Raw genomic sequence first — 71,623 nt, 5'->3', positions numbered from 1 at the left:
CTTCTCTTTTATATATCGCCCGAAGAGCTAAGATGTAGGTATGTGTAAGAGATAAGAAGTATGGTGAATCTCCTTGTATCTGAAGAAATAACGCTTGGAAAGACCTTGTTACAGCCTTTATTCGTAAATTTGCTGTGAAATACGTTTCGCTCAACTTAATCTTATGTTTAGACTTTTTCCTCTCATGGGCTGCAAAAGGAGGCTAGTGCATAGCCAAAACTTTTTGTAACTTCTATTCTGAAACCAGGACGCGCCTTTTTGAATAGCTTTATTTTCTGTGTTTCGTGCTGCCAGGGATCCGCCAAGCTCGTGAAAATGTTTCTGCGCAGTCGTAACACCGAATGAGCGATCGTAACCCGTAATTCCACAGCTGGCACATTTGTGAAACAGCTGCGCCATATGAGTTTTCCTGTGGCTCGTGTTATGCCTTGACAGAGTACAGGGGTGATGAGGACGGCGCAGCAAGAAGGTGGTAAAAGTTTGAGGATTCAAACTCGTAAAAGCTGTGCTCCCTGGGGCGGACACGGCTTCCTGGCAACGCGCAAATATCAAGATAACGCCACGCCTAGCAAAATACTTCTTGCGTCCGGGACAGAAGAGTGACAAAATGGGATCAATGATGTGCGGAGCATTTTTCTTCCGCACTCGGACTGGCGGAGTACGCATGACCGCGCAGTTTAGTAAATACGATCGACTGACTCCGGAAGGAAACCTGAGGCGCTGAAACGGGGGCGCCTAAGCACAGTCGAGCAAACTGCTCCTTTAATTGGGAATCTCTGCTTCTGTTCCCTCCTCGACATCAGCGCGTTAAGATTTTTAATTAAAGCTCCGTAGTAACGCCGCTTCGTCGTTACGAGTGAAACAATTCGACGTTCGAGCAAAAAAAAAAAATGAATGGGGAACAATCCAATGGAATCTGTCACTTGTTTTTCTGCTTTTCGCGGTGACAGATGGTGGAGATTTGAAACTGCCCTCGCCGATTGGGCGGACCTTTAATTACTTCGCCGCATCACCTCCCCCCCCCCCCCCCCTTTCCTTCCCAGCTTTTGAGGAAATCCATAGAGGGCACTGCATTCACCGGCACTAAAGGCACTCCCCAGAATAGCTCCTTCAGGTCATTTTATTTCTGCTGGCGGGATTTCGCGATGACTCTGAGTTTGTCTTCATAATCAGTGGCAACAAAGGCGCGTTGGAAGTAAATAAAAATAAAAGCAAGAATTAAGTGCGCACCGGTCCACTCACACTAGTCACTTGCGGTTCGCAGGTGCAGTGCGCTACGGGCACGCTTCGCCCCTATAGCTTCCTGTGTTGGGAATCTTAAACGAATTTTTGAGTACTACTTTCGTCCTGCACAATTTTTTTATTGTTTTATATAACTACGGCCCTTATTCGCTGTCATCCTGCTTTTTCTCAAAATGCATTTAAACGCTTCGATTTCTCAAGCTAAAGCTCTTATCGCTTTGTAAGTCTGTAAGCGCTATATTTTTCGCGTGAATTTAACATGCGTGCTTCAGTTCTTGGTGCGCTAATTTGTGATTTAATGAACGATAAGTTCCTGCTTTTCGTGTTGTAAACTTTTTTACTAATACCTTGTAATCCGGTACTCACGTAATGCCCTGCTAATGATGGCTAAATTCGTGACAAAAAAATTGAGATGCGTTATTTACGCCATCCCTAGGGCGAACTCGAGTTAATGGTTTAGATAACAGACGTGATCACGTGACGCCGAGTCGTGTGACGTCATGTCACCGCGTCACGTCCGCTGCGTCACGTACGACAGCAGGTGCCCGTCCTTTCGCCTACAATGCTAGACTCTGTAAGCCTCCGCAAAGCTAGTGGTAGAGGATGAAAACATGATGAAGATGCTGACAGCTGAGCGTCTGGCAGCCAAATGTAGCGATAGCTACATTACGGTAGCTTTTCGAGCCTTCAGCGAGGCGGTGGTGGCTCTGCAACCCTTTGGCTGCGCCACCACGCTGTCACGTGGTTGGTCACGTAGTGCGGAGCAGCTGCCGGCGGCGCGGCGCCGTTGCTGATCACGTGGTTCGTCACGTGGTTAGTCACGTGACCAAGTTCCACTAGGCCAGCTGTAGCTATCACGTTGCTCCAAGTGTAACCAAATCTGAGCCACCGCCAATTTTTTTTTTTTTTGCTTTTGGTGGCAGGCGCATAAGAGGGGGCACAAGCATTTCATTACTCTGTGAAAACGCCCGCGTGTTCTCGGAACGAGTCAAGTGCGTGTATTATTGCTGGTGTAGGCTTTCTTTTGTAGCGATAGCTACATTACGGTAGAATTTCGAGCCTTCAGCGTGGCGGCACTGCAACCCTGTGGCTGCGCCGCCACGCTGTCACGTGGTTGGTCATGTGGTGCAGAGCAGCTTCCGGCGCCGCGGCGCCGCGGCTGATCTCATGGCTCGTCACGTGATTGGCCACGTGACCAAGTTCCACTCGGCCAGCTGTAGCTATCGCGTCACACCAGGTTTAACCAGAGCTAAACCGCCGCCATTTTTTTTCTCGCTGTTCAGATTTCAAGAGTATCTCTTCGTAGAGTTGCCGCTTCTAGTCATCTGTCGGGTGAATGCTTGCAGCGGGGGCAGACTGTCCGCCGCATTGTTGTGGTGTCATGTTCGTCCGTGAAGCGAATTCATATTCAATCTTTCACTCTTTAACTGAGCCTTAAAAGTCTGCAGTAGTTTACGTGTAAGTACTGTAGGGGCGGATTTATGATTAACGCCTTGTAGGAGTGGCACCTTTACGCACCGCGATTTTCTTACAAATTCAGCAGAACATTCGTTAAATTTCTTCAAAACAAGATTCTTCGCTCAGGAGGCATCCACCCCCAAATCCGTCCCTAACAAGGGGGGAAAAATGCAATTTACACAATTGCCGTTGGTAGAAATTCGCTTCAGTGAGCGTCGAGTGGCTAAAGGCTTTAAAACAGAAATAAACTGACAGGTGTCACTTTCAGAGCCTTTCCTCTGCGTCGCGTCAGCACTACCGTTCTCTTCGCTTTATTTTCTTTTACCCCCACAGGAGCAGCTGGTGCAACTGAAACTGGAGAACAAGTCTCTCCGTGAGCGGATATGCGAGGGCCCGTCCTCCTAAGAGACTGAGGCCGAAGACTCCAGGAAGCAGAGCGGCCCGATTCTGCATGCATGCCACTGGGGCTGTTGCTACCTGCTTGTCCGTGTGCTTTTTTTTTCTTGTTCTTTTTTGCAAAAATAAAGGCTCAGTTGTTCCGGTGTGCTTCCAGGCGGTCGACTCATTGCTGCTAGCTTGCTGCAAAACTTATACTTTGAAAGGGTAACTGTTCCTCATTATTCTCCAATGGTTTTAGTGGTGTTTATGCGTATATGCTATGTATTTCGACGAAAGCAACCCATAGGTCAGGCAGCGGTCACTTAAAAACGTCTCGTCCATGGATTCAATTTATTCGTTTTGCGCCCGCCTCGGTCATGCTACCCAAGCAAAGTTTACAGTTGTCTTCCCGCCAGGCTATCGGTCACTTCCTACTGCACTTTGCGTTATGTTAACCAAAACAGTCCATCAGTTACTCCTCCGAATGACATGTCCTCAAGTATATTTTATTTTGGCTTGGATATAAACTTGTTCCACGCAAAAAACTTTCCTATTCCTCTTTCATTATTAACCGTATTAATTTCACATCTCTGGCCACTGCGCTATTCTCAGTTTTGAACCTTTTCATTACCGTCCAACCATCTGCCCCCGAGGTGAGCACAGGCTTTTAAGCTTATAACAACATTGCGTGAACGTGTGCTTGCTGAGCAGAGAAAGGGAAAGGCAACATGCCTAAACCCGCTTATGTGTGACGCGCAGGGTCTTTTACCACAAGGCACGACTTAAGGTTGACGTGGCATCGTTAATTTGTTTATTCAGCGGTCTGTGGTCCTCTTTGCGTATCACTTCGCAGACACGGACACTGTTCTTAAGACCCTTAAGAGCACAATGCGATAGCATTAGAGAATCCCCACGTAAAAGTACTTTTAGTCATTCTGTACATTACATTCATCGATCACGTGCAGTCCTGGGGCCCTCATCCAACAGGTCCGCACGACAGCTGAAGCCAGTGGAGTCTTGGAATGAGGACCCCACCCACACGCTCAAGCAGCTCCCTGTTGTTTAAGTGTTTCCTCCTCCTCCTTCTCCTCGTATCACACCTGGCGCAGTGGTGCAGCGGTTAAGCGATGCGCCACTGCCACGTTGTTTGAGACACAGCGACCGGTGGGGGTTGTGAGACCAGCTTGCTCTTCCAACCATTCATTTAACTGCCACCTGGCACGACCCGCTGTACATTAGGGATGGGGGCGAGGTTTGCTCTGCCTCAGCCTAACATCTGTCACCTGCCATGATGGACAGTTCGCTCATAGTCCGGTGGGCTGGTTGTGATGACGTAGAGGTGGCAATACGGCCACCTGCTTTTCTCGACAAGCCGACGACGCCGGGGTTGCCGCTTAACGAGACGCTTAACGCTGTCGCGCTAAAGCCTTGTTTGGCGCTGTAAGGTTCCCTATTTTTTGCATGCGCCACTTGCGCAGGCGTGTATGCGTATACTAAGTCTATACGCTGACAAATGTATACTGACAAATGGTTGCCTTTCTCCATTGGACCCATCACTAGCCACCGGCTATGGGTCCAAGCAATGTCTGCGTACTACTTGTAGTGAACCCAAGAACAATAAAAAGAAAGAAAGACTGCGCCAACGTCCGAACGTTTACAGCTGCTAGGCAGACCTTATGTGTGCGCGTCTGCTTGGCGCAGTCCCTCTCGCTTTTCGCCGCCTTCGTTAAACGTGGGTGTCGTCCTGTGGGTGACACCTTTCGATCCCCAAGCCTATTGCGCACGGACACCGTGCTGACGGTGTGTTTGTGCGCCCTTTATTTCTTAGCCGGAAAAAGGCGAAGTGCAGTTTTGTAGTGAAGCCGTGACCCTGAAGTGCTCTAGCTACTGTATACGGTGGACTACTCCGGTACACAGTACAGTGCTGGGCTCTTGGCTTTGAAAATCGAGGTTGATGCGATCCCGCGTTAGGAAGCGGTCACGCAGCAGCCACCAAGGGACAATTGTTCTGGGACAATTGTTCTCTCACTCGTCCCTTTGGTTCTTCGGAACTAGTCACCATTTTTTTTCTCACGTTTATTTTTCTATACAAACACTTTGTGAAAGGAATTGCTGTGGGCTCATCGCACCAGTATTTGTCATATGGTGAAATCAGTATGCAGTCAAATCTGCAAAGTAAAATAAAATGTTTATTGCGATGACCGCAGACTCCTCCATTGCGGTGGTTATATAATAGCAGATTACTTTTACCTCTCGTCAGCTATCAAGAATAACGAAGTTGATTATGATTATGATTATTTTATGATTATGCTTGCACTTTATTTGTTTTGCGGAGTTTATCCCACCCGCCGCGGTGGCTCAGTGGTTAGGGCGCTGCGTTAAACATCCCCAGGTGGTCGAAATTATTCCGGAGCCCTCCACTACGGCACCTCTTTCTTCCTTTCTTCTTTCACTCCCTTCTTTATCCCTTCCCTTGCTGTGCGGTTCATGTGTCCAACGATGTATGAAACAGATACTGTGCGATTCCTTTCCTCCCAAAACCAATTATTATTTATCCCCATTTCTGTTCGCCCTATTGTGTATTCCGTATTATGTCCCTTGAAGGTATTGGTGAGCGCTACCAAAATACGGAAAGGGACGAACACACAAGACAAGCGCTTTCTAACAACTGGTCTAACAACTGGTAACAGGGTCTGAGGAAATCGTAATTTTTTTTAAGATCAAGCCCCCCGGTGGTGTGCCTTTCAATTGACGTGGTTGACATGTATTATAGCATTCCACGGAGCGCCGCCTTGAAAGCTGTAGAAGAATGCATTGAACACTTCGGAACTCTTAGGTTTCAAAACCAGTGTGGAATGAATGTTAACTGCTTTCTTGAATTGGTTGAATGCTACCTGTGCTCTTTGTACGTGGAATTTGAAGGCGAATTGTTTCTGCAAAAAGGAGGCATAAGTATTGGATCTTGTTTGGCACCTGTGCTGTCCGACATTTTTTTGGCACAGGGCAATCGGAAGATATCGAGCATACTAAATGCGCACAATATTTTAGCTTGCTTTAGGTACGTTGATGATTACCTGCTTTGCCTTCCCAACAGCCTAACCGACTCCATAAACGTGGAAGGTATTCTTAATGAATGGAAGAGTGTTTTTCCTGGCCTTGAGTTCACATCTGAAACCCCACAGGGCAGCCAGATTAGATTCCTAGACCTGCTGGTGACTTGCAGCGACAACCACACTTGCTGGGCTTATAAGCCCAGGGCAGAAAAACCACTGTTGCGATTTGATTCTCGTCATTCTAAAATTGTTAAACGAGCTGTAGTAACTTCTTGCCTAAAACTAGCTATAAAAAAATCATGCCCCCACTCGATTAGTCACAGCATTGTTGAACAGGTTTCCCGATTGAGGGCTTGTGGCTATCCTGAGCAGTTACTTGGCGGCATTGCAGAATGCTTACTAAGGGAAGTTACTGGGTCCGATAAGAATAAAAAACCGAGCTATGAAGGACGCCCCGTTGTGATGCCATACATTCACAACATCTCCCACAGAATAAGGAAGACAGCGAACAAGTACGGAGTTGAGGTGGTTTTTTCAGCTCCCAATAAGCTCATTGGAATGTGCAAAAAGGTGAACGAGAATGAAGACCACAAAAAGAAACCTGGGTGCAACGTCAAACACGACATCACCTATCGAGAGTGTGAAGAAAACGTCATTTACAGCATTCCACTTAGCTGTCAACGAACCTACGTGGGGCAAACGGGTAGATGCCTGAACAAGAGGCTTAGAGAGCACGAAAGATTATGCGAGCAAGTAGCGAAATCAGGAAACCTGGCACCACATTGCGCACACTGCAAATGCACCCCGATGCTAAACAACACCAAGGTAATAGGTAGGGCCAGAAACAGACGGGAACGCGAAATTATCGAAGCTTTTGCTATGCACGTTGCTCCAGATAACCAATGCATCAGCTCCCCTTCGGTGATGCTAGGGAGAACCGAATTAAACTACCTCAGGAATAGCAATCTTCGGCTGTTGTAAAGGCACGTGTTGATATTTTATTATTATATATTTTTCCTTCATATCGCTCTTGTCAGCGTCGTGTGCTCTTCCCTCTTCTGTGTATGACTTGACGTTAATATGTGTATATAGGCATGCTCCTTCATATAATAAACAGTTGTTAGAAAGCGCTTGTCTTGTGTGTTCGTCCCTTTCCGTATTTTGGTAGCGCTCACCAATACCTTCAAGGATGCATTTCCAACTAGCCCCAGTTGTAGCTCTTTTGGCCGTATTATGTATTTGTGTTTTACCCCTCATGTAATACCATCAAACTGACGGCCTTCGAGGGTATCCTGAATAAAAAAAAAATAAATAAAATACTATTAAAAATCTCCGCAGTGAGCCAAGTGGCGGTGAAACAAAAGCTAAAACGACCATGATTTCGTTCGATTCGAGTAATGGGAAGAAGGAAAAGAATCAGGTTCTATCCATTGTTGCGCATGAAAACAGCGGTTCATTACAGCCCTAATCTCTCACAGAAGCGACGTCTGGTCGGCCACATTTTCTACTACTCCATCGCACAACCCTCCTGTGCAGCTCTGCATGAAAGAAATGACTTTAGTTTGGTTCTGTCAATGGCTGATCGAACCGTGCGATTGGGGGAAAGAAAGAGACAGAAAAGAAATGCCTCTTTATTGACGTGCTGGAAATTTGTCCGTTGTGCAACGCGATTTCGTCGATGGTAAGAACGACAGACAGCAGAAAGGAAAGAAAACGCGCGAAAAAGCGCGAAGGCCATGTTGCCGTTGAATGAAACGCAAGAGCTAATTAAATGAACCCACCAGACGCGGTGGGCAGGTAGCCCCATAGCAACATCATCAGGTTCCGTAACTGCGACGCTGCCAGGACGGGGTTTTACGCAATATTGTATTGGCTGCATCATGTACACAACCTGTGACGTGTAATCACAGTGGCTGCTAGGCTTCTCTGGTGTTGCTGTTTTTTATTAGGGGTGGGGGAAACCGTGGCACCTTTAGGATGTCTGCAGTGTAACCTCGATTTACGATATTAATACAATGCCCTCCAGGAGGGCCTGGAAGAAGCGGCAGATGGAATGCATTGATATATTCACGTGTGTTTCTTGAGGATGATGATGAGAGGAAGTAGAAGTAGGAGGCCTTGATCATCACATAGGCTTGAATGGATGCTCCCATGTGATACATTTATGGGCGTCCTTACACATAACGCCGTTATACCAGATGTTTTAGCGAAGGGGAACCAGAATATTTAAAATTAGGCTTTTCGAGCTGTAGATATAGCATCTGCGGCATTTCAGGGGTATACATAGTGCTGACGGGCATCAGAAAACTTGTGAATGATTTTAACTAGTTACCTGGTTAGTAATTTCTAATAGTTCACTTATCAACCGTTGCTGTTAGGCGCCTGGTTGCATATAGAGATTCGTAGCTGGCCATTAGCAATGGCCATATTTTTTACTAGAATTTTGAAAACGCGGTTGGTCTTCGACAGTCTGACTCAGCAAACCTTTGTCTTCGCGTGCGCGTTTCAAACATGGCGCGTCTCTGATACGCGCGCTGCAGCGCCCACCAGTTGACGTCACACCGTGGCGCACGTGCCACGTGACCACCTTTTTCCCGCCGGCACTGGTGTGCTCGCTGCTCCAGCGGCGACGGAAGAGGGAAGGTCACGTGCGCCATGCTGTGACGTCAACCGGGGGGCGCTGCAGCACGATGGCGAAGATGGGCGATGTTTGGAAAATGGCATTTTTCTGGGCCAGTTGGTATGAATCTATGATGGTATGAATCCATGAGTGTATTCCGTGTTCCACGTGTCTCTCTTCGTTTGTGTCCCAAAGTTCATGCTGTCCCAAATCATGGATGTTTGGAAAGCGCACGTGATGACCAAAATTTTTTTAGCGTCAGCGCCGAAGGTAGTGACGTTTTTGAAATTCTTAAAAAGTGATAAGGCTATACTAACGGCAAGCTGGGAATCTGTAATTGCTACAAAGTGCAATAATTAAAAGTTAATTATCAGAAATGAGGTAACCAACTTACTAATTTTCAGGATTTGGCTGTTTTCTTATTTCGGTCAACACCATGCCGCAAACGCCATGTTTGTACTTGAAGAAGCCTAGTTTTGTTTAAATTATGGTTCACATTCGCTGAAACAACCTGTATATGCTCGGAATACTGCTTTCTTTTACGTTGATGCTCATCCCACAATTCATTTTAGGGGAGCCGTTCCCAGAAGCGCTCCAAATGTTGACCATTTGGATCCTATTTGGGACATGCCAAACACTCGGTTTTCTTTTTATTTACATTTCTAATGAAGGCGGGAAGGACAACGCAATTGGTGCTGTCAGATCTGGAATAGCAGGAAGTGAGCGCCAGACCATTCTGCAAGAAACCAAAAACTGAAGTGTACTCACTGGGGCTAGAACAAGCGAAGTTACGGAAACTAGGGCATTCAATTACGCGGCACGCCGCCGCGACAATGCTGGAAAATCGTGAAACCAATTACCTTTGTCCATTCGTTCCTGATGTGCATTCTTCCCAACGTGCGTCAGGAGCAAAACGCGAGCTTGTCGATGTGAATACTGTTACTCCGAAAGCACCCGCTCTGTTCTCGACATAGCTTGTTCTCCACTGCATTTCACGAAAACCTCCCGCTATTTTCCTGTTGCCAGCGTGTGCTTGGGTGCTTCAGTTATGGAATGTCCAGCGTCAACATCACTGGGAGAATGCGAGTGCAAAATAGCACTTTACTTAACTATCCCTAACCGCACCGACGCGCTCCGTAACGATCCGCGTTTCTGGGTTGAAGCATGGAAAGCGTGTGCAGTGGCGAGGAAGGGGTTCCACTTCGTGCTTGTGGTGAGGGTGAAACTAGAAAGCGGTGCTGCAACTCGACGGGCTAAAGTACTGTGCTGGTCGTCCGTTCTATAACGAATACGTAGAAAAAGAAAAAGCATTCAGTTAATAGCAAGAGGGCGCTGTCAAAGGAACACGAGAAAACAGGACTGATAACGGGTTGACACCAATTCCGGCCGAATGGATAAGAAGAGCAGATGCGATGGTTAATAATTTCAGTGGTCTTAGTGCCTCTACTTTGATAACTGAGTTTTATGATTTATGGGTGTTTAATGTCCCAAAGCGACACAGGCTATGAAGGACGCCGTAGTGAAGGGCTCCAGAAATTTGGACCACCATGGGGTTCTTTAACGTGCACTGACATCGCACAGTACACGGGCCTCTAGACTTCCGCCTCCATCGAAATTCGACCAGCGTGGTGGGACCGAACCCGCGTCCTTTGGGTCAGCAGCCGAGCGCCATAACCACTGAGCCACCGCCGCGGCTTATAGCCGAGATTTAATTACACTTTTCTTGAGCAAGGTAAAGTACGCGAAGTTTTGCGGCTCTGAGATAAAAGGGCTAGATTTTTACTAATGAGTTTTCACTGCAAAAAAGCAGTTGGACAAAAGTACTGAATTTTTTTCATTCAGTCGATGCAAAGAATGGTTGAATGAAAAATGCAAAAATGCGGAGTCTATGACATTCAGCTGAATGTTTTTTTCTTTTATTTACATTGAATCCGAAAGCATTACAGATGGCAGTGGTGGGAAACAAAATACGAAAATCATAAAAACCGCGAAACACAAATAACATACTACCGGAAATATGCAAGTAATATAGACAAGGTTAATTTTAAAAAGGTGACATAGTAATTCATGAAGAACTAACTCAGTACTGGGACCTACGTCATGTGGAAGGCGGTTTCTGTCAACTCATCTGAGTGGGATGTATATCAATTCCAGCCGAATGGGTACAGAGGCAATAAATCATAAATTCAGCGGCAGTTACTGATGCTAGCGACAATACATGAACGCTGTGAAGGTGACCAATGCACGAGAAGAAATAAAATGGGCAGGAGATGAATTGCCGATTTACCTCGGGATGATGTTAAATTTTACGAAATGGACACTCTAGATATCCTCCTGCGATGTTAAAGAAGAGTGAATGATTGCGTTTTTTTTTTTCCTGAGATGCATACTTAACAATTCAGGACAAAAGAATTTTTGAGTGGCGTTTCTGAACGCAATTTTTTCACATAATGTAAGACTTCACTATAACAATCAATATACTGCAGGTCACCCGACAGCAGTCTTGCATTAATTTTTCGTATTAGCGTTTTTGCTCTCGTCAAAAGCGTTCCCCTTTGTTTTTCTATGGCAGTCTTAACTTTCCAATGCCATTGATGGAAACACTTTAAGAAAGACTTTGCTACATATCAGAACAATCGACCATTACCTTCAATACTTCCATAACAGTATCCTACATTTTTGTAATTTTCAAATTTTTTTCGAGAATATTGGACATGTGATGCTGCTTGTCCGGGTATAATTTTATGAGAAGATGCGTTTTAGTTATTCCAAACGTTCGAAATAACATGCAAGTGGCGCAAGGGGGCGAGGTCAGGGTCCCATTAGATGGGGAGTATTCGTGTAGATTGTTAGTTTTACTGCAATAATGCAGTCACCGTGATGCTTACAAGTAAGATGCGATGTTATCAGCACGCCTGGATACTGTTAGGCTGAAGCAGATTTCAAATCAATGTAATTAAGATCATACTTAACAATGAGGGAGTTAGTACACTACACTTACATAACCTTAATTTATTTATATTTAAATGTGTTAGCCACGCTTTCCACCACTGTAAAAAAAAACCGTTATTTCCTAGCACCCAGACGTCAGTAGAGTTAATGATTTTACGGTAGCTGACGCAGTCGTCACCGAATAAGTGATAGAGGAGACGCCAGAGTCAAGCAGGTCGATAATTTAAAATAGTAAAAGCAGAAGACCTAACACCAAGCTGTGTGGTACATAAAATCCTACAGGTGCAGGTGAGCAGCAACGTTATAGAGAAACTAACTACGGTTGTCAAGGAATAACTCAATCCACGTTGTGAAGGAAGCCCACAGTCACCGAAGCCAAGGAAACCATAGGGGACTATTTCTCCTTTTTTTAATTTGTAGTATTGATCAATGGGCAATTCATAGTCTGATTGTTTTATGGATCAAATATAATTGATGAAAAAGTAGAAGAAAAAGGTTGAGAAGAGAAGGTAGAGAGAGCGCCATAGGCGAAATTTGGAGGTGGTGAGTTTGAATTCCACCGGTGGCATGCAGATGTTTTTTTTTCATCTAGAGTCTAATCAGTTATATTTAATACATAAAATATACTATTAAATGCCCATTGATCAGCAGCAAAAATTATGGTTTATAGTTTATTGGGGTTTACCGTGCCAAAGCGACTCAGGCTATGAGGGACACCGTAGTGAAAGCTCCGGATATTTCGACCACCTGGGGTTCTTTAACGTGCACTGACATTGCACAGTACACGGGCCTCTAGAATTTTGCCTCGATCAAAATTCGACCGCCACGGCCAGGATCGAACCCGCGTCTTTCGGGCCAGCAGCCGAGCGCCATAACCACTCGGCCACCGCGGCGTCTGCAGCAGCAGAAAATAAAGAGACAAACATTCCCATATCTTAATTTTTTGGTTTCGGTCACTGTTGGCTTCCTCCATATGTATGTAAAAACGAGCCCCTCATTTTCCTACCCTTCTTTGCTCCATCTACATTAGTTACTTTTGCTGCACGCTCAGGATTTGAAGCTTGATTAGTAAGAGATGACGGTTAATTTTGCCAAATTTGTGCCGAAATCAAAGATTATGTAGTGAGTCTGAGAGCTGGGATCAGATATTAGGTGCACTGATCCAAAACATTATTTAATCAGCACAGCTTCGGCAAATTATTGCTTTTAGTTAACTCAGTTCTCAGCAGTTGTAAATCTGAACTTATCAGTAATAGTTCTCATATAAAAGCGCAAGACGTGCAAAAGCACTAACAATCTTACGACTACATTTCAGCTAAGGTTACGTGAGGCGCCCTTAAGCACTAACGTGAAAGAGGTGTAGGAGTGTCTCTCCAGAGTCGCAAAGTCTATTTTACCAAAGCGTGGTTCGTCTTTATTCGCTGCAGCATTTCTAATTGGCTATCACGATCACAACTGCAGTCTCTCTGGATACCGTTAGCAGCCAGCGAAGGAGCGAAATGGCACCATCACTACTCATCCTGCGAACGGCCAATGTGTCAGATGGAATGAGCCTTTACTACACAGAGACCGAACTCGTGATGTGCTCACAGCGTGTTCAGAAAGGAACGCCGGTTCATGCAGTAAACAGCAGCGCCTAAATCGTCACACCGTTCTCCCCTCCAGGCGCGAGTAGTTCGGCAACTGCACGGGCGAGCAGCGGTTGTAGAGCATCACCCCGAGGAAGCTGGCCACCGCCGAGACGATCATTGCGCACAGCATGGTGATGGAGGAGGTGAGCTCGGGCGAGCCGCTGTCATGGCACGAGAACTCGAACGGCAGCAGGTCGCCGACGGGCCGCCCGGCCACGTTCTGCGGAGTGGCGCATCTGCGTCACCCAGGGATGTGAGTGTGGAAGAGGGAACAGATTGGCGACCAGTCAACACACTCCCGTCGCGATTGATTTATAAACGGGAATGGATGCCTTGCTGAAATATTTATTTAGTTTTCAGTTGGTTACATTACTAAAATGCTTAATTAGGTAGTCAATAAGTTTGTTAGCTAGTGAGTGAGTTAGCTAGGTAGTAATCCGGTTAGCTAACTGGCTAGCTAGTTAGCTAGCTAGCTAGCTAGCTAGCTAGTTAGTTAGTTAGCTAGTTAGTTAGCTAGCTAGTTAGTCAGTCAGTCAGTCAGTCACGTTACTGAAATATTCAGTCGGTTGGTTGCTTAGTTTAAGACGACAGATATTCTATCGATAATGTTTCCGCATCTACAATCTTTCAGAGCGCCTGATTCACCAACCATCATTCACGGCTACACAAGCTAAAGTTAAAAGGCTGTGGCGTTTCAACGTTTCGTGGACGAGTGGTTCTGGCATGCTCGCCCTTGGCAAAGTTCATACTGCAATGACCAACTCAGCACGTGAACTTGTGAGTATAATTACATTCCATACTCGCAAAATTTATCAAAGCACTGCTTACGCTCTCTCCGTCTTTTTAGGGGAAGGGAAAACATGGGTTAGCGATCGAGATCGTGCGCAGCTGAGAGAAACACATTAACGCTGATGCGAAATTTTTATAGCAAAGAGCCGAAGAGCTACATGGTCTAAAAAAACTGCAGAAATCTAAGTATGTTAAGACTCCACATTATTTATTAAGTACGAAGGATTACAGGAGTAAAATTAGAGAAATAAAATTTTAGACAAAAACATGAACTTCTCTTTTTTTTGCACAACTTATATCTGCATAAACGCGTTACCAGAAGATGTAGCGATAGGTAACAGTGTACGCTTCGCTAAACTTATCAATAATGTGTGATTAAATAGAGGTCCATGGTAGACAGAGAGCAGGAAGGTTGTATTCTCGACAACACCTTGTCGAAACGTTGGCTGAGCACACTGAGGCTCCCCCCTGAATCCTTGTTCACTTTTTTTTTGTGTGATAAAGCGAGTTATTCTTGCACTGTGTTGTTATGGCTTGAATAACACGTTTTGAACTGTGATCGCTTTATTTCAAAATTACCGTTGCTTCAATTTCTATTCGCTTGTTTGCTGGTTTGTTTGTATTGTTTTTTACCCACTCTCCTGCTATAATGTTATCGGTGCTGCTCAATATGGCATAAATGAACAAAGTAAGCATTGACGAACACAACAAATTATCCGCAGCGCTATCGGGCTAAATAGGTAGTAATGAGTAAACAATGCCTCTAGCTTCTCTTTCTTTGTTACTAACCTCGCAGTAGTCCTGTTAAACTAATTTGTTCTCATTTAGTCGATGGAAGCTACATATTGTTGGGCACATCCGTTAAGCGACTTACCTGGTAATGCAGACAGATTTCCTACTGAGCATGCGACCGCGGCGTTATCGAGGCGTACTCCTTCAACATCTCAACCCTAAACAGACTCGAGGAAAGGAAAGAGCACGTCATGACCAGTTAAACTATTGACTCATTAGTAACTAACAAAAGACTAATGACATAACGACTGATTAATGACTCTACACGTTTTTAAAACCAAACATGCCTTTTATTCGTCGGCCAGCAAGTATTCCAACTACTTACGTTCTTACTTGCGTATTGTTACTATACATGACAATACAATAGAAATAACGACAACCTATAAGTACCTTTGGTGCACCTTCACTTTCACTTAATGTGGCGTCGCCATATTTATCTCACCCAGCGTCTGCTAACCGTTCACTTGGCCTACTCTAACAAACCTCGGGCATGCCCCTATCCACGTCAAAAAACTTCCCTATACCACCTTAATACGCCCTAAAATCGAATACGCCGCAGCCATTTGGGACCTTGATTTAGCTTACGTTATCACTAACATTGAATAACTGCAGAGCCATGCTGTTCGTCTCAAATTTTCAGACTACTCATCTTTCACAAGCGTCTCAGCATTAAAAGGCAAGTGAAGAGGTTTTAGAATACTACGAGTTTAAAGGGGCCGATTGCTTGAAAACTGCAAGTAAAGCATGCGAAATATTTTTCTGCTAGGATTTGAAATGGTGACGTAATTGGAGAATAGAGCCGCATTTGCGTTCAGGCTTCTCTGCAGTGCACAGCGACTGGAAGAGGCAGCAGTGATGACGTCACGTAGGGTGGCGCTGCGTTTCCAGCCAAGAAATGGTTGTTTCAAGGAAGTAAACCAACGCCACTGAATCGAATGGGCACGAAGCATTGTTTAGTGCTGTTGGAAAACTCACGGCAGCTCATGAGCGAAGGCTGCGGAGGTCTGAAATTTCGGCAACAATAACGCCATCACGACTTTTTCCGCACTGCTCCAACGCAGTGAGCAGAAGCCCGACTATCGCTGCGGTTTTAATCGGCGATTACGTCGCTATGTTAAACGCTAGCGCAAAACTACTTGGCCTTCTTTGCCTAGAAGCTTTACAGATAAGATTTCTTTAAGAGCCTCAAATTCTCAAAAGAACATCACATCACCGTAAACTTGCTCGTTTAACGCTTTTCCATAAACTTTATCACTATCCATCCCTTCGTGACGATTAGTTTCAGACACCTCATATCATCTTTCCACGACATGATCATTCTTTCAAAGATACAGTGTCATTCATCGTCTTATGCCAACTCATTCGTTCCTTGTACTATCACTGAGTGGAACAGTTTGCCATCGGGCACCGCTACAGAAAAAGACAAAAAAATTCCCAGAACTCATTCGCTGTGATGAAAATGTGCTGTGATTATTTTTTTTCTCGTTTTTCTTCCCTTTGTGCAATGACTTGTGTTCTATTTATTGCTTTTATCATTTCATTAGCTGCTCTTAAAATCTTACGTGTTAAGAAAATATATGTATCGCAACTCCCCCCCCCCCCCCCCTCCAATGTAATATCCTCCCATTGAGGGCTTTTAGGGATAACATGAATAAATATATAAATGAAAGATCTCAAGAATCATGCGCTACCGAATCGTCCTAGTTAGTACAGTTGGTTTGTTTCCAAGCCCTTTTTCAAACAATTCTCCTGGCATTGATTTCTAAAAGAAAGCAAGCGTCTGCTCACATTGGCCTGTACGCCGGCGGCAACTCGTCCACGACTGCCGCCATCCAGCGTAGCCGGCAATCGCAGATCCACGCATTTTCGCTCAGGTCCAAGACCACCAGCGTACCCCAGTCCTGGAGCTGCTGGGGAAGACTGTGTAGTCCGGAGTGGCGCAGATGGAGCTCGCTGAGACGCACGTAGGAGCCGCTCCAGTTGTTGTAAAACGCGTCCGGGTGGACCTGCGTCATCTTCGGGTTGTAGCTGAGGTGCAGCTCCTTCAGGTTAGGCATGTCACCGAAAGCGGTTGCCTCGACGCCTGTCAACTGGACGAGGTTGTTGAGGCGCAGCCTCCTCAGAACCGGCAGTCCCCTCAAAAACAACGGTGAAAGCTCGGAAAACAGGTTTTCGCTGAGGTCGAGTGACTCCAGCGAGACAAGGTCCTGTAGACAAGTCGAAGGCACCTCGCGGAAGTCATTTCCGGCTAGACCCAAGGTCGAGAGGCTCGACAAGAAGCGGAAGGCGTTGGGCGTCAAGGTGACGTCTCCCACGTGGTTCATCTGGAGCACGCGCAAAAGGCGGAGAGCCGCAAAGGCGTCGCCGCGCACGTAGAAAAGCGGGTTGTAGTCGAGCACGAGTTCCTCGAGGCTCCGCAACCCGGTGAAGATGTCGTCTCGGAGAACCGAGATCCGATTATAGCTAAGGTCGAGGCATACGACCGTGTCAAGACCCTCAAAACTATCGCGGTTGACAAACCGCAGCAAGTTTTTGGCTAGCGAAAGTCTCTCGAGCGCTGACGACGAGTTCCTCTTTCTCCTGTCGGGCAGCCACCAGCCTCGGGAGATGGAGGTGATGTTGTTATCAGACAAGTCCAGCTGCAAGAGCGTCGGCGCCCACACGAAAGCGCCTCGCTCGAGTCGCGAGATGCTGTTGTGCTGCAGCGACAAGGAGAGGGTCGGCGGCGGAACGAAGATTTCTCGAAGCAACGAGAGGTCGTGGTACGAGCAGTCCATGAGCTGCGGGTGTGGCTGCTCCGGACAGCAGTGGTATTGCGTGCATAAGGTGTTGTTGCCGTAGCTCGTTTCGGGATCTGGCTCACGGGGCGCAGTCAGACCAGCGAGAGCGATTTGCATCGGCACCAGAAGAAGCCCCCAGGACAGAAGTCTCCATTGTCGCGCTCCCATCTTTGCTGCGTGTTACGGCGCTCTCCTGCGGCAGTGGAAAACGATGGAGTCGCGATTAAGTGAGGCTGAAAGCGAAAAGCTGGAAAGGGACTCCCCGTAAGACTGCGTGAAACGTAAATTTTAAATCTCTGAGCGAAGCGTTGAAAAATTACGGATTTAATGTTGCTTCTCGTACCGCTTTACCTATAGTCCGCATCTTGACAATTGTGTTTTGCCATTGCATGCCAAAAAAAGTCCCGTTTCTTTTTATTTAACTGCCATTGCTCACTCTGACCAGAATCCTCCTGGACTGTATCTTTTTAGACATGACCGGCTGATGTAGGAAGAAACTCCTTGATCTCCAGCAAGGCACTGAGGTATTAAAGCGCGATCTGGCAGTATTCGATATTGTTAATAGGGGATTCCAAAACACGCAAGCGAAAAAGGTAGGAATCAGCCACTAAATACCACAGCACTTCTTTGAAGAATGGGGTCGTAAAGGAGGCCAACATGGGTTGTGACTGGACTACGAAAGAAATGGAAAATAAACTTTAGAGAGAGAGAGAGAGAGACAGGTATTTTTTTATTTGACTTCCCAAGCTTTCGCCGCGCACAATGGCTCTTACGCTTAAAGTCGACAGCAGTCATGTCATCGTTGGTTGCTTGCACAATTCGCGACTGTACGCCCACGACTAGTGGGCTTCGTAAATGCGCCCTGCTTTCATACATGAAGATTCGGGGAATTCGAGCAGTTAGGGAAAGCAATCTGAGACCGTAATGGCAACCAGGGCACGTAATGGTAACCAGAGCCATTTCCTGCCGGAAAATCATCCGCTTCGTGTGCGATAGATCGTCCGGCAATTTGGGAAAGTACGTGAGCTCATAAGGATGCAAAGGCGCGCGCACAAAACAAAAAAGGCGGAGACTTTCCGCAATGAGACTACGCCGACCTAATAACACCACCACAGCGAAGCATCCCCACTATCGCAGCGCGCCCCCTTTCGCACGAACGTCACTTGGGCTTCAAAGGGCGAGCGCCGCGATCAACCGGGCGATCTGTGGCCCTCCGGAGTCCGCAAAGCCGCTCGGAAACCCCGCGGGCCCTGTGCCGCAGGAACGTGTCGACGCGACGCCCAGCGGATTCTTTCGATTTCACTGAATCTCGGAACGAGTTGCGCCACTCATTCCTCGACTCATTGACGTTCCTGCCTCAGCGAGACTTCAGCGCCTGTCAATGAGAGCAGGCAACGAACCTCCCCGCGAGATTTCCCCGGAGACGACCGTGAGGATAGGGAAAGGAAAGACAGAGGAATAGCGTCACCTCCGTAATCTCTGGCAGAGCGTGAAAAATGAAGCGCGCAGGGACCGACCCGGGAGCCGAGGGCACGCGCAAGAAGTAATATAATGGACCTCAGTCCCCATGTGGCCGCATGCGATGCTGATTTAGTAAGAGATGTATTCGCGCGCTTACCTGCTATATCCTGGGAACTCACTTTCTGTATTTCGGCCGGTAAATAGAAAACTTAGAACACGAAGGCAGAACGGCGTCAAGCGGTGTAATGAAGGGTACGCACATGTCATAAAATATCTAGCATACGATGGGTATCAACGTACGATGAAGGGATCTGGAGGCCAAGGACAAATGACAGAGTACTGTTCATACCCTGTTATATTAACTACTCTGTTAGACATACTTGCTGATGAGCTAGTTGGTTCATCATAAAGTTGTATGGCGCAAGGGAATGAACGCCATACAACTTTATGATGAACCAACTAGCCCAACAGCAAGTACTTCTGCAACGCATTTCTTCTACTCTGGGCTCTTTTCTGTGTTCACCTCTCTTACATACGCCTGTGATCTCTTGCACGAACCTGATCGCAGTTTCAACTTGCCATGCCATGATCTTTACCTACTGCATTAAGAATCGGATAATTTTACCGGAGCTTCAAGGCATTTTGGGTGGTGTGCAACCTTCATGGGGCCACGCCCGAAGGATCTACAAGATAGGCGCTCTTTCTGTCTCTGTGTCTTTCTGTGTTCGTTCCCTTGCGCCATACAACTTTATTCTGTTAGACATTTCGTTATACTGTGCACAGATAAGGGCTGGAAATTTTAGAAGCCCTTCACGTTAGCAATCAGAAAGAGAACTGTGCAAGTGCTGCCTCCGTAAGGAATAGGCAAGATGCGAGGATAAGCGTAGACAAGAAATAAGAAAAAAGAGATAACAAATCTGACATCAATGCGCGTCTTTTAGTGGGAGGAGATGAAGTTTTGCATGCGAGGGAAGTTTTGCGTGACAATGTTTGATTGGATGAAGCACTTTAAGTCCAGCTCCAGTCCACGTCAAACACCAACTTCTTGTGTCCGCGTCCGTGTGTTCCTCTGGTACCTTTTCAAGTTCTGTCAATGCACCAACTAGTCCAACACGTAGTGTAATTATAATGTTTATTCCTCCGCACTCGGTGAGCAAAGCCGCTGCCGTAATAATAGCTAGTGCACCACCTTCAACAGGCTGACTGCAAAAGTTATCACACTTTTGGCCTCGAAAACATGTGACACCGCCTAATAAACACAACAGTTCCTTGGTGTATTAATGCGTGGTAAGAGACACTAAGTGACGTAAGCCGATGGAGCGCCTACTTCTACCACGTATGGTACTTCGCTTTCCCGTGTATGATTTAATCAGTATGCTTTGCAAGTGGCTGAAGGCTAACACAGAGAAAGTGCAGGAAATCTTGCGATCTGGGAGCATCACCGACTTCCAATACACCTCATTTACAGGTGCATGAGAAGGTCTGTTTCAGTATAAATAACATTGGATTGATTGATTGATTGATTGATTGATTGATTGATTGATTGATTGATTGATTGATTGATTGATTGATTGATTGATTGATTGACACTCGTTCATTCATTCATTCCAACTTTTCTATAAAAAATACGAATCATTCCATCGATGAGAGGCATCAATATCAAGGGACGCTTGCAATTCCCGAAGGATATTCTGGCGGGCTAGTCGGTTCATTGCTGCAAGCCTGCTAGGATATCCTACCTGCGCTGTTATCTCTTTTGATATGTGTCTTTTGTACAGTTTTCCTCGCGTAGTTTTACCGTCAGCACTTCTCCTAGTACGGCAAGGAAGAAGGAAAGAAGAATTCAGGTGCTATGCAGACGTTACATCAAAGTTAACTCGGGTTGCAATAAAGCGGCACCTCACCTTCTAAGAATCTAGACGCTTGCCTGTGTCCCTACAGGCGAACCTATTATGGAAAGGGCCACTCTGGCAAGTTATTTCCACGCGCAAATGTCTCGAACACGTGGAATTCATTAGTGCGCGCTGACAGTACGCGAACTACTGCGCACGCTTCAGCATATAACTGTTTCAAGCTTTTTTTTTCGTCATTTCTTATAAGCAGCGCGAGCCTCAAGGGAAATCTAAACTTCGCTACCTTCTTTAAATGACACGCAGCGAGATCTGGCAGACGCGTGCCGTGACATTTCTGAGCCAGTCAGACGAGGTCATCATCCCTCCTTTTCTTCCTACTCAGCTATTTTGTAATTCTTTTCGCACGTCCGTTGTAAACAGGTGCCTTCGCAGATTGGTCCACGTGGGACGACGAAATGAATAAAGTACCTTCGATCCTGAATTACATCTCTGGCCGTTGACGCTACACAAAAACATTCAAGTCTAGATGACTCCTTACTGGCGCTAAAAAGCCGCATCTGCAAAACCCCGCAATAAATTAGCGTGCAGACGCGGTGGTGCGTTTTAAGCCTGTTAAACCTAAATGTCCTCTAGTTGCTTATTCTCACAGAGACACGGCGGAAGGATGAAAAAGGCCGGGAAAGACAGAGGGTCAGTTAAGCCTTCATTCCGTGACTCCAATTCTTGGCTTCTACCTCTGTTCCAGCCGAGCGGGCGTTGCACATGGAATATACAGTCTGGTAGGAACTGGTCCATTTGATAAACTCACATTAAAGTTAACCGATGCTCAGACCGGCGAAACTTCGCCTCATCAAGAGAATGGCAGCCATTACCGTTTGCATGAACCCAAATGCAAGACCGGCAATTTAGTGCAGCGCTGCTAAAGCTACACTTGCCTTTTAGTGCACGGGCAAGGCATGGCCGGCGCCGAACTTATGGAGGAATGTCTTTATACATCTGATCGGACGCAAAAATAAAGGTTCAGTCCTCCGCTGACAGATGGCGCCACGCTTCGGGCCTGGCTTTAATGCGCGGCAACGATTTGCAAGCTGTGGTGGAGAACCGGTCCCTGCCAGGCTCGAAATCCAGTGAGGCTTTTGACACACATATAGCTTGACAAGCAGCAACGGTTTACGCTATCTGCAGAGTAACACGGTGGGGCTCTCTTTGAGCCACTTGCATTTTTATTTCGTTTCTTTCTTTTTTTAAATCACCTTTTTACCACAGCTGTAGAGTAACCAGCGTGGGGCGGCTGTACGGTGGCTGTGTGTATGTAATATATATATATAGCATTCTTCGTCATAAAAGTAACTATTTAGTTTTAGCTTTCGTAATCTTCTTTCAGTCTGTATTTTGCCGACTTCACCAAATAATATTTGTCTATGGCTACAGGTACGTCGGATGTACCTGTTAAATACCTGTTAAATTATTTTTCCGGGTTATGCTTTTACGCTTTGGCTCAAGGTACATCGGTCGGGCCTAGTAAATATATCCCAGGTGCGTAGGACAAATTTAATCAGTGTTTTCAAAGTGCGATATGTCTTACAAAAGTATCACGAGGACGACGGTGTAAGAGGAAAGGTGTAAGAGGTCGTAAGAGGAAAAATTTTAAATGACACGATTGCATACGTACGGGTCTCGCAGTGGCGCAGGTTTATACCATTGCTTTATCCGTTGCCTGTAATGGGGATATTGTCGTTCGGTGCGCGTACTTCGAGCAAGCCAGCAATGAACAGTTTGCTCTCCTATGACAAGCACAATGTACCATTCGGTAGTATACCGGTTGGCACAGGTCGCTGGGTTGCAGCATGCGAACTGAAAAATTACTACCCGCTATTTGCATGCATATATGATGCACATATGATTTTGTGTCATGTGCCAAAGTCCTCTTCGTGAATGTTGAGGTTTTTCTTGCGACGAGCCGTGCTCTCCAGTCGAAGTTGGGTGTACCGCATCACTGCTCGCCTGTGGAGACGGCCGAGTACAGGTCGCTCTGCTCGCGATGACCTCGAACCCGCGGGTGCTTAAGCTCAATGTACACGAATTTTCGCGAGACGTAAAAGCTGCAGGCTGGTCGCTCTGCAGCGACGGCGTCTCTATTTACCGGGAAAATAATCGCTCATGAGTTCGGCTTTTTGGCTGCTCCTTTGTGCATTGTGGTGGAGCACGTCCTCACCTCAGCAGGCTCGCCGACCCGGTCACTTCCGCTGCTCCACCGCAGTCCTCAAATATATTCAACATCCATTTCGCCATGGTCGTTAGGCAGAATATAAAAATCTTAATCATGAGTGGCAGTTTACCAATTTACCTCAAGAGGAAAGTGTACAACTGCATAATCTTACCGGTACTCACCCACGGGGCAGAAACGTGGAGGCTAACGAAAAGAGTTCAGCTTAAGTTAAGGACAACACAGCGAGCCATGGAAAGAAAAATTATAGGTGTAACGTTAAGAGATCGGAAGCGAGCAGAGTGGGTGAGGGAACAAACACGGGTTAATGACATCCTAGTCGAAATCAAGAGAAAGAAATGGGCTTGGGCAGGGCATGTAATGCGAAGGCAAGATAACCGCTGGTCCTTAAGGGTAACGGAGTGGATTCCAAGAGAACGTAAGCGTAGCAGGGGGCGGCAGAAGGTTAGGTGGGCGGATGAGATTAAGAAGTTTGCAGGCAAAGGGTGGATGCAGCTGGCAAAGGATAGGGTTAATTGGAGGGACATGGGAGAGGCCTTTGCCCTGCAGTGGGTGTAGTAAGGCTGATGATGATGATGATGATGATGATGATGAATTATGAACACCCTGTTTGCATTGTCTGCCGGTAAAGCACAGGTAGCATAGCATTTCCTACAAACTACCACGTATTACCAACGGGTTTTTTGCATAATGAGAGGCGCGTTGTGCTGGGTACGGGCACACTATCCCCAGTACGCATACCTGCGCTTTTGAGGTCGGCGCAGAATCGCAGACGGCGCAAATGCTACTGAACGCTTGCTCAAATTAAGAGCAACTCGAGGTGACAGATTACGAGACTGTTTACGAAGTACGGACCGAAAGGCACTGAGCGAATGCGTATCTCTGCTGGCATAGTACGTGGCGTCATTTGCCGCCGTCGCTTGCATGCAACCTGGTGCGAGTGACAGCGGATCTCGCCGCACGCAACCGGGTGGGAGTGTGGAGGTGTAACAATAGACGAACTTCTCTTTGCAGCTTCTCGAAAGACGAGAATGCAGGGTGAAACTTGTGCATGTTTTGCAGGGAAGAGCACATACTAGGCATCATGATGGGCATACTTTGGACGTGACTTTAGCCATAGGCCTACAGTGACATCTGTCGTACCTTTAATGGGAATGGACTGAGTATTTCGGACATATCTCTAGGCGCTACTAAATAATTTAACATATGCACAGTGATTTTTTTAACCTATTAAAAATTATTTTAAAAACTCCGAGAGATACGTCTGTGCACTCTCTGCATGTGGATTCTGCAGCAAGGCGCACATTATGTGCGTGACAGACATCAGTAATTAGATAGTTACTTAACTAAAATTAACTAACCAGCTTTTTCACTTTGGATTTAAGGGGTACCGTTATATTTCCAAACTGAAGGCTGTCAATATCGAAGGTGAGCCCTATTTTTATATTTTCTTAATCGGCAATGCGGTTCGATTTCTCGAACGTCAAAAATAGGCATTTGAGAGCACGTTGAGTTGTCTTTCCCGCACTACATACTTAAAAAAATGGCGTCGGCAGCATTTGTAGCGCTCAGAAAAACGTTCGCCATTTGTGTTTGATGATGTGCAAAAAAGTGCCTTGATTTCGGCGTCGATACCACGCGCAGCGACGTCAATTTATAAATATGCAATGCTGAAAAGCCAACTCGTCGAGCTTTGAAAGCGCATTTTTGACGTTAGAGATTTCGAACCATATCGCCGAAAAATAAAACTTATAAACATGGCTGAAGTTCAATGTTGACGACTTTAAATTTCCATATATACCTTTGCCTCCTGAAATTTGAAGCAAAAAAGTTGATTAGGTGATTTGCTTAATTAATCGTGTAATTATCGAGCCCTATCGTGTACATAATGTCTGTCTTCTTGTACAATCCATCTGCACAGACCACACCTACGTATTTCTCAGTTTTCAAATGAAAAAACTTTAAATGGTTAAAGAGAAAACACCCTCTATAAACAGCATCATCTTTATATTACAAGCCTCTATTAGCCCGCCGCGGTGGCTCAGTGGTTATGGTGCTCGGCTACTGACCAGGAAGACGCGCGCTTGATCCCGGCCGCGGCGGTCGCATTTCTATGGAGGCGAAATTCGAGAGGCCCGTGTACTGTGCGTTGTCAGTACACGTTAAAGAACCCCAGGGTGGTCGAAATTTCTGTAACCCTTCACTACGGCGTCCTTCATAGACTGAGTCGCTTTGGGACGTTAAATCCCCATAAACCAAGCCAAAACAAGCCCGTATTATGTATAAAGTAACTTTTTGATAGTTGACGCAAATATAAAAACGAAGTAATTATGAATTAGATGAATACCACTCATTCATTCATTTTCGTATAGCAAACGCCAGTAGAACAGCAGGAGTGAAGAAGCCACTTCACAACGAACAAAAACACCTAAAGAAACCTAAAATGGCACCCCTGCTTTAGCAAGAAAATTTCTCCGCTTTACTCGATTGAGCTTTGAAGAGCCGAGAATCAAGATAATCGCGAATTACGTAAGATAATAGCCCATCCGCAGCCTGACCTCCACCGGCTGTGAATCATGCTAATGCGTCAACGTGTTCCTTACTGTCTGCGATGCCTAATCTATGCAAATTAAGCATCCTGTTATGCATATATCCTTGTATTAATTTAACCAACAAGAATTGACGCACGGCGGACAAACTTTCTCGGATGCCAGAACGCGATAAACACTTTACCGGTATACGCTTAGTCAAATAAGCACAACACAACTCTGTTTCCTTAACCGCAGAAAAACCTTCTCTTACGGCGAAAAGACGGTGAAAGTGGGCTGCGCGGTAAGGAGCGAATTACGTCCTCAAGATCTTTGGTAGAGTCGAATGGTGTGCAGCAACGCTGTTTCGTTTTGCTTGCATGCCTAAAACCACCCGCGGTGCCGAATTCTTAAGAATAAATTTACGAAAGAGATTTCTGAGTCCAAACACCATAGAAAATTTACTTTGGTGCAAACCTTTTCCTCGGAAAAATCCACACTGTGGACAGCCACAAAACAAACTCTATTATACAAGCAATCCATCTCAAGCCACCATGCGGAACACTGTTTCCAAAAGAAGACATCGTATGTCGCCGGGTTTGCAAGACACGTACTTTTTTTTCTCCTATCGTTTCCAAAATGGAATTCGAATTAATGCCATTCTCACAGAGAATAAAAGAGGGGAAGGGATTAAATAGTGGTGAGGCCGTTTTTATTATGTTTTTTATCCGTAACTTATCGTCACATGTGGCCGAACTCTTTCATCTTGTGATAGTCAGCCATGCTTTAGTAGTTCAGGCAGCTTCCAGTTCATTTATTCGCTATTAAGCCCACCCTAAATTATTGTTTCCGGATAAATGAAAATAGCTCGCAACGAGAACTCATTAGCAGCCTAAAAAAACTGGAAATTAAATATGTTTTCACGTTTAGAAAATTGCCTCTGCAATAATTGTTGTGATTTTGCTGCTGACAATAAGTTATCTCGATTGCAACTTAAGATACTGTTAAGGCATTCAAGCAACTCATAACCGAGCTTAGAGTGCTGAGCTAAGTAGACGCAAAGAAAATTGCTCTACGCACAACAAAATTCTGTCTCAAAGAAAAAAAAAACTCACAGCACGCAGATCACTCGCAACTTTTTAAGGAAATCGCGATTAACTAACTTTAAACGCGAGTAAAATAGAGATCAGTCTCCAAATGCAAGAAAACGAGGCAATTTTGATAGCGCATACGAGGGGCAATCAAGAAACAAGGCGGTTGATATTACTTTGAAAAAGCGTACAAATAGAGCCCAAGATAAATGGCATGGAATCTTATATAAATTTGCATGCACAAGGTCTTAACTATGTGTTTTTTAGGCGGATAAGAGTTTTGAGGTCGGTTAAGAGTTTAGATGTCACGCAATCATAAATGTTAAAATGGTCTTGTCACATAGAAACTTACATGCCAGATGTCCTGACACATGGAAACCGATATATGTCCTGTCGCGTGGAAACTGACACATGTCCGAATGTGCGATTTCATAATTTTATTTTTTTTGTATACCTAATCAGGTGCATAGTCGTCACAGCTAAATGTATGTTAAGTTTTACTGAAATTGCGGCAGATTTTTTTTTCTAGGTAACGACGATACGACTGCTGACCAAGGGACCATCTCGCCGCACTGATAGGTTTGTCATCGCCACGCGCCGGTGATATAAGAGCCTGTTATAATTTGTCTGGTTTGACTGACAATTTTTTTTATCACCAAGAGCAGCGATCGAAGAAAAGCTTGGGATATTTTCGTATAGCAAGATGAAAATAACCGACAAGCCATCCGTTGAAATTTCATTCCTCGAATCTCGTTGCTGATGTCACGAGGAAATATGCCCCGACAGTTGCAAGCTCATACATGTTACATATACGTCATGCCATTGCGTAAGGCGCACCGGTCGAAATTTAGAAAAACGCTGCTTAAATTCAGAAAAGTGCAGTGCCTATGTCTACTGAGGCCCAAGTACTTTGTACAATCTGAATTTTTCCTTCACAGATCGACAGCTGAATCAAGGTTTCAGCCGCTACGCATTAAAACTAACAGAACTAAGCTTGTACGCCTACGTATCAGAGTCAGAAGTATCAATGGCGTCTATACGATGCAAATGCAATCTGTTCTTAAGGCGCTCGTACAGAATGGTGTCATTAAAAACCTATGTGTCGAGCCTCGGGTGCACCAAGACTCGACACTATTGGAGAAGCATAGCTTGATGGGCCAAGTGGTGCATGATCACGGAAAAAACCAGCAGAAAAGAACGCGTTCGCAAGAAGAAGTAGACAGGACGACGCTGGAAACACTAGATACTAACTACAACAACGTGCTTTTAGAGGCATCATGCAAAATTAAGTAAATGTGAAAATCTGAGCTTCACGGTATTAGGAAGAAAATCACTCTGATTATTAAGTGCACGGTACTGTACTGACACGGAAAACTCATGCTGCTTCCACCGCTCGAATAAAAAGAAGTTACGAGTAGATGTGCGTTAAGTGTGTGGGCGGCGGTACGCGTTCAGTTATAATGTAGCGCTCGTTATTAACCTTGTTGTAAGACACAGAAAATCTGCTTGCGACAACGTTGCTAAAGAATGCGTTGCCAAAGTTTGCTCATTCGGACAGCACTTGAGTACACTACTGATTGCTGAAGGTTTTGGTTTGGTTTGTTAGGTTTTAACGTCCGAAAGCGACTCGAGGGACGCCGTAGTGAAGGGCTCCGAAAATTTCGACCACCTGGGGTTCTTTAACGTGCACCGACATAGCACAGTACACAGACCTTTAGCATTTCGCCTCCATCGAAATGCGACCGCCGCGGCCGGGATCAAACCCGCGTCTTTCAGGTCAGAAGCCGAGCGCCATAATCAATGAGCCACCGCGGCGGCTCCAAAGCAGCATAGGGTTAAAGCCCACGTATGATGGGGAGGGAGAACTTGGTCTTGTGGTGTGATCACCCACTCACCTTGTTCCTTCAAGATCACTGAACGCCTGCCGAAGAGCACTGCTGGAATCACTCGGAATAACACCACCGGCCCTGATGTCGTCGCAGACGCTTCAAGGCACGGCGCGAGCTGGAACACACTGTTATCTTGGAATCAGCCTATATCACTTATCGCTTGAGACGGGCCCCTTCACTGCGTCACCCAGAATCGCTTCCTTTCAACTTTCCTCCTCTCTCGCCCATGGTAGCTGCTTCTGTATCTCCCTTCGACAAGGCTTGGTAAAGCCTTGATATTTCTTCTTGTGATGATAAGAGTTATATCCGCTGACGACTATGTGGTGAAAAGAAAATAGAACGAGTGGCAGTTCAAAGGAAGCAGTTGTGTCAGGTACGAAGCATAGAAAAACTAAAAAGAAATTATGGGACGCTTAACGCGCCGCTTTTGAGGGTATGACTCTATAGCGCTAATGGCACCCTTCAGCGGTTTCTCTTCACACAGTCACCGTTCTTTGTTCACATTACCACATTTGTCGCAACGATCACAATACAGTTTCCACATCCTTGTCTTTGAACGTTTCCACACTGCAGCTTATGCACATAATGATATTCCAATTAGTATATCATTAGCACGCCTCTAGGTCATTCCACTAATTACCCCATTATTAAACTTAAAATTAAGCGAACACCACACACACATCACCTCCCTCCCCCCCTGTCTTGTACCAGAGTCAAGCAAACGTGCCTATGTAGCCTAGTCGGTAACGTGCCTGGATGGCGACCCAGGGGTCGTGGGATCGAGTCCAGACTATAATTCAATGAAGTTCTTCTTTTCGTGAAACCAAATACCTTTTAAAGTTAAGTAATTGGAGACACGTGTCGACCTTTAATTCGCATTCCTTTTTACAAGTATTTTAATTCCAGACATACACGCACGACGTCAGGCGTGACGTGGGTTTCTCGACACAACAATGCCGCAGGGACGACGCCGAGTTCTCCACTGAACGGGAGCCTTAATGCTGCCGCGCTTAAAGAACTCTGGCCATCCACCCGAAACCTTCAAAAGCGGCTTCTGGGCAGGACACATCTACTTACAAACACTTATAAATTTCCAGCGAAAACAAATTGTGCAGTTGCGCGTGTGCATATGGTATCGCGTTTCTGTAAAGCTCCCATACCCTGGCTTCAGCCCCCCATTGAACAACGTTGGTGCAGTAAGTGCAGGTTAAATAAACATACAAACCACAAAGACGCAACTACTGCTTGCACGCAGCACATAGCTTCAGCTCTCTAGGCAGGCCTCCTGCACGTTATAAATCGACGGCTTATTAGTGCTGGCGTTAGTGAGAGGCACAAGCTGACAGGGAAGACTTCTTCGGTTTTTTGTTTGCTTCTTTCGTTGTACTGTAGGACATGATTAAGAACAAAAAACCGCAGTCACAAAGGAAAGCAAAGGGTAGACGCAATAATGCAGTACTAGTAATTACAGGGAACTTTCACCCTTGTCACTTAAAAGGCTGAAATGCTCAAAAGCATTCCGCGGCGGGGTCACAAGGTCATGCTTGAACATGGCACGCGACAAGAAATACCAGCGACAATAGGGGTCACATGTTTCCTCAAGGGCGTGTTGTGCGCGCTGCTTTGTGCTATGGCTAGAGGAGGCAGGGGTGCAGCACGTCTGGGCGGGCCAGCTCCGTGTTTGCTCCGTCGGCGCCATGGGCCAGGCTGCGATTAAGGATGGCAAACATGCCGGGAGCGGTGCCACTGGGAAAAGCAGCGACCTTCGCCATCTGTGCCCGACAAAGTGTCCAGCTGTTGGACCTCTGCACTAGCGCGGCCGTCACTTATCCAGTGGAAGCGCACTGCGCGTTCACACCACGGGCCAACCACGACGGCCGGCGTGGCATGTCCTTGAGATGGCCTGCTTAGATACCACGCAGCTGCGGTGCTCTGGTCCACGCTTATGGGGACAACGCCAACAGCCCGCTTTATAGAAAGCGTCAACCGTGGAGGTTGAGTCCGGTGAGTTGAAAATGAAGGATTTTGTTGCTCCCTGTAATCGACAATTTTTATGTGGCGTGCATCGCATCATCATTTTCAAAAGCGTCAGCCTGATTACACCCACTGCAGAGCAAAGGCCTCTCCCATGCCTCTCCAATTAACCGTGTCCTGTTCAGGCTGCGACTGCTGTATCCCCGCAAAACCTCTTAATCTCCTCCGCCCATATAACCTTCTGCCGCCCCCTGCTACGTTTTTTTTTTCTCTTGAATCTCTTTTCGTGCATCGCATAGAACTGTTGAAATGAGAAAATGTCACAGAAATTTCAGTACAGAAATTACACAAATTTCATCATCATGTCCTTTATTTTTTATGAGAATGGGGCAAACTTAAAAAGGCGAAAAATGGGAAGAGGCGTGCTTGAATTTGAATCGGGAAGCTCGCAGAAAGAGAGAGCGAGATTAGGTAAAAGGCGTGGTTCCGGGTTTATGGAGGTTTAACGTCCAAAAGCGACCCAGGCTATGACAGACGCTATAGTGGAGGGCTCCAGATAATTTCGACCACCTTCGATTCTTTAACCTGCATTCACATCGCAAAGTAAATGGGTCTCTAGCATTTCGCCTCCATCTAAATGCAACCGCCGCGACCGAGATCGAACCCGCTTCTTTCCGGTTAACAGCCGAGAACCACAATCACTGAGCCGCTGTGGCAGCTTTTTAGGGAAAAGGGAGCATGTTTGGTCTAGTAGAGTACCTAATGAGGAGGCCTATCTCAGGTGATATACAATGTTGTGAACAGCAGAAGACGGGTGTGAAATTAATTATAATACATCACAGTGAAACAATTTCAGCAGAAAACACAACACCCACTTCCGCAGAGTGCCCCGCCGCGGTGGCTCAGTGGTTAGGGCGCTCGACTACTGATCCGGAGTTCCCGGGTTCGAACCCGACCGCGGCGGCTGCGTTTTTATGGAGGAAAAACGCTAAGGCGCCCGTGTGCTGTGCGATGTCAGTGCACGTTAAAGATCCTCAGGTGGTAGAAATTATTCCGGAGCCCTCCACTACGGCCCCTACTTCTTCCTTTCTTCTTTCACTCCCTCTCTTATCCCTTCCCTTACGGCGCGGTTCAGGTGTCCAACGATATATGAGACAGGTACTGCGCCATTTCCTTTCCCCCAAAAAACCAATTATCATTATTATTACTTCCGCAGAACAATTCACCGCACACGGCAGCGACGCACGTAGAGATGCCTAATGCGCAGCCGCATAAGCATTTACCAAGCACTTTATCGTGGCAGACGTGAGATCGTCGGATCAGCAGCAGTCAGCAGGCGAGATTCAGCGTGATCGTGAGCGTGAGAAGAAGCGCCAGCGAAGAGGTTCAGTCGTAGTTGAGGCAGAGCGCGAAGCCGCTGGCCTTCGTGGTCAGGCAGAAAGTCGTGGCCAGATGAACGCAGCATACGTTTGGGAGTATCGGTAGCTTACGAGAGAAGCATCCGCCCTAGACATCTCCATGTCCGCGCCCGGACCGTCATTAGAGCAGCAGCCTGCTAAACGTGCGCTAACGAATCGGCACTCTGTTCGCAAAGCCGAACAACAGCAGATGGCCACCGTGGGGACGAGTTTTCCTTGAATTGTTCGTGTTAAGCTGTCCCTCAGACTGTAGATTTTTTTTTCTACAACCACTGACCACCGCATATGCACGTGTCATTTAGCATTCGTTGCCTTCATCGTGTTGAGTGGGTCGAATCCACTTCAAAACAAACGTGGATCCCAGTAATCTAAAATTTTTCCTCTCTTCCTTCAGCCGTGGCCGGTCCTATCCAGGCAAGTTTCCTAACCCGACATTCCATCAGACGATCGGCCGCCCTCCATTACTTTCCCCTTGCCTTGGTATATCTGTGTATACGACTCCCAAATAATTTCCGTTTAGCAGTTCTCGACAACGAAAAGTTCGAACCTCTTTCCCACCCCTCCGATTCAAATTCGTTACATTGGTGATGTCATTGAGTATCGTGGTCCTGCTTCAATCTTCCTAGTTTTTGTTTTCGTCTTTTTCGAGCAATAAATATGATAAATATGCACTAGGCGTTGCACCAAAAAGAACTGAGCAGGAATGCTCATTTTTTATTAATCTGAACAAAAAAAAATGACCTGACCTTCACTGCGCTACACTTAAGGATATAATGAGTTGTGGAGACACCCGTGTTTTTTTTGTTATTTTCTCGTTTGTATGCATTTTGTTATGAGAAAAAGTACCAAATTTTCATTAGAAAATTGTAACCCATCAAGCTAGACTAGCTTCCCTTCGACCTCAATGTACTCTTAGGCCTATTTCGCCATTCTCAGCAGCGGCCGAAAGGTCCCTCATGACGACACGTCTCGTTTTCAGTACACTGAGGCAACGGCCTATTAAACAACCAAGTTATTTGTTAAGTTTAATGACGTCACTGCGCTGTCCTTAATGTTAGAAGGGGGCAACAAAATGCAATGTCTCAATATATCTGGCAGTTCGTGCATCCTCTTCCGCGCCGTTTTCTTCTTTAAACCTTTACTCGGTACAATGAAAACAAAAAGATCCAAAATAAAAGCTGCGGCATATTTATTAATCGCCAATCAGCCTAGAGCGTTCCATTCGCCAGGTTTCCGTTCTATCGAAGCCAGACACCTCGAAGACGTATTCTTTCTTTGAGAAGCACGATTTCTTGTTTTTCAGAGAAACGTACACGTTTTGCGCCTGTGCTGTGCAGCAGTGCAGTGCCACCGTGCGATGCAACCGCACAGACAGCTTCAGTATCTGCAAGCAAAACTGTTGAACTCGACTGCGCTTCCCGGAATTTAAAACTTTTTTTGCGTTCTTTTCAGTGGCCGTCTGAGTTTCTTCACAGTGCGACTACCCGGAAAAAAATTTAAGCTAGACGAATCGGTCACGTTCGTCGCTTTACGAGGGCGCAACAAAAATTTTGTACCGAAGCTCAGATTATCTCATGAATGATTCAACGAAATAAACCAGTCGCATATGCATGTAACTTGATTCGGCCTACATCTTATGCGAACGTGTCGCTCCATTGTCTTTCTGCTTTATGCGTACAACTCAGCCCAGTCGTTCGGTTCAGCTGGCGGCCCGCAGTCTTCTTAGGATGAGTGTGACCTATTCGCGGTTGAATAAACGGAAAGCACTCTCGCCGAACCGGACATCACACAACCTGAATAAAGAATAACCGGATTTTGAATAGAAAAGAACGCCGCCCGTCTGGTGAAAGCGCAAGTCGCGTTAAAGGCGCGACGCGAGCAGCCTGTAGTTTCTTCTGGGGAATAATAACGAGCCTGTGAGCCACCATTGCGCAAAGCTGTAGAAAGAGGTGCTCACAGCCGGTATGCAGAACGAGTAAGCCCCCCTCACGAAGTACATAATTTGGGACTTGCATAATAGTTCCTTAATGAAAAATGAGTACTTCAGCCCTGCTGGCTGAATGAGTGTTTCAGCCCTGCAAACAAATATTATAAGTGCGAACAGAGGAAAAAATGATCGTAACTAATTGCAATACGTCTCACTTGCTCCTGTACGGCGCCACAACTTTCTAAGCAGATGCAAGGTTAGAACGGTTTTATATTCAGACTGCGTGCATTCCTCTTTTTATTGAAAAACACATAACATAAGCTGTTATTATTACACTTGAGCTGATTTTAAAGCTAATATAAAACTAATGTATTAACTAACATCAGTATATTGTATTCACTGCGGTTCATGTGTACAGTAAGACACTTGAATTGCTGGAGCACATAAAAAAACAGCCTTCCTCAATCTACCCTGCGTCCAATCCATGAATCGAGGCAGGCATCTCGACTAAAGGAAACAGTCGACACTAGCAGCGTTCCGGCGAGAATTCACGTCGCGAGGTGGATGACACTACGAACGTGCCACAGGTGGCGTCAGTGCGAAGCGGCCAGGTAGTACGCCCAGTAGACGAGTGTGACGAGCGGGAAGCCGAAGAAGAAGACGAGCCAAGCACGGCGGTCGTGGAGGGCCTCGTCCAGCCCGACGTCCGGCGGCGTCTGGGTCTCGGCCTCGTGCGTCAGGCGGTAGCCGTCGGCCACGTACACCTGATCCGAAGAGCGGCGGCTAGCATCGCTCGCCGCGATGTCCTCTGCCAGCTTCTGCGCGCTCCAGGCCCGCTGGTTCTGGGAGGGACGCGTGAGCGGTCAAAGAGTAGTACTTTTTGTATAACTGGACAGAGATCAATAAGCAAGGTGTGAAGAAAGTGGGGGAGTGATCTTTATTGCAACACAGCACTAGGGCATCGCGTAGATCAGGTGTCTTAGTCAGCAAGGCCGGTTGACTTGCCAGATGGTTAGAAATTCGTCAAGCCTACCATGTCACGGGACTGGCTCAATGGCAACGGGAATGCTCCAAGTGAGCATAGGGGTTAGGGCAATACTGACATGAAGGGAAAGGATGAAAACAGGAGAAAAAGGAACAGGAAGGGTGAAAGAGTTGTGCTGATGTGAATGAGATGTAGGTGGTGTGTAGATGTAGATTTTCGTCAAGATCATGGGAGGGGGAGCTGAGAAAATCTGCAATGTTGCCATAGTGAAAACCCATTTGTGCTTAGTAAATGACAGTAGTGCCCTGCGTTCATAGATAGGTCGAGGGGATCTCAGGTACTTTTTTATGTTTGTGGGCCTGGCAATATCATTGCATAGAATCCTAGCATGACCAGGAATCCACCTCAGTGCCACATTACGGGGACAAAGTTTTATGTGCGCCTGTTTTATACCATTTATAGCATATATGAGATGTGCAGGAGAGCGAACTAAGACTTTGCGGCCAGTTTCTAATTAAACGCGGCTGTAAAATCTGCGCTCACTTTAAGGATACCCCGTAGTTTCTGGAGAGCCAACACACTTATCACATCCTGTGGCAGAGTGACAAAAAGCCGCGGTTCACATGTGAACAGTGATTCCGCGCAGAAGTGATTGGTTGTTCACATTGGTTCAGCAGTGGAACACTGCGAAAACTTGTTCGTTTCTATAGACCATACCTTTGTGCAGTGCAGCAGGGCGCCTATATGCTCCCATTTCTTCTGCGGGTTGCAGGTGGGTTAAGGGTAACGATGAGAGCCGAGAGAAGGAGAGCGTATGTTTACAAATACGCAACGGTAAGTTTCTTTCTCAACCGTGAGTTAATTTGGTGTGCTATGTTAGAAGTGTCCTAATAGAATGGTTACCGATATTATCGTTCCATGGCCCTGCCACGATCTCAAAGTAGTATCGTTAGAGAACTACTGCTGTGTTTCCTCATCTCACAAATTTTCATGTCAACCGGACTTAGTCTTTACCATGCCCCCTGCCACAGTCCTCCATTGGCTGGACAACAGCCTTTTCAAGTTCACGTTCACCGCCCTGCCACCCTGTCCACCCTGTCCACTCCATACCCTCCTCCCTCTCATCGGCCCTCCCTCCTCGGAGTGAGGGCCTTACTCAAACCCCACCAATGATGAACGCATTGTCCAGACGAAGGCAAGTCCTCTTGTCGGAACGTTGGCTTGCGGACTGAGGCGCTCCCTCGACCTGTGTTCATTTTTTTAAAATTTAATCTTCCTGCCTTCTCTCTACCGCAAATACAGGTAGTTAAAGGCGGCCAGCAAGAAAATAATTCCGGACATTCAACTGCCCAAGCTGGTGAATTTTTCCTGTACGAGAGGCGCGAAGTGCGGTTAAACGCAGAGAATAAAGCACGCTTTCAACTATCTGCGGTAAAGTTGTTAAACTTAAGTTAAGACATTTTTCTTCCAACAGGGCTTAAAGGCTTCTGCTGTTAAACAGTCGAGAGGACTAACTGGTTGACACTGCTGTTCCTACACAGTGAGTTTAATTCAGCGCCTGCTTTTTGGAAAGTTCACCACAGTACAAGGCACCATTGCAGCTACTCTAACGATGACTGGCTGCCTGTGCTCGACAATTCATGTCCGCAAGAGGGCACCCGTACCGCGTTGCACACCATCAAGTGGTCCAGGAAAGCTCCCAGCACGAACCCCAGGCAGAGCAGAAGCCAGACGTCCATAGCGGTGAGCAGGTCGTAGCCGCGCAGCTGCGCCTTGAACTGCGTGGCGTGCAGCGTGAGTCCCGCCAGGGCGGCGCACGGCAGGAACAAGCTTCCCCCGGGAAACCAGAGGCGCGCCCAGGCCACCGGCACCAGCATGGCTGATGGCAGCCAGGTGCTCAGCAGGTGCGGCCACGGGTTGCGGCTGAACGCGAACTGCAGCAGCAGGCAGCGCTGCCGCCCTGCGCACCCATCGTAACCGGGGCGAAGAATCTTCTGCCCGTAAACTCAGCGTCGACTGCATCACGGCTCACGTAATAGTCTCTCGCGACCTCTACCATCGCCGAAAGTTTAGCGCTTAAATACCGGTAGCATACTGTGGTCCCTTTTGTCCAAAGTTTTCAGAGGACTCGGATCAGTTTCTTACTTCTTAAAACTTCTTAAAGGCAGGGAGGCAGACAGAAAGGGACACACACAGCTCTGTGTACCTCCCCCTTTGTCTGCTTCCGTGCCTTCTGTGCTGTTTTAAGTCGCAAGAACCACCAACTAGCCCGCACATCTACACATGTCGGATCAGTTGCCTGCCGTGCGGTGGGGCCGCCGGGTGTCCAGTGTCCTAGCAGTAAAGAACTCACAGGGGACGCTTAATTACCTTAAGTGTTGGCACTGCGATAGCGTCATAAGCTGCTGATGCCTTTACCGGAAGTATTGTCACTTCCGGTTAGGTGACGTCACCGGTTTGGATGACCGGGTGCTGATGTCACTGTGTGGTGACATCAATGGAGACGTCCGGTCTGGTGACGTCAATCTCTAATAATGCTGTTAAAACTCTATCACAAGGACCCATGACTGCTTCCCAGTCTGAAGCAATGATGTTCAAATTTCTGACAAAAAGACACCGGAAAAAAAGCCGTTGCTTGCACCATTAAATATCATATATCGACGAGATGGCCTGTATACCTTACTCTGGAGCGCGAGTAATTAACAGTCCGTACTGGCAAGTTGTTCTATTAAGGTAGGTGGGGGTCACTAAAGCGCAGAGAGAAACTTCCATGCGAATATCTTAGAATCCGCGCTTTTTTCACCCATATGAATTAATCGTCCTTCTATTACAAAACATACTTCCTTGAAGCCTTTTAGCACCAAGACTGCAAGGAGCGCAGCTGCGGTACCGCCATAAATCAAAGCGAGGCTAAAGGGTCAGAAATTTGAACCACGGCTTCGATTTGAACAAAAATCCAACGGATGATGTATATTAGCCCTATGTGTACTTCTGGAAAGTTTCGTAATTCTCGCGCAGCTTAGAAAAAAAAATGAATGCTTGAAAGGAAAAGTTAGTGTATGTAGCTAGCAAAATCGCAATTCCAGAATTTTTGGTCGTAAGTTAGTCTTAACAAGCCTCTAGCATTAAACAGTGAAAAGAATTTTCCATTTTATGGAAACTTTTTTTTGTAGTAAAGAAACATTTCCTCATCATCACTCTGCACTTTGAATTCGTGTGTTTTTTCAGTAAAAGGAAATGGAGAAATTGCACAAAGTGAGCTCGCAGTTGAACTCCTCACACAATATCAGCCCGGCAAGTTTGCTCGAACAATATATCCGTCATTCTGAGATTCAGAAGATGCGGAGTCCAATACCCAGGGCCGCAGGGCATAAACTGTCCCCGGCTTCGTGCTCGCTTTATGAGATACTTATGATAGGCTTGAAAAAAAAATAGTTGCATGACTCCACCGCGAACAAAAGAAACTCGTTAGCCATGACACCATTTGGTGAAGCTTCCTTAGTGTCATAAATATAAGATCATCATCACCATTTCATATACACTGCGTGCCATTTTATTGCGTTGATGCCGTTGAGACTATGCAGCGCTAGATGGCGCTGACGTTGGTTGGTTTGGTAGAGCTTCACCCTACAGTGGAAAGCAGCGGGGCTGATTTATCCAAGGCATTGGGGTTTAAGGACAGTGAAGGGAAATTAGATTTTAAGCGGGTAGAAGTAACCAAGCGAAGGTTATCTGATTGGTGGCTAAAATCAAGGAGTAAAATTTCATAAGTCATGGATAGGTGGCTTGAGCCACCGCCCGATTTAAAGGGTTCAGCCTTATCCATCCATCCATGAAAAGCCAGTCCTGTACTCACCTGCGATCGACTCAAGCGTCTGCTCGCCCGTGCTGATCATGACGGTCTGTAATCGAGGTCCGCGCGGCCACGCCACATCCTCCGCGCTGGACTTGTACGCGCTGATCCATTGGAGCTGCGCCGTAGACTCAGTATGGCGCACTGACGGGGAAAGAGAAATTCACAACCGCGGCGAAGGAAGAGATCAAAATAGTTTTGCATAATGTAAAAGTCAAGATGACGCGAACGTTGACTAATGAGCATTTTGATCTCAAGGAGGCATGCAGATTTAACTCGGAGCCATAAGGCGCTCGATTGTGTTTTTTTTTCTTCTACTTTACACCGCTGTGGTTCATTCTTCGCGCGCGCATTAATTCCATTGGGATTTCCTTGCTGACACGACCTCACGGTGCGGACTAAAACCTTTTCTTGTTGTTATAAGCCACAGTTGTTTAATCTCCGAAACAAAAACCCCACTGGCGGCATGTGGTGGTTTTTCTTTAATTTGTAATCAGTTATCTTTGAGGTAAACCTTATTACGCTACTAATTTTTCATTGATCAAAGCCACAAATTAAAAAAAATACAATCCATTATACCTTCCCTGCTTTCGGTGACTGTTGGCTTTCTTCAACGAACCCCTCCAGTCTCTGCCCTTGCTTGCTCAAATTTGTCATTAAGTATTATGAAAGAAATGTGTATCTTTGTTTTAATACACCAGGTAGTAAAGTTGATCACGTGCTAAGCTTTTGAAGGTTATTGTTTGTGAACAGAAAATAAACATTGCCAGACTCAGAAGGCCTGTGGCAGAAGCCGCCTTGGCGTTCACAGATACCCACGCCCACAATAGGCACCTAGCTGCTCATCGGCTGCAGTCTCGATTCAGCACGCTTATTTTGCATACGTTTTCCGCTTATTTCAAAGAGAAATTAAGTTAACAGGTGAAGTGAATTTGTTTTGAATCAAGTTTACACATGCCCTCCGGCAACTAATGCTTGGCGGTGACGACTGAGCAAGCCTGTCAACACAAGCATCCGCGCCTTTTGTGAGCTGAGCGCCAGCAGACTTATAGATAAGCAGAATAAAACAGCAATAATTCCTTTCAAGCTTTTGTGTCATCCTAAATAGCCCTAACATCTGTGCACGACTTTTGCGTAGTGCGGACGCGAAGCCCCCGATGAGTTCCTTCTCGCGTTACAAGAAATGCAATCTGTCAAAAAAAGAAGTCATGGCCAAATTCTAATCAGAAGTACCAGGCTACCTCTAATTGTACCAAAATAAAAAATTATGCGTCTCTGATCTTTAATCCCCACTTTATTTTCAAAAATGATTCCATTTGTCTAGACCAACACAGATCTGTGACGTAAGAAGATTCGGTGGCACTGCTCTAGCCAGCAGGTAGTAAAGGTTGGGGTTAAGACCCGGAAGAATACATGCAAACAAAAGCTTCGACGGCAGTTTTCTGACTTCACAGTGTACCTATGAAGTCGTTTTTTTTTCGAAAAAAAAAGAAAGCCAAATGCATCACAGAACAGTTTTTCATAAATATGAAACATCATTTGAAAGGCGATTTATTATTAAAACACCGCATTAAGTGTGGACCTATGGCTGGAGTACCGGGCTGAGCGCGAACCATAGAAACACTCGCTGACTGATAAACAGAATAGACAGCGTAGAATGCTCCACTTGGAAATTAGTTCTCAAATGGCAGGTTAAGCGAACGAAAGCGAACCGTTCACCGTAGCAGACGAGGGCGCAGACGATACACCCGATACCCTCCGGCATCCGCGGGCGCCCTTGTTTGTAAATACGGTGTTGGTCTCTACGTACGAGTGACAGTCCTGCCACCTGTTCCCTTCTTTCTCTGTTGCGCAGGACGTTTCCACGAAGAGCTACCGGAATTTTAAACCATTAGAGAAGCAAAAAACGGCGCGTTCACTCACATAATTTGACCCTGAATGGACAGAGCTGCGTGTCAAACGGATAGAGGTCCAAGTTGATTGCGCAGGCCACCTTGAACACGTACCTGTAACATTAAAAGCCACAGGAAGAGTCTATTGAGATAACTGACACATTAATTTGTAGTCGCCTTTTGGCCCTAGAAAGTTCGTGCCTTACAAAAAGTAATAAGTACTCGCACAACATTTAGTGCAGAACGTTTTTGAGAGCGAGAACTTAAACACTACTCTTGCCTGCATGTTACATAGACCCGATTGAGCGCAAGTTGAAGTACTTGCATTGTATTGCATGGTTCTTCTTGGCATGCTAAGATGTATCAACATTTGCACAAATTCATACGTAGGGCAGGTCGCAAAATTATTTACCTGGTAACTCCTCAGAAGATTCTCATAGGTATCTTTGTAAGGGTAAGTGCACGTGTTATCGCTGCGGGCCTAATTTCGCCCTGGGAAGCAGAGTTCTTAATTATGCAAAACAAGTTACGGGAATTGCTATATACACAACACTTCACTCAACTCAACACCAAGGAGCCCAGCAGCAGTAAAGGTAAAAATGGCCCCGTTCAGAAACAGCTCTTGTCGCAGGATTTTCGCCTTAACAAGGGTTAATACTAAGGACTTCGTTCGCGTTTAAGCTTTCAGGTGCACTTGCAAGAGTTATTTTCTTATTTGCCGAAACTAACACTGCCCTACGCACAAGAAGTACCCTCATAGTTCGCGTCCTTAAATCCGAAAAAGAAGCGCATTGTACTAAATTTTCGTTAGTTATAGCTAAGATAGACGAGAGTCGATCCTATCTAAGCTGTGTTTCTCTAGGATGAATTTCAGGTAAAAAAAAATCAGGTTCCACGATGAACTCTCTGATGACGAAGGTCTCTTCCACAGCTGAAAAGTTCACACGATGCCTTGGTGTTTTTTATTTATGTCCACTATAAACATAGATAAGCCTTGTCGGACGAATACCGCCCATGGCTGTCGCGTCATCAGCCTCGCCGCTATTTAATTTGCTCCAACAGACAGATGAAGCCTCTTTCAGAAGTTTCCAGGTCATCGGGCATGCTCCTTAACTGTAGTGTCGATAGGGCTGTAGTGACAACCTACAGATTCCTCTTCTCTAGTCTGTAAAATCAAGAAGCTAGGCTCTAATCTAGTGCTGTGCTCTAAAGCAATGGGCTTTACCACGTTAAAGAAGTGCCAAGACTGCTACTCACTCGTCCCTATTTCCTCTCTGTTCTTCTGTTACTATATTAGTTTTCCTCGCCTTCCAAAGGTTTGGAGTGCTGAGAGCGCTGTAAGAGCCACATGCGCAACCCAGATGCCGCATTTTGTAGCAATTACTTTCCTGTTTCATTCATTTGTAATTCTGCGATTAATAATCAAAATTCATCAGGTCATCAGTGACGTTGAAATCAGTCGTTCGCTATGGTGTCGAAGACAGCGCTGGCCAGTGGCGATAAAGGGAAAGTATCCCGAAATGAACCGCTGCAAAATACGGCTTTAGAAGCAAGCTCCTAAGTTGCTGAGAAGGACGCTAAGTGGAACTCCTCAGTGTTAGGCAGACCATGCCACACCTGCGAGTGTCGGCGACTGTGCCGTCCTCGGAGACCCGTGTGACGCGCAATGCGTGGTCCGCCGTGGCCGCCAGCGGGCGCACCTCGCTGGCGTCGAGGAATGCGAGCCGGGGCGTCCAGATTTCGTCTTCCAGGTAGGTGGGCAACGCCAGGAAACTGTTCTTTCGAAAGAAGCTCAAGTTGAGCCGAGGGTCGCGCCACCGCAGACGTACCAGCGCCAGCAGGCCGAACTCCTGCCAAAAAGAAGACGGCGCTTACGCATACAGCCCGGGGTCACCCGCTACCACCCTGTTTCCACCCGTCTATTCATCGTTGGCAGAAGTGCGCGGGTCATTAACTGCTCCACCGCAGCGGTGGATGCGCTAAGTGGGTGGAACAGCTCCTGTGGCTATGCCAGTACTCTAATTGCGCTGTAAATAAAGATTCTAGGTGGGTGCAGAAAAAATGGCTGTGGTTTAGCTCTGGTTAAACCTGGAGTGACGCGATAGCTACAGCTGGCCGAGTGGAACTCGCTCGATCAGTCGAATTGAAAAGTCAGTCTTTCGCCGCTGCGTTTCGCTGGGCGTTCCTTCTACATCTTCGTCCCTGGAAGTGGATTCACTCTCTCCCCCTCTCCCCCCTCTCCACTCCTCCCCCACTCGGTTTCGCCGGCGCGCCGCGCCGCCTGCAGCTGCCATGGTGGCCACGGCGCCGGCACGCTGAAGGCTCGAAATGCTAGCGTAAATGTAGGCGCGCAGCGCGCACACCAGCTGCTTGCGCTGACGTCACACCGCGCATGCGCACAACTGACGAGGCGGGCGGCGTCTGCTTCGCCCACAGCTCCGCCGTCGGCGCAGCGGCGAGGCGGGCGGCGCGCACACCAGCTGCGGGCTAGACGTCACTCAGCGCATGCGCAAAGCTGGCGGAGCGGTGGTGCCACGGCTCAGCACGCAGCCACGCTGACCTTGCAAAGTGGCTGGCGTAGTGTAGCTATCGCTACAATAAATCATTTCAAGGAAAGCCTAAGCCACATGTTCATCGCGCACCGCCAAAGTTCGCTTGCAGCAGCCACAAGGCGCTGACGAATGTCATGGCGGGTAAAGAAAGCCTAGCGTTCTGGATTCAGCAAAAATCACTTGTCGCCCGGAAGACATCCGTTACCACCGAAAACCCGATACGATCGAAAAGGCGGAAAAGACATGTGTCGTGCCTGTCATAGCGTAAATTGGCTCCTAACTGGCGACATTTCCTTCTTCCCGCCATGTGGAATGGAAAAACAGCGTGCGTGTACTTTGAACCACATTATCCTATCAGTGGCCGCAATTTTATATTTTATCAAAGGACACTTCCCGTTATAGTGCAGACTGCCGGACTACAAGGAGTGCCTCATGAGGTCCACCAGATGGCCCGGCGGCCAGTGATGACCAGCACTTAACGCCTCTTGTAATACTGACGAAGCCTGTTTGACACCGCGGTCTTTTCCCGTTTAGATCATCTTCGTCGAGCTCATGGCTATACAGTTTTCACGATGCATTGAACATACGCACAGCCCTCATGTTTGGAGGCTAACTAATTAGGCGTCTAGAAGCTGAAATATTTCAGATCCCATAGATATTAAATAGGTAATACAAACAAAATGAGAATGAAAGTGAGAATGAAAACTGAAATACTCTATTTCATTGCGAGATAAAGTAGCCACAAATTCGTGGCGATAACACGTAACGAAACTTAGTGGCTCACCGACATAACAGGGTGTCAGGACTATCCGCAACACTGAAAAAGTCATTTCTCGCAGTACTACTAAAACAGTAATGCCGCCTTGTTAGTATCGGGCACCACGAGTACTACTATGCAGTGACGAGTATTCGCTATATATGACAGGTGTGTGAAGCCGACTTGGGTCGTAAAAACAATACACTTAGATATCCATCGTTATAACCTAGCATAGCAAACAAATATCATTATCCACCGCAATCGCATTAGTGAACAGTTCATATGTTTCTATGTTCACCGCAAGCCACAGTTCTCGACAGTACGTACTCGCCCGCAGCTCTCCCATCGCAGAGGTTTATTGAACTTGGTGAACTTTACCCCGCTGTTACGGCAACGTGCACTCCTCCTTTGTGATAACAACGACGTTAGTTCAAAGGACTCAGAGAGTTCTGCGAGTCAAGGGTACACGGTGAGCCCTTTGAAGCAAACCCAATTAGAAGTCGCTCAGCTCCTGCCCTTGACTAATTGCTCTGCTCAACTTAAACAAGAAAACAGCACTTGTAGACAGCTAGGAGAACCTCGTTAGCCAAATGCATCGTTGCAGATCTCTAAGCTTCAGGTGCGCGGCACAGGAGAGGGACGATCTCTTACCCGGAGACCAGGAGACCCGGAGGCATGCCCTGTGGAATGCATACTGAAAAAGTCTGTTTACCACACTCTCATGCCGCGGTATGTCTAATAGTTAAGAACATACTCAACTGCCTAATAGTTGAGAAGGCTGACATTGGTCGGCTTCTTTGTACCTGTGGGCTGAATCCACAAATTTCAGGTAATAAAGTAGCTTTGCTGTTCATTAAAACGTCATAGCTGCTACGCTATAGGATTCACGGCTGCCGACTAAAGCTTTGTCACAGAAATTATTTTTATTCTTCATTATTAGTACGTGCGGGTCAGAAACTAGACGATGTTGTTTGGTCTTCGTTCAAGCTGAGCTTGCTGAAGCATTGCCATTTTATACTGCAGCCTCTAAAGAATTTTCTACGCTGTTGGACAACTTTCAGTGCTGTTCAAACAAGCAGTAGCATTTGGACTTCTCGACGTATACATGCTGTATATCTTCTCTAACTATTTGGCAGTAAACCATCCTCCCTGCTGCCCCCTCCCAAGAAGACCTGGCGCAAGATGAGCATTTCAGTGTCTGTAAAAAAAAAAAAGGAAAAGACGTGCTGTGACAGCTTACATTTTCCGCACCGGACAGTGGATCAACGTTCATCAAACTCATGTCGAGGTAAACTTGCGCGGGCTCACCTAAACAATAAGAACAACGGGACAGCATGTGAGGCAGTAAAACGCCATTAGCAACTCGAAACATTCAGCGTCACTTCATGGCAAACGAAAAATGCGATTGGAAAAAGAGGGTGCGTGCAAAATCGATCCTTTTCAGCATTTTATGCGCACGACAGAAGTGACACGTTGGGTTTGAAACGTGAACTTATTTGTAAAACGTGCAAACGAACGTCATTTCAACCATTTTCATCAGTGTGAGATGCATCAAAGTTCACGGACATCAATTTTTTCGCGTGACAAATAATCCTTTCCAGCTGTGGTAGCTGAGAGACCCGCACCATAACACAAGTCATCGGCTCTTGACTTTACACTTCATTTTACAACAAAGCATCCTGGGATGTGTGAAACAGTTGGGTAGACCGTACATCTTACGGGTACGCAACGTGCAGTCTAACTAAGCTCAGCGTGTGCTCGTTCAAAGTCGACATTGCACGTTCATATCATTCTTACGCGCAACGTTCATATCGCCGTGTATTGCGACCGTCGCCACCGCACAGAACCAATATTCAACCCGCTGATCAGCGCATATATTCTTCCTGGTTAAAAAGGACATAAACAATGCATGAGATCGCGGGATATTGGCGTCGGGCGTAGTGCACTGTACAAAATCAACAGCCTAACAACGCTTCGGTCTGAGCATTTATTCCATTCTCACTGGCGCCATCAGTGAAATCTTATTTATCCTGGCCGTGATGTGCGACTTCCCAACGCAGCGCTGCACTCAAGTTATCTTCAATGTCCACTGGTGTCCTCGAAACAGGAACTGAGTGACGTCATAATGCGCAGCATGCGTGGTCCACTCGAGTGGTCAGCCCCCAGGGACGTAGAACACGGATGTGACCGACCTCAGTCTTCAAATCGGGGAAAAAGAAGCCTCTACAAGGACAGACGTACCCGAGACATTTTAATTTCATACCGCGATTCTTGGCAAACCACAGCGCCGGCAGCAGGCTCCGAACTGAAATCACCTTCAAACGCGCGTCTCCGAATGACTCGAAGAGGGCACCTCGTGACTCCAGGAACTGCAGTTCCCGAATTGCCCTTATATCTTTATTTTTGACAGCCTACGCACAGACGCTGCATGCCGATTCATTCCGACCGTCCGTTAGGTCAAAGAAAACCGCACGAAGACAAAAAACAGCAAGACGCTTCTCCTGGCTCAGGACCTCACTGTGTTTCCTGTCAGGATGTCCGCGCGAATGGGCGCCCCGCTGTGAGTCGTGTGGCGAGAAAAAAAAAGAGAAAAAACGACAAAGCAGTCTCTCAACGTGCACGTCAGGAAAAGTGTTCCATCGTCTAAACGAGGCAGGCGGCCAATACCTGCCCTCCTTCTTCCCGCGGTTTTCCCTCTCCTTTTCGCTCGCTTTCTCTCTCATCGTCCTGCATTGGCCAGAAGCCGAGACATTTCGGAATCCGCCAAGACGACGTTACGACGACGGGCAGACGGAGAGGGGGGACGTTGCAGGGCAGCAGGATTCCCCCGAGCGCGCGTGCTCGACAGCGACCTTGCACGACCCGCGCGCGCATTTTTGTGACGAAGTGGAGCCTGAAAGCGCAGCCCTTGAGTGCGAAGAGGAACGCACATCATAAGCCTAACACACACGCGCGCGCGCATTACAAGGACTGTGAGAAAAAAAGAAAGAGAGGAGGATCCCAGTGCTTTGCGGAGAGCGGCTATATGTCGAGCCAGTGCCGCTATAGCAGGCTACCCGGATCGGCGTCGCGAGCCAAGAAGTATAGCGCGGGCGAGGTCGCAGCCTCCGCAGGCTTGTGTCAGAGATGAACGATGTGCATGGGCAGTGGACGCCGCTCGATGAGATATGTGGTGATGGAAATGTCGCTTGACCGTCGGTTTTTCCTCTACGCTCTCTTTCTCAAGCACTCTAGCCGGAATCAGCCACGACCCCCAATGCTGAGAATTCCTGCAAGAACTGAGGAAACGAATCCTGTCTTTCATTTTTGTGTGCGTGTGGTTATGGGAAGGCTTCTTTTGATATTATTTTCGCAAAATGCAACCGATCTTTCCCTCTGACTTTGTTGAGGAAGATTTTTTTTTTATCGTGCTCAGAAAAGGCGCATCGAAGAATTGTACCCCACAAGCAAACGTCATTTCGCAGCCTGTTTCCGGCGGCCCAGCGCTGAACAAGATTCCATGGTCAGAGACGTCTTCGTTGAAATGCATGTGATGTTTTTTACAGGAAGCAGCAACACTCCGAACTTGCTTTCTTACGTCGCGCTGCTTATGTGGGCCGAGTATTCTTGCATATCTTCCCGTTCTGAAATATTTATTTAGTATTCACGGTAGCCACTTGCGCTTTTAATGGCTTAAAAGAAGTAAAATAGCTTGTCAACATGCAGGTCTTTGTGTTTGCATCCTCCGCTAAGTTTCGAAGTCATCATCAACCATAGTAAAATAAGCGAGACAGAACGGCCAAAATCTCTCATCATCACTGGCCAAACGTTGTTCAGAAGCCAGTATAGCTGTGTGAGAAGCGAGCAGTTTTTGAACTGGAAACCTTATGCTTTTGCCCTGGTTTGTTTTGAACTAGTTTCATGACGCTGGGAAAGCAAATAATTAGTAAAGCGCCGTTTGGTTAGAGGTTCAACACTTGACCTTTTTTCTATAAGCCGGGTGGCCCTTGCTCTTGCCTGCCTTGCGCTGTATTACACGCCGTGACAATAAATCACAATATAGAAAAAAATTGGCCTCTTTAAGGCACTAAGAGTCACCTTTTCATAAGAATGCAGATATTCGTGGGACCATCTGTTGTAAAGCAACTAAAGAACGTTTTCACAAAAACTGAGGGGCAAGAGATGCCAGCGGTATTTCGTGTTTTCTAAGAGCTGCAGGGTTTACTGGCTAGTAGCTGTTCTGACGCCAAGTGAGATGACTTCGGATCACCCGCCAAAACATTGCGCTTCTGGATGCCGAATTTCACTGCCGCATCTTCCCTGGACGCTCGCCGAGCACCTAACTTGAGCGTGTGCGCGTCTGCTAAAAGGCGTTGCACAAGTTGCGGCCTTAACCGAGGGGATGTGTCCTTAACCGACAAGCGAGAATTCGAAATGCTGCTAAGACTCGTTTCACGCGTGAGTCACGAAAAAAGAAAAATGCAGCAAAAACGCGCGGAAGAGAAGCCGGCAGCATTACGGGCACGCGCATGCATTCAGTGAGAGCGAGCCAGCAGCTCACCGGCTTGGGACGGAGCTACGTATTTCTTGTAGCCAGAGCCGAGGACGACAAGTTTCGTAGTCACCTCATCAACGGTCAGGTTTGCGTACGCGTACGACCTGAGAAAAAGAAGCGAAAGAGATTGTAATTAGAGAAGAAAGCGAGCTATCCCGGATATAGGACAGGTACGCGAGAGCTCGCGGAGGTAAATTATTACTCTACTGTGCGCAGCGCCCTTTCACCGAGTCTGGCAAGCGAATTCTAGGCAACGGAACGAGGTCAAAGCAAGTGTATAACCATGTGTGCGCTACGCATTGAGCGTTCGGTATTTCCAAGTAGCGAGGGAGAGATTGGAAGAGGTAAGCTGCAGCGTTGAGTTTGCTTACAACCACTATCGCAGATGTTCAAATGCTTTAACGCTCCGCTAACCCGTTTAAGTGTGACCGCTTTATCCTGCTTCTGCATCTGCTTACCCTCAGTGGTACGGGCGAGGAATTACCGGCTTCTTCTGGAAAGTAGAGACAGTCTAGCCACATTTGAGAGGTTAATGATAGAAAATTGAGCCGGGCTCCTATTCCGTCGTTTTCGGCCGCATCCGATTGGTCGAAACGCCAGTAGAGAATGAGGTGGCTCGGATGCAGCGAAAAGTGTCGAAGAAACGACAGGAACGTCACACACACAGTGTATACGCTACCATAACAGATGCCCAAGGCATAGACCTTCTAAATATAAACTAAAAGGAAAGCTTGCGGCAATGCACTTCATCCAACAAGCAAAACCGAGGCATGCCGGGAAGACGTGGCTTCGGATTGACATCTGGTGGCTAGATGGCTGTTTTGCGGATTGGAATTTTTGGTTGTTCTGTTCCCTTTTCAAATATGTTTTGTGCGCCTTGTGGTGATGTAGTTATCCACCTACGCATGCAGTTCATTTGAGATCCGAAGCTTCCGAAGGCTGCAATAACTGCACTGCAACGAATATGGTCACCGCAAAGAATGCGCAGTTAAAGTAGCTGTGATCCTGGGTGGTAAAATTAACAGATGCGACGTGTTTTCGCTGTGGAATGCGTCGATTATTTCACCTGAAATCACGCAAGATCTTAACCGTTTGTGTTGCGTTCCTGGCTGCACTACCGAGAAATGGAAATAATTTATCGTTTCCCTTTGGTGAGCGCTTCCGTGAGAGATTATAGTGACCGTGACCAAACTTTACATTCTTTACCTCGTAAATATTAATAATGTCCGTTAAGAAACCTTTAAGCTGTCTCATTTTCTGGAACAGCGCACATGCTCTGTATATCGCGACAACAAACGAAAATTAAAGACGCATTCGCCAATCCGCTTATTCTTTCATGCCTATGGGCACCGACGTGTTGTTTCAATGAAGAGCGGATTCGTGGGCTGCTTTGGATGATAAGCGCGAGCCGGCGGTTGATTTCTGAACTGCTACCGTCGTTGCTCATTTCAGCCTGGATCAGAAATGGTTGAAAAAATCGAATGGGACACTTAGGCTCCGCCTTAGGGGTATGGCACAATTATGTTAATAGGTTAATTAATGCTCACATATACGGAATTGGTCATTCTTTACGTTACGTTCATAGATCCCTGGGAGTCCCCATACCTGTCCTGGCAAAAAGCCGCTCACCAAATGGCAAAAAGCTGTCGATGATGTTTTATTTTCACAACTTGCGCGACGTTATCGTCGTTAGTTTAGAGACCATGGGATTTGCATGTGGGCTATTCTGTATGCCTCGTAATGCATCGTCAACGCTCCAAATTCATAAAGTTAGGGCTCTCACAGATTATACGAGACCCACTACACAGATTAAAAGTAAACCCTTGGACTCCTTACTTTTGGCAAAGGCTGTGCGTTATGGGGTATACGGCACGCCTGTAAATGTTTTTCATGGGTGCGGACTTTTCATTCGCCAGTCTGGTGGCCAGCGGGATAGTAAAGGGGAATCTATACCACATATATCGATATGTCAACCACACTTTGAGGCAAGGCCGGGGGATTTCAGCCACTCAGCCAGGTTTACCTGCTCCCTAACCGTAGTCCTGAATTCAGCTTGCTTCAAATGCGCATCTCAAAGAATGTGTTTGCTTATTCGAAGTAGCACACATTCGTGAAGCAATCAGTCTTACGCGAGCGCTTGCTGGTTTCAATGCGGCACTAGAAGCTGAGAGTTAACCGTCTGCTCTAAGTATAAGGACCAGTTCCGCAAGAGTCGTCTGTACGGGTCTGACTCCTTAGTCGGCCGCAGTTGCGCTTTTGTGCGATATTATCTGAGAAAGACAGCATGTGGTAAAAACGAATACATAATGCTGCGGCCTCCACCGACAAAGTGAAACCGAGATTCGTGGACGGCCTCAAAGCGCGATAAATAACGCCTTCAAATAATTGATAAAGAACATCTTCTACTTCAGTGTCTGCATTGTCAATAAACAACCATCTTGTTTGGAATCAGCGGTGCATGCCCGGAATGGAGGCTGGCTAAGCTGTAATTTCTGACGCGAAAACCAAACTTTGTAAAAGTACTCAAAAGTGCTGCAGCCACCCCTTTGTGACCCTCCGCCCGGTCTTCTCTTCCTTGTAAATGCCTCATTTGTGCTACCCGCCTTCCTGTATTCGATATGAGCGAACTAGCCTTATGACGCATCTTGCTAAATCGAAGTTTTTTCCACTATCTACTTTAAAAAGAACGCCGGAAAATCAGTTACTTACCCATACAATCCGAGAACAATAATAATCCGGCAAAGTCCTTCAATCATCTGAAATGCAAGCAATGCTCCGATGTAGGGTTTAAGAAGCGCGAGTTTTATTTGATTTTAATTTACGATAAACTACAACACATTGTATATAGTGGCCTCCGAAAGCCAGACAACGGCTTGAGCGGACACCAGAGCATGGTCATTATACAATATTGAGCAGCTTAATTAAATAAAACAGGCAGAAAAACTTCTATGAAAAAAAACATATTTTTGAATTGAATTCAAGGAAGCTTATTTCCAGATACACAGTAAATGGGCCTCGGGCGAAAACCTACAAGGATAGATTAAGAGATGCTCGAGGCCCAGTGTTACTGGAGTTAAAGAAACTGTAGTGTAGTGTAGTGTAGTGTAGTGTAGTGTAGTGTAGTGTAGCGTAGTGTTACTGTGTTACGTTCAGTTAAAGAAGATGTATCATCACGCAAAGTTTTCAGTACCGCTGGCACATGAAAACATCGCACACGTTCTCCATAACAGTTGCGGACACGAGACAAAACAAAGTGGACGAAGGTCGCGGGGAAGCTCGTACTGTCGGGAGTAAAATATGTGTATAACACTAGCGCTTCGGTTAGATGTGGTTGTATAGCCACTTACTTTCCTTTCCGGCAGCGCCTGCTCTCCGGAGAGACGAAGAGGTTATTTAGCTCGTTTCGACGCCACTTGGCGTAACGTCACAAAGGCTACGTGCCATTTCCCACTTTTGCATCCGACAGTACACCGTGCCGCCATTTTGCGTCCAAATACTCGTGTACTCGTGTATTTCAACAATTGATGAAAATCTTTCATTCTCAAGGAATACGACAGGTATAGTGTCGCAAATGGTAGGCATATTGTGCGTAACAGATTTTAGCATACTTTAAAGCATGCAATAAACCAACCCCCGTATTTTTTTTTCTCTTATGTCTGCTTCTATTATGAACGAAAACATGTCTGTGATCTTATCGAGATTAAAAGCACTTTTTTCTCTCTAAATATATGCTATAGCGCTTACACACAAAGTAGACGCCCAACATGTGGCAACAAAAATAACACCACTAAATTAACCACCATATTTCGCCACTTTCCAATCCTCAAATACCTAAATGAAGTTTTCTATTCTGAAACAATGTTTCGGTCGTTTGTGACACTAAAACGGGAGTGAAAGAAGAAAGAAGTGCCGTAGTGGATAGCTCCGGAGTAGTTTCGACCACCCGGAGATCTTTAACGTGCACTGACATCGCACAACACACGGGTGCCTTAGTGTTTCGCCTCCATCGAAACGTGGCCGCCCGAGTTTCGTGCTTTTGTTGCTTAAGCACAGCACCGCCTATAACGTCCAACTTATTCTAAATAATTCGTCTGGTTATCTGTCTGTCCTTCCTCGTCAGGGGGGTCTTAAACCAAATTGTTGCTAGTGTTCCTATATATGCTCCCGCAGGAGCAGAGTTGCGCGACTGCTTTCCCCGCGCCGCTCGTAACACTATTCGCGTAGCGGCGATCACGTGTTCACGCTGACGCATTTTGTTCCAAACCGTGTCTGCTCATGCCCAACACATGAGCGGGAGGGGGACAGCCGCTCCCATCTTGAGGACAGTCTCCTTTGTTATCCGACTGAGGGGGTATTGTGAAGCCCCCACAGAGATAAGGAGGGGTGTTTCTAAAGGGCCGTCTCGTGAGGCTCCTGCCACACGAGAAGCAGCTTTCCCGCAGAGCTTGGAACAAAATGGCGGACCTTCGCGCAACTCTGCTCCCTGCGGGAGCATATACAGGAACACTAATTGTTGCCTTGAAGGATCAGAGATAAGTTCCCCCGTCAAGCAACCCTAAATCCGCCTCGTTCGAGAAGCCCATTTGTTGCCTTTTTTCTGATGGCACAGCATGCCGAATTCTCTTCGAAGACTCAGACTCATTCTCATCTGCCGAACTCTCGTAGAGCTAACTCATTTAAACTGCTAACGTCTGATAAAAGATCACAGTATCAATAAATTAAAAAATTCAGAGTGCGCCCCCTCCGTAACCTCAATTGCTTGTTTTCATTTTTCCTTTCATGCAAGCATGCAAGCTGAACCAAAACTAACTTAAACAAAGATTTAACTAAGAAGCGGACTGAGAAGCGACCTTGCCAACTCTAGTAGAGAGACAAATTAGTTTACATCGACCGGATAGTAAGCGTCCCGAATATCAGTAGCTTGTGTAACGAAATTTTCGATAGGTTTCAGTCTTTGTACAATTGGATATTTAGTTCAGAAGGTGCAACGCCGATGTGTGAGCAACGAGCTACACTACGAATCAAGACTGCACAGAACTAAAAAAGCTTTCACACCACACAGAACAACTTGGTATCTAACAAAACACGTGCACTTCGATTTCCTTTTAACAACTCCTGCCTCAATCGCAACGCTCACCGTTCGCGGCTCAAACCGTGAGTCCCCAACTAGGCGAGACGGGTCGACACTGCGCCCCATGTTGCGCAGGAAGCCGGGCCAACCAGTAAGCGCCCTACTTCTCCGCTCTCTGCCGCGTTCCAACCGTTACGGCGGCCAACCGATGTCCTCCTCTTACAATACTGTCGCGCGGGAGCATTCAGAGTATTTGAAGCTAATAATACTCAATTCCAACAATTCCAAGAGACAATAATCCCCTGAGAGTACTGCGTCTTGCTACAGAGCCTCGCAGCAATATTTGATTGCCCATCCTCGTGTAGCAATCCCCGTAACGCGAAAACGTCGCTGGTCCAGGACGCGCAAATATAAGACCGCTAGCGTATGGCCTCTTTGTACCTTTCCGAAACGGAAGACAACTAAGTGTAGATAATCCTACTTCTGGTCTGACAATAAAACTCTGTTGCTCATTCTAATTTTCTACCATTAGCGTAATAGTTAGGACAGCACAACCTCATTTTCGTCTACTCCGGTTACCCTTGTGCACTTAGAGCTCCGCAAGTCTCTAAGCCATTCGGAAATCGATAACGTACGATATCACCAGACCCATCTAGTTTTGTAAAGCTCGAGAGCAGAGAAAGATTTCTCGTTTATATGAGGAATGTCCCGCCTTTAACTATTTGCCAAAACTCTCTTTAGAAACATGCTCTCAAATTCATTACAACCTACAAAACTATTTGAGATCTTATGGGGTATGTGGAACATGGCTAAAATTTTGAAATTTCTCGTTCGTCTATAGGCCTTGTCATGCGTGACAATAGCCGGTACTTAGCGCCCAGTCCTGACATAATTAGTTGACATATCCGCTAGGCATACAAGGGTTAGTTGAATGTATGTTCCACCGTATTAGTGTTTTATCGGCCGCAAAAGTTTACGGGCTGGGAGTGCGCGGGAAAAATTTTATTTGAACGCACTCACGCATGGAAATTGCCTCAGAATGTCTGACGGTGTGTAGGAATATACATGCTTCAGTAGTTGTTAACATTGCCGCCTAGGCGGCTGGGTCGCAAGGCAGCGATGCAATAATTTTACACCAGCATAGGAACGCCAATGTTGCACTAAGCTATCGTGGTTTCTCTGAAGTTCGATGACGGATGTATAGCCGGCCAAGTCTTTAGCTATATGCTTGACGGGCGCCTTTTTTCCGCTCCTGCACTTTCTGGCGAATCAAATTCGTGAAAAGATCAAATCTCGGCACGGGCTCTCCAAGCCCGTGCTTAATCTTGATCTTTCAGCAAGTCTGCTTCGTTCTAAGGTGCAGGAGCACGAAAAACGCAGCCGTCGCTCACGCTGGGTAAGGTTTGGCTGGCTGTACATAATTCACGCTCATTTCGTGCGACAATGTGCACGTTTTTATTTTTAAAACAATTTAACTTCATCACAAGAATTATGAATGTATATATCACATCCACACCCCATTATTACATTTCAATATCCTTCTAGAAAAAACAAAACTAGAAAGTAATCAAGCAAGTTCCACAATAATCATGTAAAGCAGGCCATCCGAAATGAAGTGCAAACACTGCCGCCCGAGAGGACAAAAGTGGTGGTAAATAAATCATTTAAAAACAACTAAATAAATAAACGTGGACTACGAGACGTACCAAAATAACCGAAGAGATTGCAAACCATACTCACGCGTCGGCCTGCTCGCCGGTCAAAACTCTGAGGCCGCAGAATTCAACCCACGCACGTAAATTCATGCGAGGCAAGCGAATCGTTATCGAAGAACTCATTACTTCGTAAAGCGGATAACGACTCAGAATTCAGCAGTAGGCGCGCGGCAGCGATCGAATGCCCTCCGGCATGACTCGTTCATTGCTCATGATGTAGGCATAAAATGAATAAAAAGATAATAAAATGACCACAGACAGCAGCAGAACCTAGAAGAAACGCTTACACCTTATTTGCTTACAGTTACATATAAGTCTCCATCTTCATTCCTATCTTCTTTTTCTTTTTTGCTCATTGTTAGCTTAGGAAAGACCTCCAGGACAAGAACTAAGTCGCATTATATTTCTCTCTTTTTTTTCTCGGAATATTAATTTGCCGCCTCGTTCGTCTGCCGGGCAGATTATGCTCGTTATCATCCGAGGCCAGACAAAAGAAAACGTGCCCGCGGGATGTTTCCCTAAATTGTTTCCGCCCCCCCCCCCCCCTCCCGATGAGAAATTTGAGAGAATAAATAAGCAGATAAAACGCACGTAGGGTCGCAAAGCAGGCGCGGTCGCCTTCGCTTTGAAGTCGAGCTCACCCGCCTCGACTTCGACGCATGCGCTGCAGCGTCTCGGTGAAGAACAAAGGTCTGAGAACGCGAGCTCTGACGCACGGCTTGCAAATTACTAACACCGACCTCTCGAAAACTTCTTGCGGAAGGCGTAGCTGAGGAAGCGTATAAATGGGAATAAAAAAGTAAGAAGCAGAACGGTACTACTACTCGTCATTTACTCTGCCTGAGTCGCGGGCACAGCATGGGATGGAAAATCATCTTCGCCTGCCCTCGGGGCCTGAATACGAAACTATGCACAAGAGCCCACGGAGGAGAACGTGTGCATCGGTGTTCCGCGCGACGTCAAATACTGTACCGCCGTTTCAGTGGAAACGCTGTTCGGGGTGCGTAAAACGACTCGATGCAAATTAAAGTTTTCCGAGACTGTGCTCGGCAGCCGTGCGCTGAAAATGCCTGTGAGTAAAGGGTATGGACATCCGGACAAGCATATAACTATAACTTCATGAATTAGGCCGCTCGTGGAGGGTTGTTCTTCTCGGCCTCAGACAAGTATCTCCACTTCTCGCTCCTTCTCGGGTTGTGGAATCAAATTATTATTCCGCCCCTGAACTCGAAAAGCGGAGGAATATGAATATGCGGGTGGCATAACCGCTATAACCTATCGCTGCTATCATGTCTTTCTTGTTTTTTGACACGATCAGGGTTGGAGGAGTTTCCTCCTTAGAGGTTTCGGTGGTTGCTTTGGATCGAAAACCAGGGGGACGATCGATATTTTCAGATTTCTTTTGTGTTTTAATGGCTCGATAAAATGAAAACAAGCCAAACGCATGACATTTCGTCAAAACAACAACGGATGCATGAAGCATCGTGACGGATTGAATGGAGGCTGCCTTCGACTCCGTTGCGTGTGTGAACTGTGCCGTCCCAATACAACATATTCGAAATTATAGTAGTTATTATTGTCATCACAATTAAGAATTCTCATCCACTTTGCGTATAGTAAAACACCTTGCAGCATTACTGGCGGCTGTCTGAGGCAGGTGAGAGCATATTTCGCTAACTTATTAACGAACGGATTAATCAGTATTGATTAATAAACCTTTTAATCACTGCATACACGGGAGAAAGTTCAGATCAATGGGCTTTACAGCACCATCGCTAAAGAAATCAACGTTACGTTAAAAGACTGGGCAGTTGAAAAAAAGTTTAAAAACTAGGAAAGCTTTTCCTCGGTTCTCTTTCCTCAAAAGACAAAAAGAATAAATTCATGCCTGAGGTCTGTTTTCCTTTTTCAAACAGCGCACAAAGTAAGGAACATGACTTTTTAATGATGTCCGAATAAACGAGCAATAGCCAAAATAAATAAACACCCGGCAAGCGCAGTTTGCATCAGAAACAAAACGCACTCGATCAGGGAGGTTTTAATTCGAGGAAGTAGTTTCGGTAAAATTAAGCAAACAACTGGAGATATTTTTTTTTCATATACTATCTAATAACTCATTAGACCAGGTACGGGTTTTCCGGGCTAGCGTTGCAACTTGTATGTCCCAGAGATAACACTATTCATGATTTACTAATATTAGGCTACAGATAATTTTTAACTTCGACCGTGTGCTCAATAGCAACATAAAAATGCGCAGAATGCTTATATCGCTCTGCGAACCTATGTCTGCCTAACATACCATAGACGAAATGGGCTGGGGCTCGGTATCGAACCGCAGTGAAGCACAGTCTGTTAACGTTATTTCTGATATTTTCTTTTAATGCAATGGCATTAAGCTATCGTCGCACCAAAACCCAGCTGAGTGTCACGAAATTCGCTGATTGGCCGAGGGAGGTCACGTTACCTTGTGAAGTCGTCACAACCTGCCCATCGTGGCAGGTGGCAACCTGGCCACCAGATTATAAGCAATTTTTCGACCTTGGCAGGTGGCCATTCAATTAATAATTGGCTGAGAGAGGTCATGTGACCTTGTGAGGTCACCACAACCCGCCCCTTCGGGTTGTGTGCAACCTAATTTCTAGAACAGACGCGTGGGCGAGTTGGTAATCCACGAATGTAGACATCGCAAAAAAAGAGCGCTGTCTACACTAAATTCTGGACAGCAACCAGATGAAGAATCGGAATCAAAAATCAGAAAGATATGATCGCAGAGGTACAAATAAAGATCAGACGAAACAAGCAAAGTGTAACAAAGGTTTGAACAGTATGGCTGCTAAAAAATTAGAGTGGATACTTAACCTACGCCTTCAATGTATGACGCGGAAGCATAGTGGGTTAATTCCCATGTATGCAGAAGGCCATTCTCTACTTTACACTGACATATCAATCGTAGTCCTCATACCCCTCCCGGCGCAGTAGTGCAGCGGTTAAGCGATGCGCCACTGCCCTGCGATGGAAGGTGCTCCCACCGGGGGCGTTTGTGCGACACAGGTTGCTTCTCCCAAGTGACCAATCATTAATTTGACTGTTATCCGCCACGGTGGTCAGAGTTTGCTCACAATCCGGTGGGCAGGGTGAGATGACGCCGCAAGGTCACGTGACCTAGGTGGCCCACCTGGTTGCTTCTCCGGGGATTTTTCTCTCACAACGCCTACGATGCCGGATTTTCCGCACAACGGAATCCTTAACGCTACCGCGTTAAAGGTCATATATGCAAGTGACGTCACCATCACAGCGTAGCGGATACCTGGTACTGCAGCTAGCAGTCCGAATATGGTGGCTGATGGGCCGATAACTGGAAATAAACTGACGAAAATGCACAGAAGTTGCAATAAAAATGGCGAAAATTGTGAAATCCTATCATTCCACTCTTATGGCGACTTAATCGTCCCCACCATTTTTTTCATCGCTCTCTGCGCTGTGCTCTGCCTCGTTTTAAGCTTTTTTCCTTATCTTCCAAGTGTCGGCTGTGCAGGGGAGATAAGACAACACCAAGCTAAACCATTATAATTTCAACACACATGGCACTGCACATGTGATTCCGGGACATTTAATGCCATAACATTAGAGGTCCCGTTCTCGAGAAAAACCGGCGTATGTCCGTGTCACGAAAAAGCAGGTGGCCTACCTGCCACGGTGAGAAGGTAGCAACCTGCCCACCGGGTTGTGGGCAACCTGCCCACCGAGGCATGTGGCCTTGAAAATAGTTCAAATTCAATCCAGTTGCCGCTTACCCGCCGTGGCCCTGCGCACTAGCTTGCTGGTCGAGAGATAAGTAGCCTCCCGAAGAACTATCTGTGCAAACATACCCACTAATTCTGGACAAAAGCGTTTTTTTAGCGGAAAACCGTTTATGACCGCAATTATTTAATGTAATGTAAGATTTTACTATAACAGTCAATATATCCACAGATCACCCGGCGGCAGTTTTGTATTTTTATTTTTCTATTCACGTTTATGCTATCGTCAAAAGCGTTCCCCATTGGTTTTCTATGGCAGTCTTAACAGTTCGATGCGATCGATGGAAACACTATAAAAGAAAGATTTTGCTACATATCAGAATAATGAACCATTAATTTCAATATTTCCATAACAGTGTCTAACAATTTTCCAATCTTCAAAATTTTTGCCCGAGAAATCTGGACATGATGAGCCTTAAGGAAGCTCGGGAAAAGCCACCTGGATCTCACAAGCCCCAGCGGTGACTGTGTTTGAAACAGCCACCTGCCGGGGCTGTGGCACATCGCTTAACCACTGCACGACGGCGCCAGTAACTGCATGATGACTCCCCGCGATCTATGGATCTATGAAACAGAAGGAGTACTTACATGGAAAGGATCTCTAATGCTATCGCGTTGTATTCTTAAGGGTAGGTTTAGCGTCCTCCAAGTTCTTTCTTTTTTTTTTTTCACTGAGGCTCACAAGCTGCCTCAACATGCACCACCGAAGTATTGGAGGTTAAAGACTCCAATAAAAGCGATAATTAACTCGAAGAAAAAAATCAAAAATTAATTCTGTATACAATAAAAAGGGAAAGAAAGAACATAAAGAAAGCTCAACCAAGACAGCCAGAGCCTGGTTGAGAAATCGTGACAAGTCTGGTATGAGATTTCGTTGTTGGCTTCCTCACAGTTTTGTACGCACTCTACTCGTTTAGTGTATTTGCATGTTGTGTTACGTGTAACCTTTCATGTTCAAACTGTTCTGTTAAAAGTGTCCTGAACGTTTTTAAAAGGATGTTTTATAGGATTTGCATGGATCCTTTCGTGTATATAACCTTCATTGAGAGTGAAATTGCAGTCTAAAAATCTGTTCGCTTTAGCACCGGAGTATATTATGAAGCTTACCATTCCTACAAGAACAAGGAGAAAAATTCCCGATTTTTTAGCATTTTTTGTTTCAATCGGCATAAGGTAGCTTGTTATTTCTTGCCGATTTTTTCCCTCGCGACTTTGTTACCGGACACTACTCCAAATAACGGTAAAAGTTCTCTGCTTTGTTTGCTAGGCATACAAGAGTGAGTTATCTGATACCTTTTGAAGCGAAAGGAAAGCTACCGTGACCGGTAAAAGTGGCAGAGTGGAAAGCCAGGCGAGTCGCAGGGCATTCATCTTCGAAGAAGTGACGACACACCGAAACCGAGGGACAAAGTTCTACTGTTGTGGGACGTGTAGTGTTGTCCCTCTTCCTGGGTCCGCGTGTTGCACGCTTCTTCGAAGATGAACCAGTTAAATCTCGTGAAGCGTAGAACCGTGTTTGAGATATCGTTGTTTATATGTATTTTGCGTCTTGTATTCGTTTAAAAGCATGCTAGTTCTTAGGCTCCCTCTTGCTTTAGCCCAATGCCAAAACAAAGAAAGCCATTCGCGGGAACCCTACACGCATACCTAGGATTTCTCTCTAGGTGGTGTGTTCTTAGTGCACGGTTTTCTCTGTGCGAATTTGATAAAAAGCATCCCCTGCCGATATGCACCGCGCCTAAGGGTGTTCCAGCAGAGGCGAAAAATTGTTAAGCAATACTCAGCACAGTCCTCCGAAGAGGTGATAATAACGATCTCCACTCGCTATGCGGAACTCTGAAGAAGCCGAGGCCAGCGACAAAACAGAGAACAAAAACCTTACCCCGGCTCCCTGGTTATTGTTGTTGTCGATGTTCTATTCGGTTCAGATGACACATACCCACGATGAGGGACCGGCCAGGATTGATGTAGACTCTCCGAACAAAAAAAAAACGGATGCAATATCTTCGGTATAGAATTCTTCCGTTTTTTCTTCTTCGTCTTCAAAACAAATGGTTCCCTCGGTTTTCCACCCGCGTGCCAGGATAGCGTCGCTTCGTAAGTAGAGCTACCGTGTATTGGGTATTTGTTGCGATGAATATTTCCAACGCCCTTTTTTTTTCAGCGTCCTTCATATCAATGCTTCGCCGCTCTGAGTTGAACGAGCGCTCGGTGCAAACTATGCAGGACAACGCAGCATTGAATAGACAGACAAAAAAGGCTTGAGATGAAATAACGAGAAGGCTCCCAGATCTTGCATCGCCTCCAAGGAGTGAATTGATGCCACGGAGTTCCCAAAAACACCGAGCCAAATACAGTCCTAGTCGAAGTTATCCCGGTGTATGTATTGCGTGTTGCATGTTTGCCATGTAATGTTACGTGTGCACCTGCGTTGTGTTCGCCCCTTCAAATGAGCTGTTTGTATTTTTCTGCCTGAAAACAAAGTGCGTTAATAAAAGAAATAATAACCTTTCTATCTCATCCCCTCAGGCTGGCACTTCGAAAAGCGAGGGCTTTCGAAACAGTGCAGTATTAAGTGACAGATTTGTACTTTTAGGGGCGGAACCCATCTCTCTAGTTTCTGACTGAAGCTCGGCCGGCTCCCTATAAACCGGTGCCAACATTATCCGCTACGCTTCCACTGAGTCCCATTCATGAACCGAACTCTTTCACTGCATGAGTGTGACGGCGACGTGTTATGTAAATCCACGTTCGCAGAGTCGGCCCAAACCTTGGGGACAACTATAGTGTGCCCCTTTCTTCGGCATTCTCGTTCCGCCCGTGGGCGGCTTTCATCGGCGCGTCCGGTTGAAGACAGTTCCCTAAAGAACGTAAGAAGCAAAAAAAAAAAACACTGGCAGCCTGCTGCGACAATGTGTGGCGCTGCCAAGCTAACGCGAAAAGAACAAACAGTAAGGAAATAAAAAAAAGAGAGAAACGACCATTACTCGGAGCTTTGTCTCGGAATACGAATGAACAGCTTTCCTTATGTTCGCTTCGAAGAAGAGGCTGGGAGCACTGCTGCGGAATGCAAACACAAGCGTACAAAAGTTGAAGGAAAAGATAAGCCGCGCAGCTCTGGCCGGCTTCACTACAAACACACACGCTCCCTCTTTGCAGTGCTGTCTTGAAAATTAAGTCTGAAGAAAAGAAAAGAAACAGAACTCTAAGGGAGCAGTAAAAAGTTCGTGAGGAGGCACAGCCTGTAATCTCCCCCGCCGTGGCCCCAAGGTCCGCGAAGGTGGGCGGCCGGGTAAAAGTGCGAAAATAAGAGCGTCGCCAAGGAGAGACAAGAATGGGGCGCGAAAGATACGGCGGGCTCGAGGTGGAGAATACGAAATTGGAGCCGTTCCGCCCCACTTGGTGGCGTGAGTCGGCACCGCCCTGCTGCTCGTGTAGCTACGCGTGTGCCCAGTGTTGGCTGTTGCGCGCAGCGCGAGCGGAGTGTACGAGAACAAAAACTCTTAGTCTCTTCGTCTCCCTGCCTGAGTTACCTGGAGGAGCCAGGTAACTAAACTTCTATATTTCAAAAGAAGTTGCATGCCCCCTTGTACGAACTTTTCTCTCGCTATCACTGAAAACAACCACGCATGCGACTATCACGGCTAGCATCACGTTTCCCATATGCATACGCGGCGCCTGAACGTGCGAAGTGGTACCTCGTGAATGCGAGGCGCCAAGTACTGCACGTAAGTACTGCAAGTACTGCGGAGCAAGCACTGCACCTACCTGGAAAGGCAAGTGCAGTTCCTGATCCGGTCGCAGTTGCCGGCCTGTTCCTTGTCATTTCATTTGATCTAGTTTAAACATAAAATTTTTTTACCTTCATGCTCGGCAGATTCGGGTGAACATCGTCCGGAAACCGCGGCAAACCTGAAGCCGAACAAAAGGGCGAGCGAACCTTTCGGGAAACTTGTACCCGTCAGAACGATATGAAGCAGAAAAAAAAAATTGACAGGTGATCGATGTTTGATGGGACGGAAATGCGCAGCATTAGACTTTAATTCCCGTTTGCATGGCATGACACATCGAAAACATGATGGTGATGATGATGACCTCAGGCTTAATGACAAGTATCCACGGCGGCGGATTGGCCAGGGTGCATTGCGGATACAAAAGCACTCATGGGATCACACACACTTCTTTACGTCCACCTTTATTGCACAGTTCGTCTTCTTCGTACTTCTCTCTTTTTGGTCTTCTCTTCCATGTCTGATCTACAGTAGCCATCGACACTCGGTTCTGGACAAGTGGTTCTGTTTGGTGGGAAAAATTCGTGTGCAGGGCATGCAACTGTTTCACTCGGTTCTGGAGGTCACTCGCACGCAACGGCTTCAACGGAAGAATGGCATCTGGAGCCCGCGCGCCGCTCAGCTGACTTTCCTCCTCACCCTTCAACTTCCACGATAGCCAATCCCGGGATCATTACCGTGGCAACCACCCTCAGACTGCCCATTTCGCCATCCGCATCAGAGCCTCCTCTGTTCACGGTAGCCACTTTCTGGGCTCTTCCCGCCGCAGCCACGTTCCGGGCCCTCTCTCCTACAAATGCAGCGGGGATTTCCCTCTCTTCATTTTGCCACGTACCAACCGTGGCAGGTGGTTCTCGGCGTCTTCAGAGAACTCCAGACGCTGGACAGTTTTAACCCGATAGCTATGTTTTACCGCGATGGCAGTTCGAATTATGCGGAGTTCGAATTAAGGAGAGCCCCGAACAAGCTCTTTTTATAACGTGCGATGTTGATGGCACCAAGCATTACTTCGAATAAACCGGAAGTTCGAATCAAGCGAGCGCCGATTAGCGAGATTCCGCTGTAATAACAACTTCCCACAAGAAGTCATTTAGCATTGCACTCCCGTATGGTGCACTTGCAGGACGAAAGAAAGCTTTGTTTAGGTGTATACTTCGAAAAGGACACACTGCTACGAGATTGAACGCGCCTATTGGCACCCTAAAATTGGTTGTTGCCAGCGTGGGCTCTTTTGGCCACTGATCCCAGAGGCGCCTTCTAAAAACTCTGCATATAACTGTGGCCAGTACGCAGCATAGAATCTATACTAATCTATATCTAAGAGCAGCGCCCCCGTGAGCTGAGCTCGAGGGTACGTAGACAACACAAGGTCTCACTACTCTTCTTTAAAGGCCGTTCACACTTCTCGGTTTATATACGCTACCTCTGTTCTAGAAAACTACCAAAAAAAGAAAAAAATCAGTGGCACCTCGCTCGAACGCGGCCAATAAGAAATCGGCGATAAGCACGGGATGCGGAGAAGCGCGCAGGCCTTGCGCCGCCGTCTGCGCAGCTGTTGTCTTTCGCTCGCGCGATCGTATCGGGACGCTCCGAACGCGTAAGCCTACCTCGCGCGACAAACAGCGAACCCCTGGGCACCGTTCCCAGTTCACGTCGGCGCGCCGGGTGCTGAGGCGTCGCAGCGTACGTGCTCGGCTCGGCGACCGGAGATAGACGGGGCGGGCCCCAAGAATTGAGATGCCTGCACGAGGGCTGCGAATGCGGCTGGCTGAACGTAGCGACGCGCCGGGTGGTGCGCCTCTCCGACAGATGTGACGAACAAGCTCTGCACCAACTTTCGCAGCGAGGAGGCACCGTTGGCACAAAGAGAAAGGCGAAGGCGCGAACAGTGTACGCAGCTGGCGCAAACAAAGCTAGAAAGAATTGATTGGGAGGAAGCAACGAAGAAACAATCAAGCGATTGGTAGCTCCGATGTGAGGATGCAGATGAGAGTTGAATATTGAGACTGCACCATTGAATAACAGTTTTAACGCGACAGAGTTAACGGTCGCGTCTCGCAGAAAAGTCGGAGCCGTTGGACGTGAGCTAAAAATCCACGAAAAATCCCCAGAAGCAACCTAGGTGGCAGGTAGGCCGCGTACTAGGTCACGTGACCTTCTGAAGACGTCACAACCTGCCCACCGGATTGTGAGTAAGCTGTCCACCGTGGTAGGTGGCAGTTCAATTAATTACTGACCGCTAGGCGTTGCTCGGGAACAGCAGCCTGGGTCTCACAAGCACGACTAGTGGCAGCCCCTGCCATCGCAGGGCAGTGGCGCATCCCTTGACCTTCTCACCACTGCGCCAAGAGTGAAATGCGAACTCCCAGAGGTCTATGAATGTAAAGTAGAGACTGAACAATTCCGCATATGTGGGCATTAATTAACGCTGTCGCGTCATGCTCTTAAGGCGCAGCTTAAGTATCGCCTCCAGTTTTTTTTTTTTTTCAAATATGTTAATTTAACTTTGAAGTATGCAGCAAGGTGGGTTCGATAGCAGAGGTAGATGATGGCGTGAATAGAGAGGAATACTGCGCTCAGCTGTAGCCGAAGTTTAATACTGTAACTGGCCCTTTTCTATAATACTAATAATGTTATTTCATTATTCAAAATTCGCAAAATATAGTGCGGCGCTGTCAATTCCCTTCAGCGGGCGCAGTGATGTTTCATTAGGAGAATTTTCTCCTTTGCAGGGAATTTTAAGAATATAATCTGGCGAAAAGGGAGTTTTGTGGGGTTTCAGGGATATTTAAGAAACGAAATTGTCTAATTTTGCCCAAATTGCGTAGTTTGGTACTGCAGCAAAAACGGGACTCAAATGAGGGTTTTTGGGTCTGAGGAAATTTCCGCTTACAACACTGAACACCGGTGAGTGGCAGGGCCCGGTGGCTGGCTACACATCAGCTGACACGTACATTTGAGAAAAGAAAAAATTATGGAATAAAACTAATACACTAACTTGAGATTTTCTCTACTAGCTTTTCTCTCTAGTTTCTAGTAACGTATGTTGCCGGGCTAGTTGGTTTTGCATTTTTGACCTGTCCTTCGTCTCCTCGTCTTTTTGGGCGTGTACTTGCAACGCCGTGCTTTTTAAAAAACTCTTTTTTATAGTTTATTTTGTTTCTTCAAGTCCAGTTCACTTTCTTACACAAGTCCACTGGAGACAACAAACTAAAAATCGCCACGTACTGCGGCACAGGAAAACTATGCAGAAAACTAATAATAATTGTGAACTATGAGGAGACCGCACTGAGTTTGAATTCTTCAATCTAAACAAATCATACAGCCTCTGAATTATCAAAGCTGTTCGCATTCACGAGTGGTTCGCGACTTCACTGTCGTTTCTGCTGCTGTATCATCGGTCACGCCTCGTCTCCATCGGCAAACACGCTGCCGTCCGCCAATCACGAAGCGTTCAAATTCAGAAAAAGGTCAGGGAAGGAGATCCTTGATTAGGTGATGCCACCTTCGTAGTTTGCAGACTTGTTGGCGCAGAAATAGAAGCCAGCGAAGCCAGGAGCCCAACTCTCGAAGCTGTTCTTGCGGCACAACGGTCCGTAAATGGCCGAGTGCCTTGGCTGGCATGCGGCTGGCCACTAATATTGACCGAAATAACGGGCACGAGCCAGCCTCTTTCCAAATTCTGCATGTTTCAACCTTTTAAGGAGCTTTGTACACGATTTTACACACAGCAAACATTAAGGCATTCGTTTACTGAGTCGGAGTACTCGGGTTCGAACCCGACCAGGGCGGCCGCGTTTTGATGGAGGTGAAACTCAAAAGGCGCCCGTGTGCTGTGCGACGTCAGTGTACGATAAAGATACCCAAGTGGTGGAAATTATTCCCGAGCCCTTCCGTACGGCACCTCTTTCTTCCTTTCTTCTCTTAGTCCCTCCTTTATCTGTTCCCTTGTGGCGCAGTTCGGGTGTCCTCCGAGATATGTGAGACACTGCGCCATTTCCTTTCCTCAGAAAACAAGAAAACGTTTTTTCTGCGAGTGTGGTGCACAGCAAAGACTTCTCTGTTTTAGGTGACCTTAGCATTCTTGTCACCGGTGGGATGGTTCGTTGTGCCGTCTAGCGAATCCAGTAAATATTTCACAAAACGGTGAGTTTAGTAGCACGTAGTCTGCCATTTTCACGCAGGCAGATTTTGCCCCAAGTGATGGTATCATGTTTCTATTCTGAATTTCACGTAATGTGCATTTTGAAAACAAAGTGATTGCACGATCCCTCGGGAAATAATCTGACAAATCCTGGCATTTCGATGTTCATATTGCTTTCCATTGTGGAACTTTGTATGAAATTTTTACGTGTCTGTAAAAAGTTACCTGTTGGCGTTTTGCATTGGAAAATTAGCGAACTATATTTCTTGTGGCCTGCTTGCACTATATGTGTCGAAAATGTTCGTTTTGAATCAAAATTAGGACCATAGTGCATGAAAGCGTTCAGACATCGGCTGTAGTTTGCTTGCGGTCGCTGTAGCTTTTAACTTCTGGGCAAACAAACTGTGAGGCAGATCGTAGCATTGCCTGCTGGAGCAATGTGTGGCGGAAACTTGCCCTTTGGCATTGCACAGTTTTCGTCCACACGCGTCTTTCCCTTCTTTTTTTTTTCTTTTCGCAAACACGCACGTTCTGGTCGAAGAGGCCGCGGTGCTTTGTGAATGGCATTAGAAGGAACGAAAAAAAAAGGGATTGCCCCAAGAATAGGGACTACGTGCACGTCTACACTGGCTCTCATTCGTAGAGAATGCTGCTGACGTCAGCGTCCGTCGCACGCAGCGGATCGCATTTCAAGTGCGGACGACGGCAAAAGGGAAACCTTGTGGCGCACTCAAAAGGCCAAAGCAACGCGACGCTGAAAGCTTCAGTGACAGAGGAATATAGCATTGCCAGTCCCGGTTCTCTTGATTTTTTCCCCCATGTCGGCTGTCGGCATTTTGAACGTCAGATGTTCTGCTCTCCGCTTCTTTCGTTCCGTTTGTGTTCGACGCGTTTACGCATGGAAGTTGAGCATGTCCTCTGGTAAGCCTAACGGCGTCACTTGTTTGAATAAAGAGACCCGTCAGCATCAGCTCCGGTTTCGGCCTTTTGTGAAGTCGGACAATGGGGACGCAAGTCCAGCGGCGTTTCCGGTTTTGTCATGCGCTTTTTGGGAAGATGCAGATATGTTCGTGGCATTCCCTGTAACCGCAGTACCCGCATGACGCTGCAAAATGGGGGAAAAAATTGCTGGTTTTCATTTCAGCCCTTTGGATTTGGATCCAGACCAAAGGTGACGAGAGGTATTTACGTTTTCCAGGTTTGTGGGCGATTCTAAACAAAAATTTCACTTTGCCGCATATCGACGAACTTGGCCTATATGCCATATTGTTCGCCGTCGAATAAAAATTGCTGTCCTCTTACTCAACACCCTTGGGTTAAAAGCTAGAATCAAGACAGGCTCTGCGTTTAAAGGAAACGTTGCCGAAAATAGCAGATTGTGAATATGTATTTCCCAACAGCACTTTCGCAAACCACCCGCTTTGCAAAGACAAAGAAACCAAACCACTGGCAACTACACCCGCTGGAGCGCTTAAACAAGTATAGCTGCTTTCTTGAAATAGTTCAAAATTGCGCATTTACTGCCCTGTAGCAAATTAGCAAGACATCCTTTGTTTGTTTTTTTCGTAACTGCTATAACCAAGTGCTACGGCGAATTAGCCAGATTTGAACAGGAAACTGAGGAAAATAGTAAGGAAGAAGCACATCAACGAGTTGGTGGTAAAAAAGAAAGTAAGAGCGATTCGGGATCTCGGAGAATAACAGATATTCCACTTTAATGGAAGACGAGGACGTTAATTTTCAAGATTTTAATGATGATCTCATTTATACTATTACTGCATGTTTGGTCAATAGAAGAAGGAAGTGGGGTAGCTAGACATGATACTGGCAAGCTCTCTGAGTAGACGTAAGACCTGACTAAGAAACGCCGAAGTATTGAAACCTCTAACTTCATAGATACGACAGAGCTGTCAGAACTGACAATGGTTATCAGCATGAGTAATGAAAACGACCTAAGAAGTGCAATATGCAGAAGATCGAGGAGGCTCTAAAGAAGATAGGTAGCCTGAAAGCAGTCAAGAGGAAATTAGTTATTGGCATGTGCACAATCTAAAAGAACAGAAGCATATATTGTCATTACCAATATGGATAAGATAAAATTAACATAGCTCAAGAACACTAGATAGTTCTTTTCGAAAGCTGAAATAACTAGGATGCTAATAATGACGCCAGTGGTGCGGACGAATTATAAAACCCGTCAGTCACGAAAGAGGAAGCAAATGATGCCTTGCATGAATCCACCCTGGCCAACACCCGCCGTGGTTATGTGCCATTAAGCCTGAGAACAACATTAATGCAAAGGGAGAAAGCGACTGGTGAGGATCAGGTTACTGAACATTTGTCGAAAAACAGGGAAAGGGGGGGAGGGGGGGGACATTTTCCTAGAAAAATTAGCCACCCTGTAACCGCATTGCCACGACCTCGAGAGTACCGCATTCTTGGAAGAACGCTAACACCGTCTTAATCCATAAGAAGGGGGACGTCAAGGAGTTTAAAAGCTACTGCCCAATCAGCATGCTGTCCGTTGCTTACAAGCTATTTACAAAGGTAATCGTTAATTGAACTGAATCAACCTTACACTTCAGTCATCCAAAGTACCAGGCTGGTTTCGTAAAGGCTAGTCGACAATAGACGATAATCATGCCATTAGTCAGGTGACAGAGAAATGTGCAGAATACAACCGAAGTATAGATATATAGCCTGTACATATTACGAGAAAACACTTGATTCAGTCGAAACCTCAACAGTCATGCGAGCGTTGTGTAACCAGGGTGTAGAAGAGGCACATGTAAAAGTACTTGAAAATCTCTATAGCGGCTGCGCAGGGACTGTAATAAAATACCAAACAGTACCAGGCAGGCAGACACTATCTCTCCAGTACTATTCACCGCATGTCTACAGGTGGTATTCAAAAAACTGTATTGAGAAGAGTTGGGTATAAATGTAATGAAGAATACCTTAACAATCTCCAGTTCATTGATGGCATTGCTTTTGCTAAGTGGCTCGGGGAAAATGATGATCCAGGACATAGAGATGCAAAGCATAACTATGCATGGGCCTAAAGTTCAATCTGAAGAAATCTATGTAATGTTCGACGCTCACAAAACGGAACAACAGTTTACGATAGACAGCGAAGCATTAAAAGTTGTAAGGAAATACATCTACTCATGGCAGGTAGTCACAGCAGACCCGGACTACAAAAGGGAAAGAACTGAGATAATAAGCATAATTTTTTTTTAATTGAGGAAGTGTGCCCTTCGGCATGACAGATATATATACACATGCATACCTGTGTCGGATATAAACGCCAACAAGGGCCGGTGTTGGGGACTTGTTTGGAATTTATAGCCGACACGTAATAAGACGCTTAAAAAGTATATTCTTCATGGCTGTACTGGCGGACAGCAATACACCTGTCATTTTCAACGCTGTGCTGTCGCTTTCGTCGCTGTAACAGCACAAGCCAACAAAACAGATTCTTTTCTTTTGTACATATATTATGAGCGAACCACGACAGCAAGCACGTCGGGTATCGACATGGCATGCAGAAGCCAGACGAAAGACTTGATGGGGGGGAAAGGGGGAACGAGGTTTCGAGCAATAACTACTTCCGCGTTTCAGGTAGCCACGTAAGACTCTGCATATATACACAACGCACACGCGCACACACGCGCACACACGCACACATACACGCACGCACACACTCCTGACCTGTCTTGTTGGCATAGTGGTTTCCCCTCTGCCTTGGGGTGAGGCTTGCTGAGCCGCTACCGACATATTGTGTGCATTTTCTTTTCTCAATTCTCCCTTGCCCGTCCCATACGCTTTTTGTTCTCGCTTCTTACACGTCCCGATACTGACCAATAGCGTAAAACTGGGATGCGAAGCAAACGTGGTTTCTTTGCCAATTCAAAGTTTGCAAGGTAATTCTGTCGCCTGCACTCATCGGCACAACTGAATTGAGTGAGTACATGAATTTGCCAGAATCTAGTTCCAGTGTGAAAACAACGGGAGAGTTAGGCAGCGGTGAGAAAAAACCATGTCAGTGAAACAAGCAACATGCAGAATAGCATAGGTATATTATAACTGAAATTTAAGCAAAAAAGTTTTGCAGAATGCGTCACTATGCCCACAGCTGGAATGAGATCAGTCTGTGTTCGGGTCCGTAGCATGTTGAAAAGTTCCAGTCGTTCCATTTCCGATTGATTACAACGATGCACAAGGGGGTCTAACAACAGGCTCGCGCGCATTACTAAAACGCGCTGCGTTCCAGCTTCGGGTTATTGCAATACTTGTTCGTGCTTTTCTATAATCTTAATCACTCCATACACATCGATACACAGTTAGAGCTTACGCAAACTTGTGGCATAGTTCAACTTAGCGGTGCTGCCTCTTCGCAGGTACCGACATTTAAGGAAATCTTGCAAGTCGGAGCAAATATTTGATTGAAGAAGTTAGCGGCGTCG

The 71,623-nt window shown here is 46.4% G+C and overlaps 3 protein-coding genes across 3 annotated transcripts in view; 1 reads left to right on the top strand and 2 right to left on the bottom strand.

Annotated features, from left to right (window-relative positions):
• LOC144136445 (uncharacterized) overlaps positions 1-3,246 on the top strand; it is an 11,701-nt gene extending 8,455 nt beyond the window's left edge. The window contains exon 3 of the mRNA XM_077668777.1: positions 3,034-3,246. Coding sequence (XP_077524903.1) covers positions 3,034-3,105 — 72 coding nt within the window. The 3' untranslated portion in view covers positions 3,106-3,246. The remainder of the gene's footprint in view (positions 1-3,033) is intronic.
• A 9,277-nt stretch (positions 3,247-12,523) lies between these two features.
• On the bottom strand, positions 12,524-17,857 carry LOC144094593 (uncharacterized). Its single transcript, XM_077628511.1, has 2 exons — positions 16,704-17,857; positions 12,524-13,570 (listed from the first exon to the last, which is right to left on the bottom strand). The coding sequence occupies exons 1-2, from the start codon at positions 17,810-17,812 to the stop codon at positions 13,348-13,350; spliced, it is 1,332 nt and encodes a 443-aa protein (XP_077484637.1). The 5' UTR covers positions 17,813-17,857; the 3' UTR covers positions 12,524-13,347.
• A 16,629-nt stretch (positions 17,858-34,486) lies between these two features.
• On the bottom strand, positions 34,487-53,833 carry LOC144094489 (gamma-aminobutyric acid receptor subunit pi-like). Its single transcript, XM_077628415.1, has 9 exons — positions 53,774-53,833; positions 51,346-51,392; positions 48,643-48,740; positions 45,343-45,410; positions 42,411-42,643; positions 40,825-40,907; positions 38,905-39,045; positions 36,713-37,008; positions 34,487-34,905 (listed from the first exon to the last, which is right to left on the bottom strand). Exons 1-9 carry the CDS (start codon positions 53,831-53,833, stop codon positions 34,657-34,659), a joined length of 1,275 nt encoding a protein of 424 aa, XP_077484541.1. The 3' UTR covers positions 34,487-34,656.
• Between the last annotated feature and the right edge of the window lie 17,790 nt (positions 53,834-71,623).

The sequence above is a fragment of the Amblyomma americanum genome, chromosome 6 (genome assembly GCF_052857255.1).
Source record: "Amblyomma americanum isolate KBUSLIRL-KWMA chromosome 6, ASM5285725v1, whole genome shotgun sequence".
NCBI lineage: Eukaryota > Metazoa > Arthropoda > Arachnida > Ixodida > Ixodidae > Amblyomma > Amblyomma americanum.
Note: the sequence above shows the minus strand (reverse complement) of the source record. Positions and strands in the feature narration are given on the sequence as shown.

Excerpts from the sequence above, each read along its gene's own strand:
- LOC144094593 (XM_077628511.1), bottom strand. The coding sequence starts at position 17,812 with ATGCAAATCGCTCTCGCTGGTCTGACTGCGCCCCGTGAGCCAGATCCC. Across the intron at positions 13,571-16,703 it reads CCGCCGGCGTACAGGCCAAT|ATGCGCCACTCCGCAGAACG; the intron begins GTGAGCAGACGC and ends TGGGTGACGCAG.
- LOC144094489 (XM_077628415.1), bottom strand. The coding sequence starts at position 53,833 with ATGGGGCGCAGTGTCGACCCGTCTCGCCTAGTTGGGGACTCACGGTTT. Across the intron at positions 51,393-53,773 it reads CACGGTTTGAGCCGCGAACG|ATGATTGAAGGACTTTGCCG; the intron begins GTGAGCGTTGCG and ends CTTGCATTTCAG. Across the intron at positions 48,741-51,345 it reads ATTGTTCTCGGATTGTATGG|GTCGTACGCGTACGCAAACC; the intron begins GTAAGTAACTGA and ends TCTTTTTCTCAG.